Below are 72089 nucleotides of genomic sequence, written 5' to 3'. Positions count from 1 at the left end.
GAGCCTGCTTCTTTGTGCTCACTGCACGTGGATCCATCGCCTGGGGGCACCTTACCCATTGCAGAGTTTCTGGCCTGGGGTGCGGAGGATCCACCAGGTGCGTAGGGATTCTGGGGATTCTATCAGTGCCCAGTTGTTGCCAGGCCGGTCTTGGGGCGGTATGGGATGCCAACGGCGTGCCACCAGATAGAGTGTGGGCCTCCAGTCTCGGGGAAATAGTGTCCAAAGGAGTGCCGCCGCACCAGGGGTCCCAATGGTGTGGAGTGCTCGTTACTTGCCCTTGGGGGAGGGGGTACAGTGATCCCCGGGTCAGATCTTCAAATCTGTATAGCAGCCCGCAGCGTGTGCTCCCGTCACATGGGGGCCGCCCTTCCCACTGTGGGCCCGGGGTCTAGGGCACGAGGGATCCGCTGTGCACCTGGGGAGGGGTGACCCTCAGTCCCTTAGCGCAAGGATGGGGGGGTGGTTTCCTACACCGTTGCCTCCCCAGGATGGTCTCTCGGGTGTCACAGCTGATATTGCACCAGTTTTGTGGATTCCTGTCCGCGGGACTGTGTATTTGCACAGGGTGTCCCCCACTCCTCGTACGGTTCCTCTTACCCAATCACCCTCTGGAAGCAGGGGGGGGGTATGGAGTGGTGGGGAGGCTGTGGCCCAAGCGTTGGGCTCAAGAAGTGTATGGCCCAGTGTTGCCTCCAGTGTGGGCCAGGTGTTTAACTGTTGTTGATCCGTGTGCAGGCTGTTCCGGCAGGGCTCCAAAGGGGGTGTGCAGTCCGCGAGGCACCACACCTCCAGTTCAGGTATAATTGCAGTCCCAGGGACCGTGGGCGCCCGGGTATGGCGCACAGTTTCCCAGTCCTCCATGTGGGCCACTCCACCGTCGTGCGGCGCAAGTGCTGCCAGAGGGTCGCTTGGCGGCCGGGTGGTTGCGGGGCTCCAGGGCACAAGGGCCACTGGTGCTATGTTGCCATGGGGTGTTGCTGGCGCCGCGGTGCCTTGTCTTCTTCACGGGCTAGCTTGTGCCCACCTCCCGTGCAGGCAGGGGGTGGGGGGAGGGGGCCGGCCTGTATGCTGGCGGTTACGGAGGCGCAGTCCCTTTCCTCCCACGGCTCCAGCTGTGTCCGGCACTTGCAGCAGCCGTCCGTTCGGGCCGTCTGGGATATCAGTGGTGGCGTTGGTGGCGTGGGTGAGTGGGAAATTCCCAGCAACGCAGGTCTCGCGGCAGCCTCCGTCTCCCCTGTGGGCCGGGTGGCCGGTGCGTCATACACTCATTCCCCGGCTCCGACTTCAGTCTGGGTTGCGGGGGGTGGTGCCTGGATGCCCTATAGCACTGGCGGTAGCACCAACTGGGGAGCATTCACAGGGGGGTCAGGATATTATAGGATGTTTCAGCGGTCGCCGGGAGCTGTCCTCTATTCCGTCCGCAGCCGCTGCTCGCGCATGCGCTCTCCCCCATTGGCCTGTTCTTGAGTGGATGGCCACCGGGAGAGTCTGAACCACGCTTTAGCTCACTGCGCTTTTAACAGAGGAGAAATGTCCATAAGCATATCAGTCTTTGTCCCATAGGATTTACAAAATCTCTGCTCTTTGCCAGGTTTCAAAATTGGGAGTATGTTGGATTCTTCCATACTATTAGGTTGTTTCCTTTTCTCAAGTGACTCTTCAAGGATCAGAAGTAGCTGTGGGTTCACTATGTCTGGAAGTTCTCTGTAGAATTCTGCTGGTATTCCATCTCTGCCGGGAGTTTTGCCTGTTGGGAGCCTGGCTACCACTTCTCTTAACTCTTCTACTGTGATTGGTGCGTCTAATGTTTCTCTTTGCTCTGCTGTTAGTGTAGGCAGGCCTATATCTGCCTGGGTCTCTGTTATTTCCCCCATTCTGGTGTCCCCTAAGTCCTCATAGGGATTTCGGTAGAAGGCTCTAAAGATCTTGTTTATTTCTTTTTGCGATCTTCAGCTTTCTCCGCATTCATCTGCTATTTCTACTATTCCGTCTCAGGCCTCCATGTCCCTGATTAACCAGGCTAGGAGTCTGCCTGGTTTGTCTCCTTGCCCATGCAGCTTTTCAGTGTATTTTTTGTAACTATATCTACCCACTCTTTCCGAGCGATCTGTGCATTTCTGCGTGAGTTCGATGAGTTCCCCTTTCGAGTCCTCAATCATATTTTCAGATGCCTCTATTTTTTTATCTTGGCCTCTGTGCTTGCCAGTTGGCGTTCCAATTCTTTCCTTATTCCTTCTGCTGCTTAAACTTTAAAAGATGCCATACTGCAATACAAGAAAGGTCGAGTTGAACAAACTAAATGATCATCACCTTTGAAGTCTTAGATTTTGAAAATGTTAAATCCTATTGTGTGTAAAAGTAACTGTCCATGTTATAAAGCCCGATCATTGATGGTTACTTGAGGTTTAAAGATGTTTTCAACATGTACCATGTCCTGTATATAAAAGATAGTGGGCCTCATTACGAGTTTGGCAGTATTTTGGCAGTAACTCTGCTGAAATACCACCAGAAGACATTTCTGTTACTGCCACTTTGTCCCGTGAGTTTACTGCAGGATTACAAGTGGTTGTAGGGTGGTGTTAGTCCTCAGCAGAATTACCAATGGCGGAATTAACGAGTGGTAATTCTGCTGATTTTAGAGGAAAAATTGAGAATTTATATCCGACATCAGATAAATCCTCCACCTTTCCACCAAAATCGCCAGAATGACCACTCTGTAATTCTACCAAAACCTAAATTTGGCAGTGCAGGAAAAGTGGCGGTGACGGAATTACTGACACTTTCTTTTACTACACTGCCAACCTCATAATGAGACATGTATATATGCCTGTCATTGCCCAGGTAAGACAGACTGTTGAATATTGGTGGTTGCTTTAGGTTTAAATCTGAACTACGTTTTCAGTACGTCATGTGCTTTATATAAAAGGACTTGTATTTTAAAAACATTGAAGTATTCTTTTAAACAAAATCTTTAGTATATTTATCAGCCTATTGCTCTTTTTCAGCCAACAGTTCTGTTTGGGATAAACAAAAAACATTTTGCAACATGCTCAACCCGATTCAGAAATCCGGGCTGCTGGTGAGGACCCTATTCTCCCCAGGAAGGCTACTTATGGAACAAGGATACACTTGAATAGGTCAGGGAATTCACTCCTGAACTCTCCTTTTCCCTACCACCATAGCAGTTAAGTGAATACTCAATCTATTGCACCCAAGTATGGTAAATTATTGATTTTTATAAAGTCGCATGGAGTCAACATAAGACAAAGTACAATCTCTAACATCAGAGTTTTTCAGTATTGGTCATACATAAAGGAAAAACACAAGGATATGAACAATAATTAATCGAATTGCTTGTGCATCAAACAAGGAATGAGTCCTTCACTGTCGTTATCTGATGGACAGCGTCGTACAGAAAACAAATGAACATTTTAACATGAACAACACAACAAGTAACAAGTTATTCTTCCAAAAACAGTGGCGATACACGGCAGTTAAAAGGTGCGTCTACAACGTGGTGTTTCAGCCATCTATAGGGGCTGAATATGCCTCATATCTGACACAGCCTTCTTCAGGACGGGGGGATGTATGAGATGGATGTTCGTTGAGTGCTGTAAATAGGGAAAAGGAGTATCATCAGCTCAAGTGAACATTATTGGGCAAAGAACAAATCATTGTGACATTTTAGTAAAGGATCCTCTATTTTTTATTTACTGGCAGAAAAAAACACTATGGAGAATATGTGCAAGGGTATATGGCCACTGTTTACTTAATTAAGCTTACCTCTTAATGGGGCTTTGGTCTTTTGAAAGAAGATCTGTGCTGACCTCGAAGGAAAATGGTGTCCTGTGAGAGGGCATGCAATTAGTAACCAGATCAAATATTTGGGTCTATAACTGACACGATATTTAGAGCGCATCTGGTGCTCACTGAATATCTTTATCGTCTTGGCGCTCGCGGGCAGCGTGTGACAAGAGAAGGGCTCTGCAGCAAATGCTGAGTCACTCTGTGAGCTTGTAGCTTGTAGACCTGGAAGCACAGCGTTGCTAATGCCGTTGCTAGGTCTCGAGCATTTTTATATTGGTGGCCATCTTGGAATGGTGTCCAGAGCCGTATCTGGGCTGAAATTGAGGCTAGGTGCCTATTGGGGATCCACTGATGGAACTTAATATTATGGAGTCACTCGGTTATAAAGTGTATCTTGGTTGTCATGGTAACCATTGCAAACAGAAAAGAAAACACTGTTCTACATGGTGACAATGTCGTGCATGTTGCACAGAAACTGCATAAATCACATTTTTTTACTTTTTAACCTGTGAGGGTCTGTACATGCAAATCTGTATTTTGAAAAGTGCCAATGAACACCAGAAAGTGGCTCTACATTGTATCTGACTCGTTGTAGAAGACGCCAGGTAGAAAAAAAGTTCATTTTTGGCTGTGCATTATACCTGACAAGTTTCTTGAGACCCAAGGAAGAAGCACAGTTCATTTGTGGCATGGAATGACAATTTCTGTACACAGTGCTCCATCCCAGATTTTTACAATGAGAAATATATTTTACGCGAGCCACTTACAAGGGAGTAACAATGCATGGTCGTGCCTGTGGCTGCGCAAAACGAAAGTGGTGTTGCTGCCACAATGAAATAGCATAAAACAGCATCATATGATTGAATTCAGGTGGTGTATGCTGCTATGCCAGGACATGGAATGTTACCTCTCTCAATAGCCATCATGTCTGTAAGCAGTGTTATAGAGACATCATTACCACGGCAGTGTACATAACCACATTTGGATGCCGTGGGTGGTATGCTCCAAAAAGTACCAGCTAACACACCTAGAAGAAGGACTCACAGGAAAGATTTCCATTCAACGGAAATGTTAAGTCCAGTCTGCACGGTGTCCAATTTATGCACCCAACGTTGCTCAAGTTGCATCAAAATCCTGTTTGTCCCCCCCCCCCCCCCCCCTTGCTTGGCCGGTGTCACTTTCTGCAGAATAAACCATCTTAAGTCTGTATCCTTGAGTTTTTTTTTGCTAAAGTGCTCGACCAGGGGCTTGTCGGCTATGATGTTCCTTATGCATGGACGGTGTTCAGATATGCACATCTTGATGGGACGTATGGCCTTCCCTACATAAAGTAGTCCACAGAGGCATTGTATTATGTAAATAACGCCCTTTGTGTTGCAATTTGTGTGGTCCTTCATTGTACATTTGATTGTCTTGTGCTCAAAAGATTTTTTCTGTAACGTGAGCGGGCAGGCCACACACTTGCCACATTTGTAATGTCCCATGAGTGGGGGTAGATTCCACAACCTGTTGTTCACTCGTGGGGGTGGTTCTATGAATGTGTGCACAAGAGAGTCTTTGTGTGCACAAGAGAGTCTTTTAAGCTTCTGTGCTTCTTAAATGCAAAGCATGGTGTTTTGTTTAGTGTACCTGGCTGCTTCACCAAGTGCCAGTTTTTCTTTATGGTTTTTTGTGTCTGATGGCTCAATGGTCCAAAAGTGGTGACACATACCAGTCTCCCCAGTTCCTTCTTAGGCTTCTTCTCAAGGCAGATCTCTCTTGGTGCGTCTCGCTCTCTTATTGGCTTGTCTGATGGATTTTCGGGAGTAGCCTCTTCTGTCAGTCGAGTTTGTAGATCCTTGGCATGTTTTCTGTACATCTCAATTTCCGTGCAACTCCTGCGGATCCGTAAGAAATGGCCGTAGGGCAGATTGTATTTTAAACCCATCGGATGGTAACTTTGGAAATGGAGAAGGCTGTTGCGGTCTGTTGGTTTTCAGAATAATTCCGTCTTCAAATGGTCTCCTGTTTTGTTTGTGTGGCGATCTAGAAAATCAATCTGGTGATGGTCCCAGTGTATGGTAAATTTGATGTGGGGACTTCGTAAATGTATCCATCAGTGAAAATCCTGCAGCCCAACAGGTGAGCCATTCCATATGATTATGATGTCATCTATATAACGTTTCCAGAGGGAAATATTCCCTAGGAAGGGATATTCTTCCGTGAATACATTATTCTTCTCGTAGTTGGACATATACAGATTTGCAATGTCTGGGGCAAATGTAGCCCCCATACTCACTCCCTTAGTCTCTTTGTAAAACTGATCCTGGAAGAGAAAGACATTTTCTGACATAGCCAGTCTTGTACATTCCAGAATGAATTCTGTCGGAGTTGAATTTAATGTCTTCCCTAGTGTTCAAGATGTCACTTATTGCCTCTAGACCTTCTGCTTGGGGGATTAATGTATGCAATGCTTCCACATCCATAGTAGCAAGGAGGCTAGTGTTAGTCAAGTTGATTTCATTAAGCAAATTGATAGTGCTGGTGGTATCTTTTAGATACGAAGACATCTTAGCCACAAAGGGACCATACCACCTACGGCATCCAAATGTGGTTATGTACACTTCTGTGGTAATGATGTCTCTATAACACTGCTTACAGACATGATAGTACCAATTGAGAGCGGTAACATTCCATGTCCTTGTATAGCAGCATACACCAGCTGATTTCAATCGTATGATGCTGCCTTATGCTCTTTCATTGTGGCAGCGACACCCACGCACCCCAGCGTTTTACATTCTGGCCAAAATACATAAGGATACCCAAAAACCAGTAGGGAGACCCATAGTGTCCACGTGTGAATCATTGCTCGAACCTCTATCTCTCTACACAGATTTTTTCTTAAAACCCTTCATGGCTAAGATGCCTTCATATCTAAAAGATACCACCAGCACTATCAATTTGCTTAATGAAATCAACTTGACTAACACTAGCCTCCTTTTGGACCATACCACCTACGGCATCCAAATGTGGTTATGTACACTGCCGTGGTAATGATGTCTCTATAACACTGCTTACAGACATGATAGTACCAATTGAGAGCGGTAACATTCTATGTCCTGGTATAGCAGCATACACCACCTGAATTCAATCGTATGATGCTGTCTTATGCTCTTTCATTGTGGCAGCAACACTCCTTTCGTTTTGCGCATCCACAGGCACGAACTTGCAATGTTACTCCCTTGTGAGTGGCTTGCGTTAAATATATTTCTCATTGTACAAATCCGGGATGGAGCACTGTGTACAGATATTGTCATTCCATGCCACAAATGAACTGTGCTTCTTCCTTGGGTCTCAGAAAACTTGTGGGGTAGAATGCTCAGCCAAAAATGAACTGTTTTTCTACCTGGCGTCTTCTAAAACTAGTCAGATACAATGTAGAGCAACGATCTGGTGTTCATTGGCACTTTTCAAAATACACATTTGCATGTACAGACCATCACAGGTTAAAACGTTAAAAAATGTGATACATGCACGGCATTGTCACCATGTAGAACAGTGTTTTCTTTTCTGTTTGCAATGGTTACCATGACAACCGAGATAAACTTTATGACCCAGTGACACCATAATATTAAGTTCCATCAGTGGATCCCCAATAGGCACCTAGCCTCAATTTCAGCCCAGATCCGGCTCTGGACACCATTCCAAGATGGCCGCTGATATAAAAATGCTCGAGAACTAGCAACAGCGTTAGTAACGCTGTGCTTCCAGGTCTACGAGCTACGAGCTCACAGAGTGACTCAGCATTTGCTGCAGAGCCCTTCTCTTGTCACACGCTGCCCGCGAGCGCCAAGGCGATAAAGGTATTAAGTGAGCACCAGATGCACTCTAAATATCGTGTCAGTTATAGACCCAAATATTTGATTTGGTTACTAATTGCATGCCCTCTCACAGGACACCATTTTCCTTCGAGGTCAGCACAGATCTTCTTTCAAAAGACCGCAGCACCATTAAGAGGTTAGCTTAATTAAGTAAACAGTGGCCATATACCCTTGCACATATTCTCCATAGTGTTTTTTCCGCCAGTATATAAAAATAGAGGATCCTTTACTAAAATATCACTCCTCCAATTTTTTGGCAATAGGAGCCCATTTGGGACCTTCACAGATGAGATTGTGTCCCCATCAAAGTACCTGTGGCTATTCATTCCCATAGTTAAGCTGTGTTCTGATCCTTTAACTTGGCACAGTTAATGATTTGTTCTTTGCCCAATAATGTTCACTTGAGCACTCCCCTGATGATACTCACTTTCCCTATTTACAGCACTCAAAGAACATCCATCTCATACAGCCCCCCGTCTTGAAGAAGGCCGTGTCAGATGTGAGGCATATTCGGCCCCTATAGATGGCTGAAACACCACGTTGTAGACGCACCTTTTAACTGCAGTGTATCGCCACTGTTTTTGGAAGAATAACTTGTTACTTGTTGTGTTGTTCATGTTAAAATGTTCATTTGTTTTCTGTACAACGCTGTCCATCAGATAACGACAGTGAAGGACTCATTCCTTGTTTGATGCACAAGCAATTAGATTAACTATTGTTCATATCCTTGTGTTTTTCCTTTATGTATGACCAATACTGAAAAACTCTGTGATGTTAGAGATTGTACTTTGTCTTATGTTGATCCATGCAACTTTATAAAAATCAATAATTTACCATACTTGGGTACATTAAATTTGAGTGTTTACTTAACTGCTATGGTGGTAGGGAAAAGGAGAGTGCATGAGTGAATTCCCTGACCTATTCAAGTGTATCCTTGTTCCAACATGCTCAACCCGCAGCACCTCCCCCCAATTACTGCAAGTGTCCCTGGCTCAGGACACTGATTGGTCTTGGGACATCCCTGGGCATGCCTGTTGTTGTGACAGCTGTTCCAGCCATTGGGAACCACCCACCCGCCTTTGGCTCCCTGTGGGGGTGAGGCATAGCTGTAATACTATATGTCTTAGGGCAATAACATGATCTTGATAGAGAAACAATTAAAAATCAATACAAAATATTTTAATCTAAAAATAAATTGAAAAATGTTGTCAGGGCCTCATGACCTAGGGTCAAATACCTGGGTAGCACCTGTCATTTTGACAAACTGTATCCCTATAAATTACTGGCGTGTTCCTGATAAAACTGTACCTAGATTTCACTATTGCTTGCCAGACCCCGCGACCACAGGTTTTCTCCGACCCACGTGAAGGACAATCCCCCTTTCTGCCACCTACTCATGAAAAGGAAAAGGGTTAGTATATTTACCTGCTTGGGGCTGCAAGGTCTAGCTTTGGAATCTTATTGGGAGCCAATAAAAAATAAATTTCTCCACAAAAAAAAAAGGAACTTGGTTGGCCAAGACTTCCACGGTTCAAGAAGGAGAACTTGTGCCCGTCATCTATATACTGATGGACGTTAATGCCTTTGCTCAACCCTGTGGAAATTTAGCTGAGGGAGAAAGAACTTCTTCATAGAGGTTTGGTTGTGGTCCAACCATGTAAATGCAGTAAAGCCATTGGCTAAATCCTTCATGAAGACATAGCCAAGCAGCAGTCCACCAGTTTCATCCCCAAATTACAAATGGCTTTGTCATCCAACTTCAAATTCTTCTTAAGGAGAATAACGCACCTTCTTTATGTTAGCATGAAGATGTTGCTATTCCTCTAGGAGCAGGAAACTCTTATAGCCGAGCTCCTTAAAATCAGCTGGTTCAGTTTGAACTATTATTACAGCAGTCTCTGTGATTTTGTCCAATGGGCCAGCAACGGTAAGGTCAAGTAACCCGATAGTTCATAGAAAAATAATCCCCTTTAGCGTTATAGCTTTTCTGTTTATGTTAAGTGTTTCAACACAGAAAGAGGCGGCCTCTGTTTTAATCTTCAGATATTAAAAGTGGTACCTAGTTTTGCAAATTAACATGTGGAACACAACTTGGTACAAAATAATGTGGTTTATTTGATAAAATATGATCTGAAATCAGGTAAGCAACATGTATTCAAGTTACTTTTTTTTAAAAATGTTTTTATTATTTTAAAAAATGAACATCATACATAACAGCGAGTCAGGGAAAGAAGACAATGGGCCTCACAAAGAACGTTGGTCCATCCGCCCTAATCATTGACTTGTTGTGGAAGCCCCGATATGGCCTTTCCCAGTCTTGTGTTCTGTACCTATTCCTTAGTCGGACCTGCTGCCGGATACCATTTTGCTGGGATACAGTTTATTGTGTTCGAGTGTGGTTCCCAGGGCATATCAGCACATCTCCGCCTCCAGTTAGTACATGGGGCCCTTTGGTTGTTCTATTATGTACCCTCTTGGAGGCTATCATGGCCGTGACCGCTTTGTGTGTTGACATGACTCATTGTCCAACAACAGTACCCCAATCCCAAACTCCCTCTCGCACTCCAACTCCCCTCACTAACCTCCCCTATCCCAACTACCCTCAACTCCCTCCACCAACCCCAAGTGCAGCACCTTCCCGTTACTCCCCGTAGCTCCCCTTCACTACCCCGTACCAATGTGGTTAAGAAACCCTTCCCCATCTACCTGTTCCAGTTCCCCCTTCTCACTCCTTCTACACCTACATCCCTACATGCGCTAAGGTGGCCTCAGATCTTGTGTGGATGCCAACTCATTCAGCAGCTGCCCCCAGTCCATCACTAGTCCCTTTTCCCTATCGGGGGCCCTGTATTGGTTTAGGTATTCTACTTCAGCCAGACCCCATTGATGTACCTCGTGTAACCACAGTCCCACTGATGGCCGGCCTCAGTCTTCCATTCCATCGCAATCCGCCTCTTGGCCAATATTAAGATAAATTGTGCAATTTTATTTCGTTTTTTTGTACCTCTTTGCTCCCGGTAAGAGCCCCCACAGGCACACCTCATGAGTGCATTTGTAGTTACCCCCCAACATGGCATTCACTCTGTTTACCACATCTTCCCAATATTTCACTACCACTGGGCAGCTTCAAACCATGTGCCAAAATCCAGCATGGTCCCCTCAGCATCGTGTGCAAGCATGCCGTGCTGTATGGTTGATTGCGTGCATTATTTCCGGTGTCAGATACACTCTATGTAGGCAGTAGAATTGGGTGACCTGGAATTGTGAATTCCTAGATGTTTTCGTAGCCTGCTCCCAGATTCGTGCCCACTGCTCTTCCGAAATAGGTGCCCCCGAGTCCCTTTCCCATTTGCTCTTAATTGCTAACTCCCCATCCCCCCTTGCTGTCTGCAATGCTCTATATATTCTTGATACTCTACCCCTGCCCTCCCCCAGGCCCAGAATCATCTGCATCACTGGATGCTCCTCCGGTTCTTCCGGAATGCTGTCCCATAATGCTGCTATTTGTTTAACCACCTTGGCGTATGTGAGAAAGTGACCTTTTGCTACTTGATACGTTTGTCTCCATTCCTCAAACGTCTGTAGTTTACCATCCCTGAATAGATCCCCCACTGTGATGGATTGTCTATCTATCAACACTCTGAGGCCCACACTGTGCAGCGTCATTCTGATGGTAGCATCGAACCCAATCGGGAGTCCCTTACTATATAGCTGTTTAGCCCGCATTTTCTTCAATAGCTTTGTCCACACCGCTCAAACCATTTTGAAGACCACTGTGTCACCTTTGTCCCCATATTGGCCCCCATAATATTTCTACTCCCTGTCTCAGGTGGTATCCCTCCCAGCAGGCCTGCCAACTCTCGTTCTGGCCCAGTCCACCACTGTGCCATTTCTTGCAATTGCACCGCAATGAAAGACAGCTCAAAAACAAATATTGAGTCCCACTTTCACTCTTGTGGCGCAATGTCCGCATGGCCACTCTGGTACGCTCTGTATGCCACAGTAATTCCTCCAGCTACCCGTCCAGCGTCTTGAAAAATACCTTCTTCACCATATACGGGATATTTGTGAAGTAATATAAGAGACGTGGGAGGACCACCATCTTGCAGAGCGTAATTCTCCCCATTAGGAATAGTAGTAGTTTCTTCCAAAATCTTACTGCAGCCCCTATCCGTTAGAGTGCTCTCCCGGTGTTATGGACAAATGTCTTCTCCATCTCATGGTAAATTTGAATCCCCAGGTATTTAAACGACTCCCACGCCCAACAAAGCTCTCCGCACGAGATCCCTTCCCCTCTCCGGTCCTTCAAACCCACCAGTGGGAATAACAGTGATTTTTATTTATTTATCTGAAACTCAGACAGTTTGCGAAAATTGCCCAGCACCTCTAGAATCAATAGTATGTTTTCCAATGGGTTATCTACAAATAGCAGCATGTCATCTGCATAAAGTGAGATGCTGTGTGTCACCGGTTGTATGTCATTTCATCGTCAGGCATTTCAAAGCCTGAAATTTAAACATGTTTGACAGTTCATCAAATTTATTTTATTTTTTGGGGGGTCTCCCCCCCAATTCACCCCTCCTGCACCTATTTTTACCTATACCCAACCCCCCCAACCACTTATCTGCCCTTTCCCACCCCCCTAAAAAATTCTATGAACTGTCAAACATGTTTAAACTGCAGGTTTTGTAATGCCTGACGATGAAAGAATGTCGTACTGTGTCAGCCCCCCTGCCCGTATATCAGTTTCTACTATGTAGGTTTGAATAAATCCTGGGCAAATATAATGGGGGAGACCAGGCATCCCTGACGTGTACCTTGTTCTAGACACCATCTTTCTGAGACCCATCCCCCTTTTTTTAAACCTGGCCGTGGGGGCATTATATAGTAGTCACAACCACTTTAACATCACTTCGCCCAGGCCACATGCCTCTAGCACCTTAAATAGCCATGGCCATTCCAGAGAGTCAAACGCTTTGACCGCGTCTACCGCCACCAGAGCCAGTTCCCTCCGTGAGTGTTTCACCAAGTGCATGACATGATGCACTCTCCGCAGATTAATTCCAGTGTCCCGTCCCCCTACAAATCCACATTGGTCTGGGTGTATTAAACCGGGTGCCACTTTCGCCAGACTGTTCGCTATCACCTTCCCCAAGATTTCCGCGTCTACGTTTAGTAAAGAAATGGGCCTATATAAGGTGCACTATTGTGGCCTTCCCCCTTTTTGAACAAAACTATAATTACGGCTTCTCTCATGGACTCCGGTAGCAATCCCTTCTGGAGTGCATGATCGTAGACTCGTTTCAGTTGGGGGACTAGAATGTCTGCAAACATCCTATAAAACTCCACCGGAAAGCCATCGCTGCCCGGTGCTTTGTTAGCCTGTATTGACTTGATCGCCTCCAGTATTTCCCCCTCCTCTATGGGCAGATCCAGACCTTCCCTGTCCTCTCTATCCAGCCTGGGCATGTGTACCAACTCCAACAAGTCTGAGAATTCCTGGTCTGAGTACGTCTTTTCCGACAGATATAACTGCTCATAGTATCTCTGGAAGACCCCATTTATCCCCTGCTGCGATGACACCAGGCCTCCCTTTGGGGTCCTGTATTTGGGTGATTGCCCCCCCCCCCCCTGGATTTTCCCGTTTTATCAACCAAGCTAACAGCTGCCCCACCTTGTCACCTTCCCTGTGGATTTTAGTTGTGTATAGCCCTGTATCAAACTGTTCTAATGAGTTCAAGGCTCCCTTTTGCAAGCTGAGTTTCTCTGCCTGTGCTTCCCCCACCTGCTGGCCCCCTTCCTGATCAACCTCCAGTTGTCTTATTTTGCTCTCCAGACATCTAATGGTGTTATCTAATGATCTCTGAATACCTACCGCTTGGGACATACATACCCCTCTGTGTCACCTTAAATGCTTCCCACTGTACTCCCACATCACCCACTGATCCCTCATTGATTTAAAAAAAAGGATGCGATTGCTTCTCTTAAGGTTTGTGTATTAGTTACATGCCCCAGTTGCCCCTGCCTCATGCATCATATCTTCGTATCTGGTCGATTGTTTACACCCTCTAGCTCGTTGACTAATGGCGAGTGGTCCGATAGAGCTATATCTAGATACTTTGGGTCATGAAAACGGTGAAAGCTCTCTCTTCCCACGAATAAGTAATCCAGTCTGGAAAATGACTCATGCACCCCCAAGTGGAAGGAATACTCTTTCTCTGATCTGTCCTTTTCCCTCCAGAGTTCCATGCGATTCAACTTCTCTTATCACCCGCCACAATGCTTCTTATGCCATTGGATTCGTTGTGCCCCCTCTCCCTGTGCGGTCTAATTCTGGGTCAATTGCAGTTAACCCCTCCCCATATATATAGTCCCACCCGCTGTCTTCCCGGCAACTCCATTACTGAGGTAAAATGGGATTTGTCGTCCACATTCGGGGCGTAGGAGTTTACCACACATAGTCCTGCCCCTACCACTGACCTAATAGGGCTATTGTCCTGCCCTCCGTGTCACCCATTGTGCGCTCCAGCTGTATAGGGACCCCGGATGCCACTCAGATCAACACTCTTCTTGCGCATGTAGAGTACAAGGACCCAAACACTTTGCCCCCCCATTTGGTTTCCAATCCTTTCAGCTCCCCCCCGCAGATGGGTCTCCTGCAGTAGAGCCAATTGTATCCCCTGCCTCTTCAGGTATTGTCCCACCCTGACCCTCTTTACTTTGCTCCCCAACCTCTGCACATTCCACGTCCCTATTTTAAGGCGGGTCCCACCTTCGCCAACATTGATATTGTTTCCTGCTGGGTATGCTACATTCTGGAAGCCATTTACTCTGATAACTTTCCCTTCGAATCTGAGCAGCACTAATTCCCACACTGTCCCAAACCCCCCAAAAATAGCTGTCCCCTAACTCCCCCCCCTTTGCTCCACCCCCGCCCCCATCCTCCCTAGGTCTCCACAACTTCCGTCTCTCCCACTCCCTTCCCTCGTGCCCCTTTCAACACCAGAACTCCATACCCCTACCTCCCACCCACCCCCCACATTCCCTTGAAACCTGTTCCGATCGGGTTAAACCTCCAACTGGCATCCCTTATCTGGTGCGTTAGGTGGGTCCCGATTTTGTGCTGGCTCTGGTCTTCCCTGCTCCAGCCACCTTTGCAGTACACAGACACCATTACTTCACAGTGAACATTACTTCCTCCCCTCGCGAGCTGGTGTGCTCATCATTAGGTAACCTCAGTGTTTCGTTTCCCCATTCCTTTCTGTTGGGTTTCTCCTCATTCCTTCTGTTGTTGGTCGTCCGGTCCCTGCGCTGCTTTCTTTGGTTCTTTGTCATCCAGCCAGTCCCAACCATCCTTCGGGGAAGTGAATATGAAGGGTTGTCCCCCATCCATTACTTTCAGTTTCGCTGGAAAAATTGTCATGTATCATAGATTCAGCTCACGGAGTCTGCGGCGGGCTGAGTCAAAGGATCTCCTCTGCTTCTGTACACCCTGTGTGAAATACGGGAAGATCAAAATTCTGGTGGTGTCCGCTTCAATGTATCCGGCTTTATGCGCCACCTGAGTATCGTATCTCTATCTCTGAAGTTCAATAGTTTGGCTATTAATGCCCTGGCCCGGCCCCCTGGGGGTGGTGGTCTGCCTGGTAACCTGTGCGCTCTCCACTGTGAAATGTTTTGATAGGCTCTTCGGGCGTATGGTCTCCAGGACTAATTTTTCCACATATAGTTCTGAACTAGGTCCTTCTTGTCCCTCCGGAACCCCAACCAGGCGTATATTGTTTCGACGGGAGCGACCTTCAGAATCCTCCGCCCTCATTTCTAGTCTCCGTGTTGCTCCAATTAGCCCTCGCACCTGGTTCTTAAAGGTGGTCAGGTCATCCTACACTGTGCTTACATCTTGTTCCACCTCAGTCACTCTTTTGCAGGTTTTGCGCAGGTTGGCTCTTAGTAAAGACACATCCGTCCCAACCGCCTGTATCTTCCCTTACAGTGATGTTCGGGATTCCTGAATAGCCGCCAACAGTCCTTCTAGAGTGACGCCCTCACCCCACTCTGCCCTTGACCCTGAGGCATCGTCATCTGCCTCCTGGCCCTTGGTCAGCTTCTGTTTGGGGCCACGTAGTGGTCGATCTTTTGTTGGCCTTTCGCCATTGTGCTTGCGCCGGTTGCCCTTTCCAGATCGTGTGAGGCAGGCTATCCACAATGTTTGTTGTGTATAGACAGAGATTCTGCGTCCTTCTTTGAGCGTGTTTTCTTCGTCACAGTCTGTATGCAGAGTGCTGCCCCCTCGCCTGTCTCTGTGTCCGCTAAAGTTTCCCTGCTGTCTATTCTACACAGCGGGCGTTATGGCCCCTTATTTCCCTTTGTGCAAGTTAACTTCTTCTTAACACCCCTCCACCAGTCTTTAACCAAATCCTGCTTTCTATGGGTAGTCTTTTTGCGGCTCCCGTTAGTCCTCCGGGTCACTTTATAATGGCCTGGCCTCACCTTATTACCTGTCAGAATGCACCCAGTCCAGTGCAGGGAGAGCTGCTGCTTCTCTTCATGAGGGGCACTAATTATCCAGATCGCCGTATGTCAGTGGAGCCTGTTGCTGGCCCCCGACTCCAGTCCCTCCCTCGAAGTCAGAATTGTAGCTGTTCTGACGTACCCACTGTGTCTGGCTCTTCAGAGGGGTGGGTTTCCCCCCAGTTGTCGGTCTGCTCCTCAGTCACGTTGATGGAGGTCGGCACGCCGATGTACCCAGTCGCTCTCACTGTATTGCAGTGCTCTTTGCCTTACGGAGCTCCACCGCCTCCCTTTATTGCAGTGCTCTGGGTTATCGTGGCCCTGGTTGTTTGGGTCCCTGCAGCTTCCCACCTCGGGCATCTGGGATCTAGCCAGCCGTCTCCGCCTCCACTTGTGGGCCGCTGCTCCTATCTTTTAGTGGCCCGCAATGTCTATCACCAGGTGCCTCTTCACCCTTGTGGTGCTCCTCTCCTTCTACGACCACACAGGGGGGATGAGCGCCGCTCCAGAGCAGTCCTCCTCTCTTCTTATCACCCCAGGTTGCTGTAGCCCTGTTTGCTTGGCCCCACGCCGCTCCTCACCTCTGTGTCATGGGGTCTGTCCTGCCGTCTCTTCCTCCACTCGTGGGCTGCTGCCCCAATCTTTTAACAGTCCCATGAAGTACCTCGCCTTGATGCCGTGGGGTCTGTCCAGCCACGTCTGTCCGCAGGGTGCCATTCCAACCTTTTAGTGAGCCGATGTGTCCTTTTCCAGGTGCCTCTTCGTCTTCTCTGCATTCGCCCCCTCCCTCTGATCATGAGGGTGGATGGTATCACCACAGAGCGGTCTCCTTCTCCTCTTCTCGCTCCTCTGCTGGTCTGCACTGCACAGTGCTCCCCTCTTGTAGCGTTATCCCACAGCCGATCAGGTATCCATTACATCTGTCCCCGACACCCCGCTTGAGTGTACGGGCAGTTTCAGTTACTCGGATGAGCCTCTTGTGCTGCCCACCAAGTTCACTGGCTCCTGCTCCCACTAGCGGTGGCCATCTTGCGCTCTTTAACTCCAGCGCACTTTCTCACTGCGTTGGTCCTCGTTTCAACTCAAATATTATGTCCCCTGCCCTCCGAAGCACACATTCAGTTCCTGGAGTGCTTTGATTTACATTTCACGCTAATTCCTCTCTCAAGGTGTTTCACTTCAGGATTAATGATGGATAGTCATGTGGCTTGGAGCAGGAGCTCCGAAGCTTCACCACCGCATCCGTCGCTCGCTGGCCACGCCCCCATGTATTCAACATACATACATGCAATCATATATAGGGAGCAAAGCAAAAAATTGGTAAGTTGCAACAATTGCAGGTATTCAGCCCCCTTTCCCCTCGCAGGATCAAGAATTTAGTCCTGCAAGAGTTGTTTTCATCCAACCAAAAATCACCCATCCATACTCTCATTCATAAATGTAAACTACAACAGGAAAAAAACGATTGCAATTGATATAAACAACACAAAGTCAAAAAAGCATGAAGAGATGAAAAATGGATTAATAAGAGACTGGATAAAACAGGTCAGCTCCTATTCATCTGGTTTACAATTCCAGCAGGCGCTGTTAGTCATGTACATTCTGCACCATTACTCTGTACCATCTGGCTTATGAATTAATACAAAGCCTATGTCTCTGACTAGTTGAAACAATGCTCGCACACTCAAAGAACCCTAATCATGTAGTAACAAGACTAGTTGAATACTGCCAACTCGAGTTTCGGCAATTACAAGGGTGGTGCCTGGATAGGTCACAGGTGGCCTTCTCCAGGGCAAGAGCAGAGCATGGATGTTGGTATTAAGGATAAACAGACTGGTCTATGTAGTTGATGGCATTAGCGTGGCGAGGTCTAACAAGGCTAGTTTGAGGAGGATCCCACTGTTGCTGTTTAAAGGGGCCCTAGGTCAAGTGATGCAGATGGAACCTCTGCCATTGCCTGGGTGTGCTGGTGTGACTCCCAGTGTGTGTGTCCCTCTCTGGGCCGGCCAGGTGAATTGCGCTGTACTCGTCGGTGATGACGAGCTAAATCAGCTTGTGGTCCCAAAGACGCTCAGTTGGGAAGTGGCCAGCGTCAGGAATGGGTCTGGTCTTGACTTGCTGCAAACTGTGCATATTAGCTACACAGTCTGCACACATAACATGCACGCAACTACTGTTTGTCCTGACAGTATAATCTGGTTTCTAATGTTTCAGCTCCTAACTGGCTCGCCGTCTCGTGATAATTGGCAGCTATTAACCCCCAGCTGTATTACTTTGTCTTCATTATAATGTAAAAATATACCTGACCTCACCATCCATGTTCAGACATGCCCTTGGTAGGATCATTTTTTGATCACATTGAAATTAGGGTCACCTGCAGCTCCACCTAAACTTAACAGAAACCCACGGATCGAAATAAAGTGCAGAAAATGTAAAGACAGTTCATCATCTGACTTCTCTGCTGCCCTTGCCTCCAGGCTGGTCACAATAGCAACATATGACAAACCTTCTGAGTTGACCTGCCATCTCTCCAAAGCCATACAGACTACCATTGATGGCTTGGCCCCAGAAAAAAAATGATGAAGATAAAGACAGAGACCTTAAAGACATCTTGGTTTGGTGACGCTACCACTGAGTAAAGAAAAGTAAAGAGAGCCATGGAAAATAAGGGCGTAAAAATCTGTGCTCACTTACCCATGTTAGATATAAGAATCTTGCACATGCTTATAAAAAAACTTCTTTGAAGCCAAGGCAAAAATGTTTAACTCTCGCATTGATAAAGCCAAATCCTCTTCTAGCGAATTGTTTAAGTTTCTTAAAGAATTTGAAAACCAAACCCCATATTTTGCTTCCATTACTAAAGACTCAGCATGGTGTCAAACAAATGATGAGGAATTCCTTAGTAAAACCCCTGGTCATCAAGCAAATATTGCCAATCAAATGGCTCATCTAGCACCCAATAGAGGGCAGGCCTCCGTTAACACCCCTGGGGAAGAGATCCATACTCCACTGATTCCTACTTTTGAATTTCAACAATGCACTGAACAAGAAGTTCATTATATCATCATGACCCTCAAATCCACTACCTGTGCAGGGGCCCCAAGCCCCACTAACATCTTGAAGGACTCCCTGGAAGTTCTGAACCCTTGGATCACCAAGATGATTAACACCTCTTTTAAGGATGGCATAGTCCCGACCTTGTTGAAAAACGCTTGGAGTACACCCTTGTTGAAAAAGAACACACTGGATCCAGCAGTAGCAGGGTATTACAGCCAATAACCACTGTGCCGTATTTTTTAACGATCATCAATAGAGAGGCATATTTGCAACTACAAAGCTTTGTAGAGGCAAATAAGATTCTGGGCACTCATCAGTCCGCTTTAGAGCAAAACACGGGGCCGAAACTTGATCTTAAGTCTAACATCTCGAGCATTGTGGAGAAAGGTCAGCCAGCCCTCTTGATGCTGCTTGATCTCTCCGCAGCGTTTGACCTTATTGATCATGGTCTTCTGCAAGAAAGCCTGATCAGTCTCGCCAATTGCTCTGAGAAAGCTACTTTATGGATTTCATCCTTTCTGGCCACAGAACCTCAAGGGTGGCCTTTAGGAAAGCTGAAGCTGCTCCTATTTCCTTGTGTGGAGTACAACAGGGCTCTTGCCTGTCCCTTACGTTATTCAGCATATACCATAGACCATTTCTTGATCTTTTGGATGGTTTTGGTTTCGGCTATGCAAATTACGCAGATGACACCCAAGTACTTCTTGAACTGACCAGCATCTACAACACTGATGTCAAGACCGTGGATGGATAATGATGGCCCATAATTACCTGGCGCTAAACAACAAGGAGACTGAGCTTCTGCTCATTGCCTCCGGCCCTCGGCTGAAGAACATTGATTCTAGATACTCCCACTTTACCATCATGGGGAACCTGATTCCTGTCAACAAGACTGTAAAGACCTTAGGTGTCATGCTTGACTCAGAATTGTTTGTTTGTGAAACAGCACATTTCAAGCATCCAATCATTTTGCGGGTATATAACTAAGCATCTTCACCAGATTAGACCTTACATAACTCTAAAAAACAGATCTCTCTTAGCTACTGCTTTGGGCAACTCGCTGTTAGATTATTGTAACAGCTTACTCACTGGTACTTTCCAATCTTGCCTGCTTGCAGACCATGCAAAATGGTGCTGTCAGAGGAATTTTTGGCTTATCAAAAATGGATTATGGATCTGAATTCAGGAAAAAACATCATTGGCTTCCTGTGAAACAGAGAATCAAACACAAAATGTTTTCCTTGACCTACAAATGCCTGAACTCTGCTGCCCCTCAATATCTGGTTAAAGTGATTTCCTCCCAAAAACCTACCAGATTACTGCGATCTAATAACACCAATGCCTTACATTAACCTCGATTGAGGCTAGAAAAGTTGGGAGGTACAAGCTTTGAAGTGCGGGCCCCGGATGAGTGGAATGCAATCCCTTCCACTTCAAGATCACACTCTACCTTGGTGAGGTTTAAGAGGACTATCAAAACGCTTCTCTTTAACATCCCAGATTAAGCACCTTGCTCCTACTACGATCCTCTTTTGAGTCTCACCTTGTATTGTCTGTCTGTTGTTACCTGTGTGCTCTGAGGCCTACGGGCGTGCAGGGCTCTATAAAAATTAAAAATGGATAAATAAATGCATGCAGTGCTGGGTGCCTCAGACTGTTTTACGCTCTAAGCAAGCAGGGGTCAACCATCATGTGGAAATGGGCCCCCACACATTTTCAGCCCGGTTTACGCAGCCTATAGGCTGAAACAAGTGCATTTGAAGTGGAGAAAAATGGGCTGTGAGGTGGGGCACAGCCTGTGGGTGTTGTTTGGCAGGATACCAACCCATTACCTATCCCCTCCCACCAGCTGCCTCCCCCCACCCAAAACACATGCCTTTCGACTCTCCTTGGGCTACTCTGTGCTTTTAAGGGGATGCCAATGTTATTTTTAAGCAGTCTTCAGAAAATGAAAGGTTTTAGTTGCACCTGTAAACTAGCTTCTTATGTAATTAAAATAGTTTAACCAAATGTGCATTCAGCAACTTGATTTATATGCAATATGCGTCTGCTTGCATTTGTTCCTACCACTAAATTCTCAATAACAACAAACATTGGCAATAATATGCACATGTACTAACACTATTGGTCAGCTGTTACCATCTTCTGGCTAGGTAGTACCATTACAGAAGTGCCGGGAAAATGCCTATCCCATTTCTACACAAAAGCTAAAGATGTTGCCATTGCCAATGCTTGTTTGGTTGCCTGTAAGCCCAAACTATTGGCATGGGAAGTGACGAGAGAGAGATGGGATTGGAGGAGGAGCGACATACAATAGGTTAGTGTTTGGCTTTTCAACACCCATTTACCAGCCATGCCATTGTAGTCCTTATGTCCATTCCCACCCACTTCCTGCCGCTATCCTGCCCAAATCACACCACCCGATATTTCTTTGAGCAAGTTCTGTGCTTTCAAAGGGATGCCAATGTTATTTCCAAGCAGTCTTCTGAAAGTTAATAGCATAATTGCAGTTATAAACTAGCTCCTTGTGTAATGGAAAAGTATTAACCAAGTGTGTCTTCAATCACTTGATATACAAGCAATGTGTCTCCTTGCATCTGTTCCTTGCACTGACACGCATTGGCAAAGCCAACAATTTTGGCCCTTGTTTAGGCATTTATATAGGCCATAATATGCCCTGGTACTAGCCTCATGTGTCAGCTGCTGCCATCTTATAACCAGGTAGTACCATCATGTCAGTACCTGGAACATTCCTGTGCTTGCAATGCACAAAATCCCAAACTGTTGGTTTTGCCAATGCTGGTCTTATGAGCTGTTACACTAGTTCAGTTATTATTCTGCTCTTTTTGCTTTCTTTTGCTCACTGCTTGTCCCCGGCTATATTCCTGTATTTCCTTTCCTCTGTTTCTGTTCCTTATTCCCTGCTACCCACTCGGTCCCCTTCTCTGCTCATTCTCTTGATTCGTGCTTTTTATTTATTTATATCTTTTCTTCCTGTCTCTTCTTTCCTTATGTCCTCTCATGCTGATTGCTTGTTCTCTGCTTTTCTTGGCCTCTTCTAGTTCTTGCATCCTGCCCCCTCTCCTTGCTCCTGCCGTCTCGCCTTTCTCTTCCCTCTCTTCCTGTTATTTTGTAATCTGTACTCTTCACATCATCTCATCCTTCTCTCTTCCCGACTTTCTTTCTTTCCCTTATTCTAACCATCCCCTCTTCCATTCCTGTGCCGTCTTGCTCACTCTTTTCTTTCTTTCAGTCCGATTCTTTTCTTGTTCCTGTTACTTCTCTGATCCACTATCACTGTTTGTTCTCTATTCTCGCCGTGTTCTTGCTCTCTCTCCTGTTCATTCTTTCATCTTGCCCTTCATCGTCCGTTCTTTCAATCCACGCAGCCTGCTATCTCCCTCACTGTGTGTTCTTCCTCCATAGTTTTCCTGGACACCCTCGCTGCCTACCGCTCCTATACACTATCTGCATTTCCGCAATCGCTCTATTTTTCCTCTCTTCGCTGTTCTGACGTATTGTTGTTTCGCTCTGTTCTTATTTTTTCGCTCCCCTCTGTCCTTCCCCAGCCAGGTACTTCCCCCGTCTCTATCTCCGTCCCTTCCTTCGGGCCATTCTTTCTGTCCCCTCTCCGTGCCCTTTCCCTCCAGCCGCTCCTCCCGCGTCCCCCCCTCTCTCGTCCCACTCGCTGCCCTGTCAGCGCCAGGCTGTGGCTTGCCAGCCCTGTTCTTTTTCATACAATGAGTGATTGTGCTTTCTGTGGGTGCCCTGCGGCTGACTCCTGCCTGGCACGGGACATGCTGGACTCCTCGAGCTATTTCTGATCGTTCTATATTTGTCCTTTTTTTCTGGCTTCTGCGCCCGGGGATGTCATTACAGCAGAATACGTGCGTGTCTCTGGGATTTCTCTCGTTGGGGTTTTGAGTACTACCTTTTCTGTCCCTCCTCCGCCCCCTGTCCCTTCTCTGCCCTCCCGCCCTTTCTCGGCGTGTCCGTCTCCTCCCACACTTGTGTGCCTTCCCACTACTCCAGCCCTCCCACAATCCAATCCCGCCTCTTTTCCGTCCCTCTACTGGGGCCCCTCCTCTGCCCAGCCTCTTTTCTCTTGCCCCTCCTCCGCTCGTCCTCTTCCCTTGTCCCTCCCTTGATGTACCGACCCCCACTTTCCGTATGCCCCTCCTCTGTCTAACCGCCTCTCCTTTGCCTCCTTATTGCCCCTCCCCCCAACTCGCCCTCTTTCAGTGCCACATCCCTAGGCATCCTCTTGTCCCCCCCCCCCCTTCGCCTTCTGTCAAATTCAAATTAACTTTACTGATATGACAAGTTTGTGTGGTGATGACAAAGGTGATATATGACATACATCAAATTAATAAAACAGAGGAAACGCTTCGATATACCTCACACGCGATGTCCAGCCTCACGACTGCTACACATTTGGCAGTAGCTGTCCCCCCTCTGTGCCTCCCTCGCATGATTCAACTATTTCCCCTCCCTTTTTACTTGGGCATTTTTAGCAGTGACAGCCCAAGCCTGCGATCCCCAAGAACCAGATACACAGCCTTATTTTGGAAGAATAGTCGGCCTGTAATATTGGGATTTATATAGTACGCTGCTGACATTTGCTTGGTCCCCAGGCACAATGACGGAGCCGAGAAGCGGGTATGGGGAGAAATGGAAAATGATGGCTACATTTGCTGTTTTGATATATGAATATTGGAAGTGGCACAAGCAGACAGGCTTTTGTGTTCTGAGGGGAACCTTGCTGGTGCTGCTTTGGCGGTAGAGGTGTAGGTTTCTGTTGTATGGTGTCTGTTGTGAGTGGCTTGGTTGGTATAGGTGTATGTTTGAGCATGGAGGTGTTAGCCCGGATGGCCTAATGAAACAAGGATGCGACACCGGAGTGGACTGGTATGTCTGCTTTATTTAACTGCTAACTGCGTACTAACGTTCTCCCCCATTACGCCTCCCCTCACCCACGTCATCCACCCAGGTGTGTTCCCTCTCTGCCTCTTAAGGGGGCAGAGTCTCGTAGCATCACCCCTGGATAAATGTCCTGACATCCATCTCAGCACTCTTCAACCAGGCGAGGTGGTCTTCCGATGGTGCAGTGGGGCCTTTCGCTCCTCTCGCTGCCCATGGGTGGTCCTGTCGTTTCCTCTGGGTCCGCCACTCTGTGACTGGTTTCTCCTGGGGGAACCCACAAGTCATCTCTGGGCTCTCGCGGTTCAGGATCGGGTGGCGGAGGCCTTTTGTCCTCTCTTAATGAAATGCTTAAATTGGGAACTAGTCCTTGTGACTTCCTTGTTCACGTTCTCGGCTGTCATCATGGAGCCTTCGATGGCTACAATATTGAGCGGCTTCTGTGCAAACCGGGCGTCAGTTTTCTTGGTGGTTGCTTTCTGTACCAGAACTTCATTGCCCACTTGGAAGTCCTTAGGCATTGCCCTTCTCGTCAGATCTGTGTTGCCCCCCACCTTCTGTTTCCTCTCAGTGTCCCTTCTTATGATGTCAGGATCTCCCTCCACTGTGCCTTTGGATGTCTTATGATACGGGTGTGGACAGCGTATCGCATCATTAGCTCCGCTGGCGCCTTGTTGGTGGCTTTGTGGAGTAGCCAGCATAATACTTGATGGGGATCAGCATACTCGTTGCAAGCACTCTGAATTGTCTTCTTAATGCAGGTCATAAACCGCATGGCCATTCCATTAGCCACCTAGGTGTAATCTTCTAATGGGTGAACCCCATGTGTTTCGCAAAGGATGCACACTGTTGACCACTGAATGGGGGTCCATTGTCGGATTGAATCGTCCTGGGGATGCCCCATTCACTCAGTACCACGTCAAAGGTTGCCGCTACATGGGCGAATGCAGTGGTCACCACTTTTTTGACGATCGAGAACCTTGAGCACTCGTCTATGAACAGTAGGAGGTACCCTCCAGACTCCATGGGTCCATAAAAGTCAACCGCTACTCTGTCCCATGGCTTGTCAAAGATATGCGTGGGCTGGAGTGGGGCTGCGGCTTCTGCCCTTGCCGTGCATTGACATGCTAAGCAGTTTTTCACCCATCTGTTAACCATCGAGTCTAGGAAGGGAAACCACACGTGACATGGCAGCTGTCGCTTCGTGTTGTCAGCATCCCTGCGCCCCTTGTGTGCTGTGTTGATCACCTCTGCCCTGAGCGTCATGGGAATGACTAGCTGGCATCCTCTCAATAGGACGGCATGGTCCTTCACGGCTAGTTCGGTGTTGTCATGATTCCTGCCCCTCATGTCCCCAGCCCTCCAAGATGTCAGGCTGGAGCCAGGCCACGATCACCTACATGGCCCTCAAGGGCCTCTCCATCCCTCCAAAGACCCACTTGGAGTCAGACTTGGCGTTTGTGGCACCAGACTCACTCACTCCCATAGGATAACATTGGGGATTGGACTTGTAGTGCATTGATGGGGACAAGATGGATGCCCCCACATATTTCGGTTTCCCAGAACTGCATGTGCAGTCTAGTCTTTTGGGTGTGGTTCAGCCCAGAGAGACCTGGGATACCCAGAGACTATTTAAGCCATGCCCAGGCTGAGAAACATGCTTTGCGTTTTCTGCACCTGCAGCGTGACACTCACTGTGTTCGGATCGGTCTCCAGTAGGCCTGCATCTTTCTTCTGTGCTCAGCTCCTGCAAGAACAAGAACACCGTTAGGAACAGCCTTACCTTGCGGCGCTTCTGCCCATCATTCATCGCTCCTTCTGTTCTGCGGGCATCTTCGGCGGTGTCATTCCCATCCCGGCACGCCGCTTCCTAAGGAAAAGGGAAAAGAACAGAAAAAAGGCATTAGTAAGCATTCAGCAAATCTTTGCTTATTTTTAAAGACTGCACGAGCTTCAAACGCTTACCTGAATCCCAGCCGCTCTGGGGGAACTCTGTCTCCGGAACTTCTCATCCATCTGCAAGAGGGAAAAGACACTCCAGGTTAGCGTGGAAACATCTAGAGGCGCGGCATACCGCACTTCCTCACCTCATTTCTTCTTCATAACAGGCATCCACGCTGAAAACGTTGCGGCACGTAAAAGACACAGAAAAAGAACTCAGTTCAATAAAAAAACAAAAGGGACGCATCACGCATCGTGCTCTCACTCATCTTCAGCACTACTCATCTCAGCAGCACGTCGCCTTCCCCGGACGCCAGCCATCATCTAAGGAAGGAAAGGAACAAAGTTAGAGAACTGTTCAAAAGACTCATTATACTTACCTGTCGGACTCTTACCAGTGAAGTAACTAGGCAGCAACGAGCCTGCAGTGAAAGCAGGACGGAGAGCACACTTTCCAAAAAAACAAGGTGAGCTGTGGATCAAAGGGAAGGGTTGGACCCCGGGGAAGAAGAGGTTGAAGCACACAGAGACAATAGGGAGTTAAACTCTATCAATCCTGTGTTTCAGGCCCAGTCTCCAATCGAGTAGACTCCAGGGAAGGGTTCGAGGTCGTAAGAGGTCAGAACAGGCTGAGTGACGTCCCCGTGGATACCAGGTGAGCGTTACAGGTGTATATCCTTGCAAGCCTGTTTATCGCTTCTCTGCACAACCCCTGGTGGTTTAAAACAGCACGTCTATAGTTTTTCCACCTGTTTCCTGTTAGGCTGAACAACCAGTGCCATGGATGGGTCTTTGATGGATCCTGTTGTGACCATCTCAAGTGAAATCGCTGGTGGGAGTGCATTGGAGGCCACGTAGTTAATGTATTCTATATCACCTTCTCTGGAGTGAGGCGTACCTGTCGGGTGACGTGAAAGGTAATCCGCCGGGTTGTTGTCACCCCCAGGTCTGTGGATATCAAAATCGTATTCTTGAAGTCTAATGCCCCAGCGCTCAATCCTGGGAGGCATCTTGGTCTGTGGGTTCCCGAATAGGGACAGCAGAGCCTGATGGTCTGTGTTCAGTGTAAATTTTGTTCCTATGACAAAGTTGTGAAAGTATTCACAGGCCCATACAGCTGCCAGGCTCTCCTTCTCCACTTGAGAGTATGCGGATTCACCTGCTTGCATAGGCGACAATGTGTCTGGGGTGCTCATCAGGACCACTAGTTTGTGCCAGAATTGCTCGTAGCCCTATGGGGCTCGCATCCACAATGATTTCTGTGTGCCAGTCTGGATCAAAGTAGGCCAGGCGAAAGGCTTCTGCCAGGGCCGTTTTGATGGTGTCGAATGCCTCCTGGCATTCTGATGACCAGGTGAACATGGAGTCTTTTTGCAGCAAGCATCGTAATGGTTCTGTGATGGACGCATAGTGTGGAATGTAGTGAGCACCATAGCCTGCCATCCCCAGAAATGATCGAACTTCCGCTACTTGTGCTGGTTCCTGGAGGTTCGTAATGGTGCTGACCTTGTCTGGGTCTGGCATCATTCCATCAGCAGAGAAGATGTGTCTGAAGAGTTTTAACTTCGTCTTACTGAAATGGCACTTGTCGATGTTAAGTGTTAGCCCAGCTTCTTGGACCACCGTGCAGTAGGGCGGCCACATGATCCTCTCGGGACTTGCCGAAGACAAGGATATCATTGCTATAGTTCAGTGCTCCTCTTACAGGCCTGATTACTTGTCTGATAGACTCCTGAAAGATTTTGGCAGCTGATGAAATGCCAAAGTTGAGGCGTCTGTATCGAAATAGGCCATCATGGGTGGCAAAAGTGGTAATTCCCCTTGACTCCGGGTGTAGTTCCAACTGGTGGTAACCCTGATTGAGGTCCAGTTTGGAGAACATCAAAGCCTTATTGATTTCTACTAGCATGTCTTCGATTCGGGGTCCCAGGTGTTGTTCTCTTTGGATGGTGGTGTTAGCCATCCTCATGTCCACACAAAGCCTTAAATGTCCTCCTTCTTTGGACACAATCACCAGAGGTGACACCCAGGGGGTTGGGCCTGTTGTTGGTTCAATAATACAGTCGTTGAGCAGCTGGTGGAGCTCCTTTAGACTGCCTCTTGTAAGTGGAACCCCACTCTCCTGGGATGCTGGGGAACTAGCCGGACCATGTTGTCGATATGCAGTTTAATGGGTGGTCCTCTGTTTTCCCAGCCCTTTGCAGAGGAGCGGGAATTTCATCAGGATTGCCTCTTTTGTGATGAGTCTTTGATGTGGGGTTGACGTTTATCATGCATATGTCCTCCTTCTTGTCGCCTGAAGGTGCGACTGTATCACATCGCCTTAATGGAAATTAATATCAGTGAGTCCTAGGCAGGAAGTGGTATTGTAGCTCAGCAGGCATCGCCCTTTTGTTGGGCTCCGTATTACATGAAAGTCCGTGGCTGTGGTAAGACAATTGTGTATGAGTTGGTGCTTGAAATGTCCTATGGAGAGAAGGGGGAGGTTTGCGCCCCACTGGAAGATCTTTGAATTTGTGTTGGCTAGCATCAGTCTATCGGGAATCTGTAGGAACTCTTGTTCACCCATAATGTTGACAGTGGCCAACTTGTCGTGGTGCATTGTGGCTATGATATACTTGTAGTGGTCCGTCTTATTCGTCCTCTAGAAGTGGTCCTTGATCATAGGATTCATCGTCTTGGGAGTAGTCCTCCGGATGGTATTCTTCTCCCGCTGACAGTGTGCACCTTTGATTCTCAGGCGGGTGAAGAATTAATCGACTGTTTCCTCCCCTCTTTGTGTGCACTGATTGAACATATAGCGTTCATAGTCACGATTGGGTTCAATCACAAGTCTCTTGTTTAAGGCAGCTATCAGTGATGTGAAATCTGGCTGTTCTTCTTGAGAGATCGTTTTGAAAACTGTCTTGATTTCACTAACAACAATGTTGATGAACATGTTCATCAGATTCAGTGACTTGTCTTTGCCTGCTGCTTTAATATAGTGATTAAAATCATCCATCCATTCGACTCACCTCAGGCCTTTGTCTGCCTGTGGGGGTAATGGCGAATGGGAGTGACAAGCGCAGCAAGGCTGATGCAGACCTGGGAGGTGGGGGTGGTGGTGCAGGGTCACTCATGGCGGCAGGTGTGGCAGTCGAGATGTGCGAGTGCTTGCTGGGGTGAGCCTCTTAGCAGTGGTTAGCTGTTTGGCGCACGTGCGGCCTGTGTGCAAGTTTCTTTGTGGACGCTGCCACTGATGAGTGCTCTTGTAGGGTGACGCACACTGTTCCTTGGGCTTAATTCCCCAGAGGTATGGCTTTTGTGTGAGGAGCACCACCTTTACGCCAGCGGGATCGCTTGTGGCGGGTGGAGGAGGAAGTACCTCTTGCACTGTTGGCCGGAGCGGCCTGTATGAAGTGGAGGCAGTGGAGGCACTTCTGGCCGTGGAGGCTGGAGCGGCCTGCATGAGGAGAAGGCAGTGGAGGCACTTCTGGTATAATGGGCCGGAGCGGCTTGTATGAGGCGGATACAGCACATGTGGAATGTGCAGCTTTCAGGCATGCTGGTGTTTTTTTTTTCTTTTTCTTTTTTTTTATTTATAGGAGGGCAAGAGCAGCCAGTGTGAGGAGATGGCACGTGGTACTTGCGCGAGCGCCGGAAAGATGGATGGATGGAGGGAGGGAGGAGGAGGCACCCATCTGAAGGCTCCACATGTGGAAACGTGATCCTGCGCGTGTGGAGGAGGATGACAGCTGGTGGACTGCCGCGCAGTGATGCGTTGGAGGCGGTGTAATATCTGCACAGCAGGGAATGTCTGGAACGGAACCTCTTGATGCGACCCGGGAATCGGGTGTTGCGGTGCGCCGCGGGATGGCCGGCACACGGAGAGGAATGTGCGCAGACAGTGCACTGGAGCAGGATGCTGGGGTGGCTGTTGGTGCAGTGGCATCATCCGCCAGCCTGGAGGAAGGACTCCGGGTTGCAGGAGACCGCCTTGTCACCAGTTGTTAGGCCGGAGGGCCTAATGAAATAAGGACGCAACACTGCAGTGGACTGGAACATCTGCTTTATTTAACTGCGTACTAACTTTCTCCCCCATTACTCATCCCCTCACCCACGTCATCCTCCCACGTGGGTTCCCTCTCTGCCTCTTAAGGGAGCAGAGTCTCGTGACAGGAGGTTGTAAAGGTTTGTGCGGGAAGATTAGCAGACGGCCCTGTGGGCAACCTGGAGCATCCATCCAGCGCAGTCATGGCAACATCTTGTAAGAGTTGCCCTTTGGGTAAGGTACCTGTGAAGGGATGCCCTGGGGCCCCCTTGAGTAGCAGGCAGTGGACAGTGTGATTGTACTGGTCCTTTTTGTGGGATTGGAAGACAGGAGGAGCGGTGGAAGACCTAGGGAGCATGCCGCTGTGGGTACCAAGTAGACAATGGGGGAGAGGAGTTCCTAGGAGGAGTTCAGTGTATGCATTCCAGAGAGGGCAGTGTGAGCTCCCTGGGATTAATTCAGGTCAAGTTGGGATATCTAAGATACAGTTACTTGAATTACATGAGGTTCCAAGAGCAAAACATGGCAAGGCACCAATTGCAATTGGGCCGGGTGGCAGGGGGCAAAATCCGAGTGGCACACCAGGGCACAAAACTTCACAGGGGCAACATTTCAGTGGGGAGACATCATACATGATAACCCTCCCGATTTAGGCAGGAGACACCCAACTTTTCAGTGAAAAATATTGCTATTTTTCACGTTCTCCCGACTAAAATAATTCCATTTCCAATGTACTCCTATGGGGAAAATAACATTCCCGTTTTCTTTAAAAAATCTTACTCCTAGGTGCGTCGGAATGTTGGCATGTATGAGACAGATGAGAAAAATGACACTGGGGCAGAAGGGAGCAAATCCCATTGGGTAGAATCACAGTGGGTCACCTGGGAGCAGAATAGTTTAAGACAGAAGTACAACGGTGATCAGGTTGGAAAGGGGCACAACAATCTAACCACGTACAGCAAGGCATGGCCAGGGCTAACTAGGCATGACATAAGCATAAGAAAACAATAGAATTCATAGGCAAGCATGAAATGGACTAACAGGAGAAAACAGCCTGGCCTCCTCCCCATACTCCTACCACTGGTGTATGCAGGCGGCTGTTGTTTCCGTGGCGGCTCGTGTTTTTTTTTATTGGAGGGGTGTAAATATTTGTCCCTGATATGGCCGAGTGATCGACAGTAGCGAGGGAGCCCACACTACTCAATGAGGGTTCAGCGGGTTGACCCCTGAGAATTATTTTTAAATAATCAGTAAAATTGTGCTTTTTAGAGCACACTTTTTCGAAAAATTTGGTAAACAGCCAAACAGTTTGCAATTGAGTTTTGTAGAGTAACTCATAAAAAAAATCCAATAGATGCAAATCAACAACAGTGCACAGGAGCATTTCTCCAACACATTTTCATGATGCCTTTCCCCACAATATTTTACAGTATACAACATTTTCACGCTGTTGTTGTGCCCATACATTTCCATGCTGACTGCCACATTATACCCTATTATTCCCATAGAAGAACATACTCATGTTTGCTTTGTGCATAATGCCAGTAATGATACCAATATATGGCAGTATACGCACATAAGAACACTCGAGTTGGGTTTACCATTAAAAAAGCATGCCAAAGTATGAAACCATGTCCAAACTGCCTGTACTAAAATGCCAGTCGAGCTACATATTGACACTTACAATGCTACCCACAAACCTGATACAGTTCAAAGACTCAGCACTACTGTAAACAAGGAAGGGAAGAATTAATTGAACCCATGAATAGTACGGTGACTACATTTTCTCCTGAAGAATGCTCATCATTGAAAGACTCTGAACAGAAACATGTAGAGATATAAACCTTGCATTATTTACAAGGGTTAGATATGAAAGGCATATAGATAATAGCCTTAAAAGATATTATGGTTTTTCTCTAACCTCTCAAAAATGCCAAGCCTGCTCCATGATGTGCCAGCGCCTTGCAGTCAGACATAATCACAATAATGATGAATGTGGTTATGTGTGATTGCGAGGCATGTTGTTTTTACTGGCCATCTATCATAGATGCCCAGTAAAAAAATGACATGCCTGTCCCCTGGGTCCCGAGCTCCTTGCACATGCAAACAATCGATGTGATTATGAGTGTATGCCAGGCACTGGGGAACTCTGGGGCAGGGATGGTATTCCTTACTGCACATCTATTATAGATGTCCAGTAAAATGAAATACCATGCATGTGACCTGGGTCTCACAGTGCCAAACACACACATACAATAAAAGTGATTGTGTGTATGCAAGGTGCTGGAGGGCCCGGGGGGCAGGTATGGTATTTTTTACTAGACATCTATCATAGATGTCCAGTGCTCCAGCCCCCTGCAAGCATGAACAGAAATCAGGAAGTTTCCTGGTTCCTGCACATGCGTGCAAGGGGCCTGAGCGTGGGTCCGGAAATGCTCCACTCCAGCCTGCTCTGTGTGTATGTGCGAGGAGGTGCAGGAGCGCCCCCTTGCACATGGAGATGTGTGGTTCCCCAGCAAGCATTTCAAATGAGCCATTTGAGGCTGGGGAAGCAAACGCCCCTAGCCGTGCATGGCTCATTGAGCTTGCGAGGCTGGGGAAATGTACCGTGAAAGGGAAACAAAGCTTCCCTTTTACAGTTAAGAGCAGTCCCTCAGCTGAAAACAAACAGCTAAGGGAGTGCTTGTATTTTACTGTGCTGACTCCTCCTGGGTGAGAGGGGGCCAAGACGCGGTGGACGAGCCGCTGCTGGCTGTTTCCCTTTCTCATTTTACCACTGTCATTCTCGTCTCTCTCTCTCTCTCTGTCTATCAAATAGATCCTTTCGGCACACTGTGCACAATATAGCTGCAAAGTGGCAGATGAGTGGAGGTGGCAGTCTGTAGACTCCACCCATTACCTACCATGCATGGAGTGCTTAGGGTTAGCGGAGGTAAGACATTTAGGTTAAGAGAAAGGGCTGTCTGAGAGATGGAAACTCCAGGCAATCACTTCACCATCCTTTGTCTGTCGGTGGGCAGGCTAGGCCTTGTCCCAAATCTCACTCTAGCTTACTCAGGTGCTGCACTCTTTGTCCATCAATACAATATCTGTCAGGAGAATGAACAGGTTTTTTCAGGTGTTTTTCAGGTGATCGGGGCAGGAGTCAGATTGTTTCTCACAGAAGTCTGGCACAGTCCCTTCAAAAGGTTGTACCTCGAAGAGTGTGAAAAGAAGCAGTGGAACTATGTTCCTGCTGGCCTGGCCCGCCCCCCACAAACTCCATCGCCACGCCTCCTACCACATAAAATCTAAACCCCCAACCAAACGCACCTACTATATAAGGGAATGCTCAGTGCAGTGCATTGAAGTGCAAGTTTCAACTTCTTCCTGCACTTATATATTAAAACTAAACCATTCCGGATCGGTTTCTTCTTAAAATAAAAGTATAGGAACAGAAACCTCCTTTTTTTTTTTTAAAGCAGCGCTGCCTCACCCCCTCTCCCACAGTGCGCACTGCCACGAGGAAAACAGGAACCCCCTCTCACCTGGTGTTGAGGTGGCTCCATAACTTCAGTTTGATGCTGAAACCCTGCACGGGTTTCTTCATGGGACCTTGATGGGACGAGGAGCTGGCAAGTTAAAAGGTGGTATGCGGATTCCTCAAAGTTCCCAACGAAGCAGTGTCCACCATCCCTTCACTTAAAGGGGGTGCAACAGCAGCAGGAAGGTGAAGAGAAGCATATTGGGAGTGAAAGAAAGGTGGTTGTGTGGGTGGGGTGGATGGTATGGGAATATCACAACAATGCAAAAATCTCTGGCCCCCTACTAGGTACGAATATCTAGCAGATCACATGTTCAATTTCTGTGCTGGCGCTAAATAATGGAATTTGGCAAATGCACTAAGAGGGTCGCATCCCAAATGAGAACAAGATTCGTGGTTTCAATGTCTCCCATTCTCACTACACAGATACTCCCCTGTCCGGGATTTCCTTTTGTTTCTTTGTGTGGACGGTTTGATCGCTACTGTGTGGTGTATCCTAGAGCTGGCGAGCATCCGTCCAAGCTGTTTGTTCCTGTATCTATTAATATATTTTTGTGAATGCGATTGTAAGACTTTGCGTCAAAGAATACAATGTTATGACTTGAAGTGCTTCTTCCTGGCGGATACAAGCCTGTGGGGCAGGGATTTAACCATCCAGCCTGATGCCCTCCGCTGGTTGCCCAGGCTTCCTGGGGCTTGCTCTTGACTCTAGTCTCTTCTTTAGCTGGCCTTCTAGCATGGAAGTGCTGCTGTGATGGACTGCAGACAGTACTAGGGGGTTTCTTTACCTGTCCATTGACTGCCCGGTGGTACAGTGATTATGTTTCATTTGTTTTCTCTGATAATGCCAAGGTTTAATTGTGTGTTTCAGGGGGAATCCACGCTTGATTGGCTCGGCACCTGTTGTATGGGGATTTCCTGGCCATATGTCCTGCTGTTTGCTGATGTGCAGGTGAAGGGTTTCTCTCTAGGCTTCACTTTCATGCTAGTAAATTGGCTGGATTATGACACAAGGGTGTCGTGTGTTTTATTGGAGATGGGGAAGATAGTAAATGTGTCCAGGTATTTCGTTTGTGCAGTGAATTGTCAGCTAGTTTTAGATCCCGGATGCTTATCATGAGGCCAGTGTGCGCATTGGGTGTCATGAAAAATGTGAGTGCGTGTTTGTCAGGAAGACCCTGCTCTTTCCCATGCTTCCACTCCCCCTTCCTTATCTGTAGTCATCCATCTTCAGTCCCCTTCCCGGGCCCTCTGTTCACCTCGACTCTCCTGTCCTCTTCCCATCCTTCCCTCTCTCGCGCTGGGTTTCCCCTCTCTTCACATCTTCTGTTCAATTGATTTGATTTTCTCCCCCCTTCGGAGCAACATAAGGAAGATCTCCCCAAAAAGTGTGGCTAATGCTTTAAACCACCACCCAGCAGCGGCAGCATCAGTGACAGAACTGAATGTTTTTTGTCAGAGCAAAGACAAACCTGGAGACTGCGTTATGGGGTTACAATCGCAGACTGAATTATTTGTGTTTTTTAATATCGTTCTCGGTGTTTTAGTCTCTTGGCTTTGCAGTGACCCTAAAAACACGTATGCCTTTTTGCATTAAAGTTGTTATGGGTTTTACAGAGTATAGATATAGACTTTAGAATGTTGTCAAAGAATGTATGGTCACTAGTCATTCGGACACATGTTGAAGGGGGTAAGTTATCTGGGTGACTGATCACCAAAGGTGTGTCATACCCACAATACCTCTCAAAGCGGCTTCAGAGTCTTTCATTTCTTTGGTTCACCCCTATATTTCAGTCGTCTTCTCTGTGACATAGGTCTTGCGCACCTCCCTTGTATTCCTAATACCTACCTCAACTGCATTGCTTTTATCGTTCTGGGAAAGATCAGATACTTGGGCCCTCCTTACAAGTTTGCCGGTCTGGGAAAATTGCTGGAGGTAAATCATGCTCCCACCGGCAAATAAATGCTGGAATTACCAGCACTGGTGGTACTGGTAATTCCGGCAATCCCCTCCATGGAGCCCTGTCAGACTCCATGGAATGGGGATTTACCACTGTTTGTAATGTCCCCCTTGGTCTGCTTGACAGGTCACATGTAGTCCGTATCTACTTGTCCATATACACTAGTCATGTGGAAACTACGTGTAAACCACACACTTTTTCACCACCGCCACTGCCCAATTCCATCCAATGGGAAATTGTGGCTGTTCCATACCAGATATGAAGGGGATCAAAGTCGAATTATCACCATCTAGTTGAATATGTCAGGGGCCGCTGTTCTCCTTGGAGTACTAAAATCCATTGGGGGTACTTCCTAGTGGTTTACTGGCAGAGAGTGTGTAGGGGGTCTGCCCTTCTCAGGGTATTGAAATTGCAAAGCGCTAACAGGTGGAATGGGTCTCTCTTGCTCCATCTGTTGTGCTCCCTTTTAAATGTCCCATTAAATGTCATACTCCGTACCTAGAAGAGGCCCTTGCATGACTTGTTTGCCCTTGCTTAATTGTTGCCCCAATATGGGGATTGTTTGCCCTACATGAATTACTTGCCCCTGTTTAATTGGCGTCCCAGTGTATTTTGCTCCTTAGCAGCAGCAGCATCCTCAATTACGTATTAGCTCACTGTATGAATAGTTTGCCCTATTTAAACTCTATTTTGCTACTTCGCACTGTATGAGTTGCCTGCTTTATTTAAGTGGACCTGGTTTCGTTGTTTTCCTCTTGTATTTTGCTCCTTAGCACCGTAGATTGTTTGTTCCATGGTGTAAATTGTGTTCCCCCACTCTAACACTCTGATCTCCATGCCCAAACACACTATACCAGGACCAACTGCGCACTGACACGTGGACATTTAAAACCCTGCCTAACAGACATCAAACAACAGAACTCAATACCTCTACAATCAACTTATATAACACTGTCCCGGCCAATGCACTCTAGCACCACGGCACACAAGACTCCCATCTGGACAAACAGGCCTCTATGCCATTGACACTGACTACCTAGAACAGACACTCATACATTACCAGGGGGCTTCTGAATGACAAGCCTCACTACAGCAGCAATGCTATCTTGCATTTTCCCCCTTTCCCCACCCTACTAATCTTTATTTATATACAGGAAGAACAGTGCTCTTTTGATCACAAAAGAACATACATTAGATGAGAAATCAGATTTGACTAGAAGCAGTGAGCTTCTTGCAAGGGGGTGAGTTTGAGGGATATTTTAACCAGGTTGTGGAGTGGAGTAGATGGAGCAGTCACTGGGTCAATTCATAAGTGGGCATAGATAAAGGACAAACAACATTGGAAATTTTTAAGTGCAGGTAGGCGGTACAGCCAGCTGTGCCTGGGATGTGACCATGATGGTTGGAGAGGTAGGTTAAGACGATAACTCAGAGGTAGGTTTTTAGTTTGGTTTTGAACAAATCCGTGTGGACTGTTTCCATGCAAGCGGAGCAAGAAGAGAGGAAGAGCGGAAGCGAGACGAAGCACAGGGAGTACAAGGAGCCACAAGTCTATTCGTGGAGGCAGAGCATAGATTACGAGAAGGCTTGTAGAGTTGGATAGAGGAGGATATGGACAGTGGTGCCTTACCGTCTATAGATTTGTGAACCAGGAGTAGACATTTAAATCTGGCCCTGTTTTGCATTGTCAGCCATCTAGCCTGGTGACAGTACGAGGAAGTAGGTGTGGACTGAGGCAGTTCAAAGAGAGTACAGGTAGCAAAGTTAATGATATTGTCAAGAGGACAGAAAGCATAGCTGGACAGACCAAAAAAGATGCTTGAACAGTAGTCCATTTTTAGAGAAGACAAGAGTGGTTAAGAGATGGTTGGTGGTGTTGAAAGGAAGGAGGTATCTGATTTTCCTAATATTTAGGAGGTTGAGGTGAGCTGCTGTTCCAGTTTTGGAGATGAAAGTGGAGAAGTTGTGAGAGGGGTCATCGATGACAACAAGGTTTGAAGCTGAAGAAGAGTAGGGGAGTGCGTCAGGTAGGAACTGGATAGGCAGAGGAAGAGATGAGAGAGAACGTTTGGCAGGAAATAAGATCACCTCTGTTTTGGTAGAACTTAACATCAGAGAGTGCAAAGCCAGCCAATATTTAATGGCTGAGAGACAGTTGGACATTTTGATAGAGAGATCAGAGAAGATTTGTGTGTCGTCCGCGAGGAGTTGGTACGAGAACCCAAGATTAGTGCCCCAAGAGCAGATGTGTACTGTACCATCCTACCCCCCCCCCTCTCTCTCTTGGATCTGCCTGAATGCTTGGAGGCCCCGAATATGTCAATTGTGCATGGTAGGAATCCCAGTGCATAACAAAATGCAACACTCAAATGTTTTCTCACTAAAGCAGGGGCAGCAAGTGTTTTCTTGGAGGTATCAGAATCCATGAGGTACTTCCATATGACCCGTCCTTTTCATCAGTCACTGAATTACAATAATCCATGGAGCTCTTCTAGCTTCGAAGTGGGACATAAAACAGGCCCTGGCAAACAGTTAAATTGCAAAACAATAGCCCACAATCACAAGTTCGTTTTTTTTCTTTTTACAAAATTAGTACCACCTGGGGGAACATTCCTGCTAAAACTTGAGGTTTATAGTTCAACTTATTACACATTGGGTCAGAATACTTCATTAAAACTATGAGCTACGCAGTGCACAAACTCCTCAAGCTGCCCCAAATCAACGTTGAAGACTGGCGCACACCAGCCAGTTGGGTCAGCCCTTCAGACATTGCCTGATGGGCCATTCCGGGCCGAAGTACTTCCTACTGAAAGGGCTGTACCTCTGACAGAATTGGCGATTGATTACCTCTGCTCTCATGTGGGCATCAGAAACCACTGGCCATTCCTAATGTAAAGCCAACTCTACCTCCTTAAAGCGCAGGCAGAAGCTGACACAAGCATATTCTCAGAATTGTGTGTTAAGAATGATGACAAGGCGCGCACTCTGGTTCCCAGTCAGGTTTTCCTGCTGTAACAACAAATTGTCTTCTCCTCCATACGTTTTCTTGACTCCATCAATCATCAGCGAGGCTGTGTTTCTTTTCCTTTTCAGGCGTATCTAGTTACATTTCCTTTTCAGGTGTTTCAGGTTAATTCACATTGATGTCTATAAGTATTCTGGTACTTGTATTCTCACACTTTTTTCAATTGCAGGTGACTGGGAAACAACTCCCTCCAAAGCACAAATCTTACCCTTGATAGGGCGAGGGGGGACACATCTGAAAAGGAAAAGAAAGCCTCCCTGATGATTGATGGAGTCAAGAAAACGTTTGGAGGAGTAGACAATTTGTTGTTACAGCAGGAAAACTTGACTGGGAACCAGAGTGCGCGCCTTGCCATCATTCTTAACACTATATTCTCAGAACTGCCAAGGTTTCAGGTAGAGCTGGTCCTCTTTTGCAACTGTGTAGACTGTCTAAAAATCAATGATGTGAAAGATTGCCCGCAGCGATACCAGTGGTTAAGAGTAATGCATTTATTTATTTGCATTCTGGTTCACAATTTAACCTTTAGCAAACATACACACCTACAGGATACACATAGCTACAATATAATTCATATACACATAGCTTACATTACCATCACTTTTACACAACTTTTAAAACTGTATCGATACAATTTAAAATAGTAATACTTAAAGCTATTTAATTTGAATTCATCATTAGGTTCCATACCTATTCAGTGTGATAAAAGGAGAGCATATTCAGTAAGTTGTGTAAACATTTGTTTTCTCAGGGGGGGGCAGAGTTTCGCATGCCACTGCTAGATGCTCCAGTGTTTCAACTTCATCCTGACAAAATCTACATAATCTTTCACTCCGAGCAAGTCCTCAACGAGCAGCAACCACTTTGTTTGGAACTTTGCTCTAAAATCACAGGAATGATGTTTACATGTAAAACATGAAAAGGTCTGATTTCATAAATTGAGCAATAAAAATGCTGGTATTCTGCAAGTCAGACTCTATTGTTAATCCAGTCCAATTGAACTGTAACTTTGCTTTGTGCAAACATCAAATCCTCCGTTGTGCAGCCTATTTCATCCAAAATATGTACACAATTATTAACCCAGCATTTTAGTGCCTTGCAGGTATCCTGTTCTAGTTGAATGTGCAGGGGGTAAAAAGACGAGTGCTTTGGTGGTAATACCATTTTTGTATTGAGCTGTAATAACTGCCAGTTTATACGGGCTCGAAGAGCAATCGGTCCCAATTCGTGGCGGGTCAGGCTTATCGGTACTCTCTGGGGAAGGGCCACTGCTCTTCTGCATAAGGATGTCTTGATCTTAGCCCAATCCCGCTCACATCCGTGGGTTTGGCCCCTGTATATTAACCTCGGGAGAATGTTCTGGTGTTAGCACTGCACCAGAGGAAGTATCGAAAATCTCCCTGAGAATCTCCCAAAACGATTGTCCAGCCGTCTTAATTGGGCCGAGGCGGCTTTAGCCTGCAAGTTCTTACCTAACAACAATAGCTCACATATATTAGCAGTTTCCTGGACCATGAGTCCCAAATATCTATAGTTTGTCACGGTCTCCACCTTAACCTTCTTAAAATTAAAGGAACAACGTTTCATACGTGAATGATGATTCAATTCCATTAACAACACATTTGTGTTTTGCACATTTATGGTCAAATCCGAGTCTGTTAAAAAATGTTGCACTGCATCCGAACCCCTGTTGCAGGCCGATGGCTGTAAGATCACATGATTAAATCCTCTGCATGTGCCATGTACTGCACGTGCAACAGACCCCGTCACAGGGGATGCGTGCGCATGTCATTAAAAGCTAAACCAATGTCGTGAGTGTACAAGTTAAATAAAAACGGGCTAAAACACCTCCTTGTTCTTGAGCCACCTGCTGAAGGAACCTTGTTGATCCAGCCCAATGTGGATGCGGGTGTCCGTGTGCACGACAATTAAAATGTTACGTAGGCGGTCAGGGCGTTTCTTTTCCTGCTTCTTTCCCCAAAGCCTGCCCCTGTTAACACAATTGAAAGCCTGGACAAGATCCAGGAATGCAACATACACAACTGTTCCCCTGTTCTTAAGTTGGGCTGCCAACAGTTTCAATAAAAGGCAATTTCGAGCAATTTTAAGATGCATTCATAGCATTACACCCAGCTAATAGTTTTGCTTGTAGTTTGTCTCTACTTGAATGGCTATTCCCAGATGTTGGTCCCTTGCTCTTTGTGCCAGAGGGAACCACGTTGTACCTCACTGATGAGTCACAACAACGACACACCATATCTGGGGTTGCTTGTGTTTCCATGCATAGGGGAGGAGGTCTAGCAGTTTGGGGTGCACTTCTCCCAGTGGCGGCAAGACCAAGACTAATTTGCACATGGCTGGTACCCTTCTGTGGGGCTAAAAATTAAAGTTGCAGAAGATTGCCCAGCATAAAGTCTGTGCTTAAGATTAATTCATAACCTTCCAACCATGCAATTTATGGGTAATTGAGCACAAATGACGCCCGAGATGGAGCTTGCCTAAGTACCCAAGATGTGCAGTTGGTGGGTAATTTGGCTGAGGCCAGTGTGGCGTTAAGCCATGCAATGCAGGCCTTATTAGATTTCAGAAACCAGAGCTATTTTTTTCCCAAACTGCAGAATATTTCGGCAGTTTGCACATTCCTGATCAGTGTTACTGGTATCTTGTAGATGTGTCTGACCTTGTGATGTGTTAGAGAACAGGCCAGAGAGTTAGTGGTTCTATAGAAACTGATGGCCACTCACTCTGTTAAGAAAAGCATTCTATCAGACTGGCTGAAACCCAGAAAGATCTTAGAAACTAGCAAAATAACCATCACAGTTTCGATACGAGTTCAGCCACGCTACACAACCCACAAAATCTACACTCAATAACATAAGAAGGCGCAGTACCACCACACTGTTGTGACATAGAGACACTGACAGCCAGGCCTCAGGGAAAGCCGGACCACCCATGAGCCAAACCACATGGTGTTGGGATGTAGTGCAGGTCTCGCCTCCTCCTAAAGCCTTAACAGAAACCTGCAGATTGAGTCAAAGTTCAACTTGTTCGGCACCAAGAAGCCAAGGAAAGGGCAAATGTTGAGCTCTTCAAATACAGCATAACTCTGCACACTATCAGATGTGCCCACGTTGCGTGATATGTACATAATTGTGTCTCTACATATTTATATCATTTCTGGAAACTGATTTTAAATGGCAACTATACATCACTATCGCAGCTTTTAACTACTTGTTGGAAATGTTAGGTTGTCAGACTTTGTACTGCTTCTTTTATTGACTAGATGTTGTTTTACCCTTTGTTTGAACTTTTCTGTATATTCTTCACACTTTTGTCTATTTTTTTTATTCTGTTTGTGTAAGGTTTTATTTTGTTAAACCCAATCAGAATAAATAAATTATATATAGTAACACAGCGTAACATGACAACACAATCCAAATAACTGTAACTAACACCACAAACTATTGAGCTTATTTTGAAGCATAATACATAGTCCCCCTATATGGGTCCAATAAAACACTAGCAGGTTCACAAAGCTGCAACGGAAACGTGGGTGATCCCCCAGAAAACTGATTCTAGGCCTTCGAGGAGGTGTTTTGACAAAAATGCCCAGAGGCTCTGTGCCAAAGCCCGAGAGCTTCCACACATGCCCAGCAGGATGACGGATGGGAAGTCTGCAAGTTGCCGGCTCTCCTTTACCGTCACCGTAATGGCCCTGATTTCCCAGGTGCCAAAGTCATATCCCGGCCAGAGGATGGCCATTGAGGGGCCATCATTTTACCACTGCTGTGAGCAGCTGCTTCAGGGCCATGTCGATATTCCTCAGGAAACCCGGATTTGGGAAGTTACCATCCTCGTAGAATGTGGTATCTGAGCGTGAGCAGCCGTTTCCTTTGCCCAAACAGGGTGCCTTGAGGTCTTACCACGATACAACAGGAGATGGCTGCTCTTAATATATAGGGGAATATCCTACAGAGGCTGAGAGTGAGCCGCGCGACACAGCCACCCTGCATCTTAATAAAGGGAGCTATCTGTAGATGTACAGAATCTGGATCCTATGCCCCAATGCATCACAAACTAGAATGCCGAATCAACGTGTGAGTACATTGTATCCTGCACCACCCACTCCCTCTAAGAATAACAATCCCGCCCCCCCACCCCCACTGGTCCAATTGCTTATAACACCCGTGTCATGGTGGATCTTCTGGTCCTTGATCTATCCTAGACTTCATGGTTCCTATTGCACCCATTTATTTCCTTGCGGGGACACATAGCACCCCCATCGGACCTGTCCAGCACCTTCCATATTGCTGACCTGAGCTCATCTTGTCATCTTGGCACTAAGAGTCTCCAATGTCCCCTCTCTGTTGAGTCCAGGGGTAAACTCTGCTAAGACATGACCGTACAAACCCAATCGCATCACATCCCCATCTAGCGACATTCTGGAATCTTCCTTCCTAACTAAACCAAGGAGTCTGTAACACGGGGATGTACTATTAAGCAATAACCCCTGGCTGGGTAGTCTGGATCAGCTGCTAAAGAGCCGGGGGCCCACGTTATAGAGCGAGGGCCTTACCCCTGCCCCCACCCCTGCCATTATCGGTTGATCCAACCTGCTGCTGCTTTATTGGTATTGCCACCCTGGACAGAAAGTAGAAATAGAAAGCAGGTGCAAGGCGTGCATACTGGTTGCAGAGATGGTGGCGGTCAATGAAATGGAAGACTGGCTCTGCTGAGGAGCGGTGGGGTGGTGTGGGAGGTGGTGCCTGGATATCTGGAGAGCAGTAAGTCTGAGTTTGAGGGTTCGTGGGCAGTTGGTGGGTAAGGGCACTGAAGAATGGCTGATGAGGGCAGACTCTGGACTCATAGTGCCGGCCTCTGGATGGAACCTGGGCTTAGAGCCGTACACTGCGTGGCTGCGGGATTTAAATTGGGGACGTGCAGGCTGCTCTCAAGCTAGAGGCCAATGTTTTACTTGTGTAGTAATCCACAATTGGCAATTATAATCATAACAAATCCTTTAATCCCTTGACAGGCAATCGTTTCCACCTCGGGAACAAAATCCATTCAGCAAAATAAAAGAATGGTGGGCTGGCTTCTGGCTCCTAGCTCGATATGCCAGTGTTCCCTTGCATCTGGAGCACAGCACACACACTGCCACCCAATACTCCTTATGGCCCCGGGTGGCCGTCTCCGCCCTCCCCCGCCCCGCCGGGGCTCTGTGGGAATCTTCAAGCATAGTTGGGTGCCAAGTGCTTACTCAAGGTACCTCAACTAGGAGAACCCCAGTAAATACACTTGTAACTAATGAACAGGTTGGAAGCCACTGGGCCAGCTTCTTCATAAATCATCACATTTGAGGGAAAAGGAGACTGTAACGTTTTGGACCATGCTCATAAGAAGGCGGCAAGTGATTTCACGGGGCACGTATCCATGTGGCCTATGACCTCTGACACCGAGTGCGGACCCAAGTCCAGGTTACTCTGGTCCAGACCCTGAGCATTCTTTCCTGTGGTAAAGTCCTCGCACTGGTGGACGGTCGGGGAGGCGAGACGGGGGTTTGCGGCAGTGGGGTAAACTGGCACTGGAGAAAAAGGTGTGGTCGCTACTAATCTGGCTGTGTGAGGAGCTTGCACACATGGAGGGGGAAATTGTGTTTAGGTTGTCAACGTGGGAAGTGTCAGTGGGAAAAGCAGCCTGGGCGTATTAGTGCTTTAAAACCAGCGTCGAACTTTACCAGTACCAAATGCGCACCTCAAGATCCAGTCTGCAGTGTTCATTACACACACTAGATGAGGGGGTTCGGCGCTGCTGGACGCTAAAACGGAGGACATTATGTGGCGTTTGCAATCGTCGTGCCCCCGCCCTGGAATACGCTGGGTGGGGGGAGGGAAGTCGTCGAGCACGGATGCAGACAGTCTCCAAGCTCCCAGTTTGGGGGACTTTCAGTTGTTTCCACGGATTTGGGTCGCCTGGCAGCGCAGGCAGGAATTGTAAACACATGAGTTCCCGAGCTCCTAAAAAGGCTAAAGTGCTGGGGCTGAGCTCTGGCAGCAGGCTCCCACAGGCGAGCAGAGAGCCGACCTTATAAGGGGAAAGTGTGGCCGTGCTGGCGGCTCGGCAAGCAGGGGGGCACGGGAGGCCCGGCGGAGGGACGGAGGAAGCGGAGCAAGGACGCCGCCTAGCGCCGAAGAGAGGGAGCGACGGGCACTGCGTCACCCAGAGCTCTCTGAGCAGCCACTGAGCCCTGTAAGGGATGAAGCTGTGCATTCCTTCTAGTTAACAGTGGTCGAAGTGTAAAAAAGAAAAGTAGTGGAACGTTGTTACCGTAGCCCCGCCCTCTTTCTGCCCACCCCCCCTACTCACTGTCACCCACCCAAATCAAACCCCCATACCTGGCCCTACCTTTCCTCGCACCCACCGCGCAACGCTGCGTTTTACAACAATAGCAAGACTGAGGAAAACGGTGCAATAAAATGCATTTAAATGACCACCATTAGTGTCATTGTCCCCTACAGCATGCAGCTTTATGCAGGCTCTCCTTCCAATCACCCACCAGCAGGGGCAGAGCCAGCCACAACATTTTGGGGGGGCAGGGGGCGAGGGGGGCAGGATGGCAGATTTGAAAGCTGGTAGTGACTGGGGCCATTACATCTATTTCGCTGTTGATCCCCAGTAGGTTGAATAGATATTGTGCCTTCCTTTGAACCAGTAGAAGCATCTTTCACCATCAACTCACCAGGGGTGTATCGAGGATTGTGTAACAAGTGGGGCCTTGAGCTAGGTAGTAGGGCACACCCTAAGGGGAGCCCGAAGAGGGAACTGTGCTGGTTCTGCTCCCGACCGAATCTGTAGGAGCTACTAAGCGTAGCGAGGGAGAGCGAACCAACCTAGAGAATCTTTTTTAAATAAGGGGTTAAAATGGTGAATTGTACAGTACACTTTCTGTGATTCATTAGGTAAACAGTCACACCGTTTACTATCAGTTTTGTAGGGTAAGACATGGAAAAAGTCCACTAGATGCCAAGTCATCACCAATGCACGGGAGCATTTTCAAGCACATTTTCATAATGCCTTTGCCCACTGTATGCCAGTATCCCGCACGTTTAAAAAAACATTTTCATACTGATTGTGCCCAAATACGTCCATTCTGGTGCTCCTATATATGCCAGCATTCCCACATCAGAAAGTATCATGTTTGCTTTGCCCATGATGCCAGTGATGATACTATAGCAAAACATGTTCATGCTGGCTCTGCCAATATATGCCGTATCCTCGGGAAAGAGCGTGCTCCTGTTGGCTTTGCCGTAATGCCAGTTAAAAAAAAGTCATGCCACAGTAAGAAAACATGCCTTTGCTGGTTAGCTGGTACAATAGCTCAGTGGGTTGTGCCCTTGCTGCTACAATCTGTGTGTGATCTGCAGGCCACAGGTTCAAATCCGAGCAAGGCCCACTCATCCTTTCATTCTTCTGAGGTCAATACATGAGTACCAAATTCAGTTGGGGGATCATTTTATGTAAATATGTTCTCTGTACATATAGTGAAAGCGCTATAAAAATTGCAAATCATTATCCTTTCACAAATCCCATCGTTCACACCTCATAAGGGACATGTTCATGGCTATAGCCATACCCACCCCTCCCTTGCATTACCTGCAAACAATGCTGCACCTACAGCAATTCATATACAGATCACTGCCAAGCTGTGCTTTTTGTCTGTTTGGGAATACATTTTATGTCCCAAGCAGTCCATTGGACTAAACAACACCAATCCAGGCAGGCAAGATAACGCAATGCCATGTTACACTGGCTTCTTATCGGCAGGGCTCAGGTTTGACTCCGCAGTATTGGAGAAGTTTTAAAAAAATCAAAGTTGCCGTCCTCTAACGGTTATTCGGGTTACATAATGGATTGCCCCCATAAGTAAGTGAATGTTGTACCCTTTATTTCCTGGCCACTTTGACCTCTACTAGTCACGGAGAGGGGGGAAAGAGTGGGCGATGGCACAACACACATTCAGCAGCACCCCTTGAGCCACGCGCAGCACTCATTGATGTGGAAAGATCGTCACACTACCTAGCAGGGCCGGCCCTAGGACTTGCAGATCCCGGGAGGGAAAAGATGTATGGGCCCTTTTAATTTGTCATATCACAAAATGAGTCTTTAATACGCAAAGGTATATTGGGAAGTAAAATTAGGAACATGTTGACATGGGCAAGACACAAATACACTGTGGCATCCAGTATAAGTATTGTCACTATTAATATATACCTAGCCACAATATCACGAGTGAGACTTTTTTTTTGAAGTAGCAGACCTTGTGAGCTGAATACCACAACCAGTGGAAATAACCTTGCCAGTCTCCTGGATTGCAATCTCTTGCCACATCCTGGGCAAACATTCATGACTCACTTGCCCTCTCATCATTTCCCCACTTCACCCCGTGTTCGGCTTTCAATAATACTGTGCTTTATAAAGATGCCTTGAAAGGTACACAAACCATAGTAAGGTTGATCCGTATCGAAATATGTTAGGCAAAAAGGGAGTGTAGAATTGTGTCATTAACCCCCCATCCCCCATCTTGAATGGGTGACTACAAATACCAGAATGCAACTCAGAAGGAGGCAAAAAATGGCCTTTGGGTTTAAAAATGTTTACGTTCAAGACTTACGGGTTCATGATAAGTTTGCCGGTATCCCACTGGTAATTCCAACAAGATACCGGCAAACTGACCTACCATTTCTGCCACCTGATATCCTGGTATTACCGGGATATTCCAGTCGGCGGAAAGAGTGGTTAATCCCCATTCCATGGATTTCCATAGCACTCCATGGAGGGGCTTGCCAGTATTTCTGGTACCGGTAAAACCGGTGCTGGAAATACCAGCAATTTTTTGCAGTTGGGGGCCTGATTTACCTCCAGCTCTTGGCTGTGAACCCCCACTGGCAAACTTGTAGTTTGCTGGTCCCGGAAATGTGCTGGTCACAGAATTACCAGAACTTTTCCCAGACCTGTAAACTTATAATGACGCCCTTAGAGTCATAACAAAAGGTAATGTGTGAACAAGTTATTGTTTGTGTTTCAAAGTTTGACAAATGCAGGCTTCATATATATAATGCCATGAAAATATTACACACTAACAAAAATAAACACTTTTTGGTGCATTAAATATGAACATCTGAAATAATGTCCGTTGAAAACTGTTTTCTGTGATATATTTTAAATGGCCTGGAGGCGGGCATAGAATTAGGCAGACAACTGATGCTTTGTGCTTGCTTTGATTTTCTTAACATGGAAATGTTAAGTACATCTTGTTCAAAAACAATGGTCGCAGAGTACTGCAGTGAGTGCAGTTGGCCGCACCTTCTTTCCATGAGCTGTGTTCTCTGGAGGGATCATTTGCTGCGCGTAACAACAATCAACTACAAAAGCTGTGGGTTGCTGCGGAGCACCCCGTGGAGTGCTGTAGTGCGTGGAATTGATGGCACCTTATAACTGTGGTCTGTGTTCCCTGGAGAGATAATTTGCTGAGGGTACCAACAATCAACTACAATAACCGCAGGCCGGCACATAGCGCCACACAAAGTGCTGCAGTAAATGCAGTTGGCAGCACCTTCTTTGGGTGTTCCTTGGAGTGATTATTTGCCGTGCATACCAACAATCAACTACAAGTACATCGGACTTGTACAATCAACTACAATAACCGCAGGCCGGCACATAGCGCCACACAAAGTGCTGCAGTAAATGCAGTTGGCAGCACCTTCTTTGGGTGTTCCTTGGAGTGATTATTTGCCGTGCATACCAACAATCAACTACAAGTACATCGGAGCACTGCTCAGAGTGCTACATTGAGTGCAGTGGGTGGCACCTTCTTTCAGTGGTCTGTGTTCCCTGGAGGCATCATTTGCTGAGCGTACAATCAACTACAAGAACCGTGGGCTGCACGGAGTTGGCATCACCTTCTTGTGTTCCCTGAAGGGATCATTTGCTGAGTGTACCAACAATCAACTACAAGAACCGTCGGCTGGAGCTGAGTGCTGCGTTCAGTGATGCCGGCAGCACCTTCATCCTGTGGTCTGTTTCGTTGGGGTGATCATTTGCTGAGCGTACCAACAATCAATTACAAGAGCCATGTGCCCGCACGTTGTGCTGCAGTGAGTGCATTTGGCGGCACCTTCTTTCTGTGGTCTGTGTTCCCTGGAAGCGTTCTTTGCTGAGTGCACCAACATTGAACTACAAGAACCGTGGGCCTGTGCAGAGTGTCACGCAGAGTGCTGCAGTGGGCACAGTTGGCAGCACCTTCATTCTGTGGTCTTTGTTCCCTGAAGGAATCATTTGCTGAGCATACCAACACTCAAATACAAGAGCCACGGTCCGGCGCTGCACGCCGCAGTGAGTGCTCTTGGCTGCACCTTCTTTCTGTGGCCTATGTTCCCTGGAGGGATCATTTGTGTGCGTGCCAACAATCAACTACAAGAACCGTGGAGCACAGCGCAGAGTGCTGCAGTGAGTGCAGTTGGCGGCATCTTCTTTCTGTGGTCTGTGTTCCCTGGAGGGATCATTTGCTGAGTGTACCAACAATCAACTACAAGAACTGTGGAGCACTGCAGTGAGAATATTTGGCGGCATTTTAAGGCTACTAAGAGAGACTTTTTATAAAAGCCCATAACCTTCTACATGGATACGTGCATGTATAACTTTAGAAGTAAATCACCTCACATAGTAAACTCAGAAAGTGCAGAAAACACTACAATAACTAGCGCAATGCCAGAACTTTCAACAGCTCCTCCACCTCTATTAGATATTGATACAACCTATAGATCGACTTTCTCGTTAACCCACAGTGACATGGGGCTCCCGCCTGAAGTTGGTGAATATAACAATCCTGTGGCAGCAACTAACAGCTGAATGAATTCGTGAAGGTCACACTTATATGACCAAAAGCAGAATGGCATTGTGGGAGACAGCCGGCTCCATATAGCAGCAGCGGAACATGTACTATCTACGGCAGGCCAACGGAAGGTTGGGAGAAGAGTGGGATTTGAGGATTCTGTTCCTAACACAGATAGTCCTCAGAGAATGAACACTGTTAATAATATGGACACGAATGCAATGTCAGCTGACCTAAGGCAGCTTGGGAGGGGTAAGGAACAAGTGCAAAGAAGGGAAGAAACCGGTAAGGAATGATCAGAATCTGTAGAGCAGAGGGTCAGAGGCTGGTAATATAAAGCCCCGTCATCTGAAACAAAGTAAAACCGCACCATGGGCCCACCAGTACGGAAAATAACAGATTTGCATTTACTAACAGCAGCGAGCACCCCTAAACAAAAAGTGAAGCCCCACGATAAAAATAAGGAATCTGTTTCACTCCCAGACTCCAACTTCAAAAATGATTTAAGTATAGTAGAGATGGAAAAGGATGATCTTATTCTAACTCTAGAGTCTGCAGCAAATAAATGGGAATACAGAGATTTTCAACAATCAAGATGTTCCCTCTTTTCGGACAGAGGCCGAAACAAAAAATCATCACGTAGCAATAGCATCCCATTCAACAAGCTCTCTGGACTCCTCATCTTCATCATTCCTTACGAGATGTGCATGACAACAAAACGCTGCCCCCCCCCTCAATCTCAGCCTTTAATATGGTACTAAACTCGCTTGCTCAGCTCCGTGACGACATCTGCATGGAAGTTAAAGCACTTAGTGATATTAGGCTGAGATTAGAAGATCATGCTTGGAGAAATTAGGCTGAGATTCGAAGAAAAGGATAAAACAATGAGGGAAATCACAACTCTGGACAAAGAAAACCAAATGTATAAAAACGTAGTTGCTCCGATCCATGTCTGCAAAGAGACAAAGGAAATGCTGTAACAGAAAGGGGAAGTTAAAAAATAAAATGAAGAAAAAAAGGATATCTGCCATTGATTAATGCCATCCTACCCCAACAGAGCAAGAAACCAAAAAATCAAAAAAGAAAGGGAGCGAACCAAAGGAGTTCCAGGAAGTTATGGAGATACCTCTATCTGACTGAAGAAGAATCAATGCAAGCCTAAACACAGAACGTGCTGGATTAAGTATTTTAGGAGACTATTCAGACTTAATTCCAAAAAAGGCAGATCTAAAAAGCCACGTGAACAGAAGGAAGTGTTAAATGATGTGGATATTTCATCATGTTAATAAACTAACCTATACACAAACACTTGTGTATAGGCGCGTTATAAATGCCATATCATATCAATAGTCGCGCAGACCTAACCCAGGAAAAAATTGACACACAATCTGATCACGAACAGTACAATAATGCAGACGTCAATGTTCCACCCCAAGGTCTGATACAAGTACAAATGGATAGCCCAGTAATCGCCACAAATTCTACATTTGTGGACCTGGGTAACCCCAAAGGATGAATTTGAATCCGATGCAATGCGTATCATATGACAGCAAGGAGCCCGATAGACTCTTGACGGGCCAACTAAATACACTAAACAATTATTACTTGAATTTATATTAAGGAGCAAAAAACAAATAATGCTTAATTGCTCCAATATTTCGAATCTGCTGCATGAAAGTCCAAAATTGCGACTGATCACTTCCAGAGATATAGGGTCTTATTCCGAGTGTGGCAGGAAAAAATCCAGAGTTACCGTGATGACAGTGGCACCAGTTCCACCACCGCGGGGCGCTCAAAACAAGGTAGGATTCCGCCTTCTCGGCCGCGCGGATCCCCTTTATGTGGAACCGGTGTCACGGCCATCACAGTAACACCAGTGGAGACGGACGTACCACCACCAATGTTGGCGGTGCATCCGCCTCCGCCGTGTGCATGCTGGACGTAGCGGCACAGCGGCCACAGACCCAGAAACACTGGATCCAAAATAACGTGATTGTCGGAACCGGAAAGAGCCTGGCGGCCATTAAAAACATCACACTCCACTGCAATCTCCCTGTGCCTGAAGCCAGCCAGCCTTTCTGACATCCAGAACCTATCTAGGGACATGTAATCCCGGATTCCCCAAACCCGTCAGCGAAAGCCACGCTTCAATGAGGCCGAGCTGAACATGCTGGTCGACCACATTGTTGACAATGCAGGGGAGCTATTCTCAACGGACCAGCGCAGCAGCACGAATTCCGGAGGAAGGCAATCTGTGCGGAAGCTGCCTGGAAGGTGACTACTGTGGAGGTGACAGCACGCAGTGTAAAAGACTGCCATAAGTGGTGGGATGACCTGCGCCTGAGGGTGTGCAACCTTCTTGCGGCACACCGCAGGGACTGTACAGCTACAGGTGGCGGACCACCCTCACCCATCAAGCTGCTGCTCTGGGAGGAGAAGTGCAGCAGTGTGCTGCATTTGGAGGGCAGTGAGGGAGTTGTTGCATTGGAGGCTGGAGCATGGAAACATGTTGAGACTGGTGAGTACACAAACTGCACAATAATCAAGCTCACATCTGCCCCCTCTGTCCCTCAGTACCATCACTGCACATAAATGGCCATAGCACTGGCCACATCACCCCGACCAGACCCACCACTCCCATGCCCCCCCAGTGAATGTTGCGCAAACCAAGTCACATGCCCTGCCCCCATGTATGCCCCATAGCCAACCACATGACAAGGCACCACACATGACTGTGTGTGAACTGAAACAAGGGTGCCTGTAAGTTCACTGGCACACATGTCACAGGACCGGCAGACACATGGTGATGCCCCATTACAGTGGCTGCCAGGGCTGCACCGCTCAACAGGCCTGTCTTTGGTGGGTGTTGCTGAGTTGCCATGGAAGCACCAGCACTGTCAACAACATTTCTGCTACTTCTGCCTTCCCACTCCATAGATCCTTATGGGACTCCATGGGAATGTGTATCAAGAACATTTCTGCCATCTGACTCCCGGCACCTGGACTTGTAATAGGCCAGTGGCACCGGCAAGTCAGGAAATGTTAATTGTTAATGGGTCTGGCAGCAACCCGCCGGTAGCACTGGCATGGTTAACACCAGATCCATAGTGAGGCCCAGTGTTACCTGCACACTGCATCACACACACCCCTGCAGGGACACCCGTAAATACCTGCATGTACAACATGGTTACAGCGTAGACAACACACCCATACCCCCGATCCCTAACCCGCACCTGAGAACATTGATGAACAACTCATAGGCAGCCTCAACTGACAATAGAAAAAGACTGACTCCACAACGCAGACACTGTGCATCCTGGCCACGAGTACTGCATTTGTCTCTGCTGTTCTGCCACTACCACCACAGCACAACACTGGTCAGCCCTCACCTGCACGTACACATGGGCACCCACTCACCCAATGGGGAGTGCAAGTCCCTTACATGACCCCGCCAGCCCTACCACGAAAACCCCACACACATCATGGGCATGCAACCAAGTCACACATCGACTCTAGGCACGTACCCCCCAACAACCCCTGCAACAAATCCCAAATACCTGCACATGGGCAGACTGGCATGGCGCTACCCACAGCCAAATGCGGGTGTACATGTCAGCAGTCCCAGCACAGCTGTGTCACATGTGCCGCCTGCAGAGTGCCTGCAGCAGAGTCCACACAACACATGCATGAGTTAGACATACCATGCAGCACTGCATGCCCCCACAATGTTATATTGCACGATCACCATGTAGCATATAAATGTACAATTGTTTGCCAGGCATGTCTCTAACATCATGCCTTTCATTCACCCATGGGAACATCATCTGACACGTACAATGGCCAAACTCGGCCATCGAGCAGCGGACGTGAAAGAATGGACGTTGTGATGTGCCCAACATCCTGTGCAAGCACATCTGGCATTGTGCAAGTGACAACTACCACCATACACCAGGCAGCCCCTGTGCCTGCACGCCCAGCTGCCCCAGTCACCGAGGCAGCCCCTGTGCCTGCACCCCCAATTGCCCCTGTCACCCAGGCAGCCCCTGTGCCGGCACCACCAGCTGCCCATGTCACCCAGGCAGCCCTTGTGCCTGCACCCCTAGCTGCAATGGACCACCTGGCAGTATCAGCAGTAATTGCAGTATTGCAGTAATCCCACATAAGGGAAGGGCATGCTCATGTTATATTGAGGTTTTCGTACCAAGGTACAGCGCAACCGACACCAAAAGGCAACCTGGCACTAACACTGAAAAGCACTATTAAAGGAGAAAGAAAGGGCTCAGAAGAACAGGGGTTTCAGAGCCCTTCTAAACTGCATGGCTCAGTGGAACCATGCAAACAGGAAGCAGGAGAAGCCTTCTGGAGCCTGCCCTGCACGGTGAAGACAGAGTGGCAGCATCTAGCTGCCCCTGGCACACTAAATGTAGGGCAGATGCTGATACATCCCCTATGCACTTCTGTCCCTTCACTACCCCAGGCTGCATCCTTAATGGGCCGTGCTAGTCTGGGGAAGCCAAATGCCCCTGGCCTTGCGTGGCCCATTGATAATGCATGGCTGGGGTATTATATGGACTGGCTAAGGAAAACGAATAGCTCCAAAGCACTTTTCTATAAATGCAGGCATTTTTGGAGCATGCCATTTTGGAAAAAAACTGCCATGCGCTGCTGCAAAACCTCTTATTTCTCTCCACTCCCGAGGCTGCGCAGGATTCGCCGTCCATAATATCAGGCATGGCTGGTCCTGGGATTTGTGGTGTCCTGGACGGCAAAAGATGTGTGGGGGCCCCCTAATTTGCATATGTTCTGACATCACTGAAAATGACATAATAGAATGAGTCTTTGCTACTAGAGAGTTACATTTACAGAGTTTGCCGCAAGCAAACCCAGAGACAAACCGTGATGTTTATTAGTTCATTGTATGAACGGTCACTGTTATCATTACAAATATGTGGTAATATCACGAGTGAGGCGTTTTTCGGGTTAGCAGACAATGTGGGCTGAATCCGTTTTAGGGACTTCTAATTTTGGCAGATAAGCTTCATTGAGATAGATAAAACGATTTGCCTGAGAGCACACACTTTGGTTAAGTGGTGAAGCTGGGATTTAAGACCAGTTGGCAACTCAGGCACTTAAACATGTTTTTCCCAGCTGTACATAGTAGGTCTTTTTGCAGCATTGGTATGCAAATTACATCTGATTGTGGAATGCAAAAAACATGTGATTGTGTTTTGCTAACTTAAGTCAAGTGTTGCTTTTGGAGAAGTTTGATTATTGGTGTATATATTTGGCCATTTTGTCCAATCAAGCAATATGCTTTTGATTTGAAACTAAATATGAAGATTATTATGCCTGTCGTAAGACACGAATCTCCACGCAATGCTTAAGGTGAGCTACATACCTATGTCTCCTGCTGTTACTGCAGGTTCCAAGGATGTCAAGGCAGATATTAGGCATGGCATAGGCAGGGCAAATGACACTGCTGCAAGATTGCCTTATGTTGCCAAGTACAACCTATATACCAGAGTGGTCTTGAGGCAGCGAGATTAAGATTTTTGCAGGTCTTCAAATGTTAACAAAGCCAGCACAGGACCAGGACCAGGGAAGGAAACCTCTCCACTTTCCAGGCCTCTCCTGCTTTCCCCTCCTCACCCCCATGGTTGCTTTCAACTGTACCCCGTTTTATATGTAGGACTAGACAAGTACTCAAGTCATAAGGTATGCATATGTAAATCCTTATGGAAATTTGTTAAGCAAAAAATATCATTGTAGTGTTATTTTCCCCTCATCGTTAATGGAGGACTACAAATACCAGAATGCAATTCAGCAGAGTCTAAACACATTACTTGGGGGTTTTGTGGGTGTACTTTCAAGACATACAAACCACACAAAAGTGAACGTGTGAAAAGGTATCCTCGTTGTTTTTAATTGACAAAGACATGCTTCATATATAAAGTGAGGAAAATGTGACATGCCACGAAAAAACGCTTTTGTGTCAAATGAAAAACGCATGAAAATATCGTAGCCAATTAAAAAAAATGCGTGACAATTTTGTATTAGAAGAAGGCATATATTGGGGCACCTAACTGATGCGCTGCTTTTGCTTTTTTTTAGGATTAAAGCCCATTTGCAGTTCTTATCACCTAAACTAAACATTAACGTCTTGTCCCAAACAATGGCTACTTAAACAAACCATCACTTATAAACAGCTGCAACTTCAAATGCTGTGCCAAAAGGACGAGGGTGATTACATTAGGCAAGCATTTGTGAGGCCCTTTGTCTCCAGAGTGTACCAGTGGTTTGGGAAGTGACTGCATGGCTACACACTGGAACAGGAAGAAAAAAGCCCCTTCCTGAAAGCAGCAGGCCCATCTACCATGCTAAGATCTCGCGAGGGGCGCGGGATGCGGACAGACTCCACGAGCCTAGGGCTGGATCTGCTCTCAGTTTCTCCATGGGGGCAAAAGGACATTCCTGCCACCGTTGCTCAAGAACAACAGGGATAGTTGCCACCTTTCCCCCCAATGTTCTCAGCCCCCATGATCATAGATACTTATTATACAATCCTGGCTGTTAAACTTAAAAACAAAGCCCATTCAAATAGATTTAATTTAATTTCATTTTATTCAATGGATAGAGCGCCTTTCGCCAGATGGTGCTGAACAAAATATATCAAAAGCAGTACAGTCACAAGAAAATGTAAAGAAGGGTAAAAACCGAAGAGGGAAGAGCAGGCAGAATAAGCTGGCAAGAGAAGATAAAAGAAGAGTTTTTAGGTTTGATTCGAAAATACAAAGAGCATAGCGAACTGAGAGGGGAAGAGGGCTCCAATGTTTAGCAACTAGAAGAGCAAAGGGACGGAAATGAGAAGAAGCACAGGGCGGATTGGGGACAGTTAAGAGAAATACATTCTGAGATCTGAAAGAGCAATATGGAACATAAAACAAAAGTAATGAAGAAAGATAAGGAGGAGCCAGACCATGGGTACATTTCAAAACAATGGAGAGAAAGTGGTAGAGGACACGTGATTCAAAAAGGAGACCGGAAATAGAGAGCAAAGAAGATTTAATAGAAGACCGAGCAGATAAGGAAAAAGGAGATGAATTGAGGAATTATGAACAGAACAGAGGGGTAGAAGATCTGAGGCAGGGAGACCAAGCAACAGAGATGAGCAGTAATAAATACGAGAAAAGACAATAGAAAAAAGAAGTTACGTAGCATAAAAAGAGAGATGAGGCATGCACAACGAATGTTGAAAAGAGCATAACGGCAAGAACAAGCAATAGAGGAGATGTGAAGTTGAAATGAGAGAAAGGGATCAAAAGTAACTCCCAAGTTACATGCGGATGGTGAAAAAGAAAAAGAAGGTGGTGGATAAGAGAGAGACAGAGGAGGATAACTAGGGGAAATAGTAAAGGCTGGAAAGAACAGGACCTCCGTTTTAGAAGGGTGGAGGTGGTGAATATGAGAAGACATCCAGTTTTGGACTGCAGAAAGACCGTTTGAGACAGTAGGGTGCAAAGCAGAGTCAAAAGACAAAAAGGAGAAATAGATCTGAGTGTTATCTGTGTACAGATGATAAGAAAGATTGAATGAAGAAATAAGAGCAGGGAGATGAGCAGTATAGACAGAGAAAAGACTGGGACCAAGAACAGAGCCTTGAGAGACGCCATATAGGAGAGGAAGTGAATGAGAAGAGTGTCCGGCCCAGGTCACAGTGTAGGACTGATGAGAAAGATAGGAGTGGAACCATTCAAGAACAGACCCCGAAATTCCCAAAATGGAAAGGAAGGATATAAGAAGAGAGTAATCAACAGTATCAAAAGCCACAGACAAATCCAGAAGAATAAGAATAGAAGAGAGCTTAGAGTGACGAACAGACGGAAGAGAATTGGAGCCATGTAAAAGGGCAGTCTCTGTAGAGTGAGAAGGACAGAAGCCAGATTAAAGAAGAGGGAGAAGGGAATGAAGATTTAGACAGCGGGTCACCTAAGCATAGGCAGACCACTCAAGAATTCTAGAGAGAAATGACACAAGTTAAATAGGTCAGAAGTTGGCAGGAGTCGATGAGTAGGTGTTTTCAGAATAGGAAAAGTAGTTGGAAAGCAGGAATTTGCAAAGGAGGAATTAATAAAAGAGGTAAGACAAGCAAGGAGATGAGGATACACCTGAGGGGTAAGATAAGAGGGAAGAGGATCAATAGATCAATACTCCTTATTAATGCATACTGGAAGCTCTCACATTCCCTGATCAATTGTTTTCAAGACCGATTGACAAATATATTGGAGTCCTTTATTTGAGAGTGTGAGATCTGTGATGTAATTATGGCAGTAGACTTTAATTTCACCTGCTGTTCCACTAGGGAAGTCAATGATCTATATCCCTCAAAAGTTAATAAGTCGAGAATTGGTAACAAATGTATTTCCATAATGCGATTCTGGGGTTTACAAATGCTAAATGGGAATATCCCAGGAGACCTAGAGAAAAATGATACATGGCTTGTCATCATCATGTATTGACTACATTTTTGCTCCAGATGATTTTGTTTTGGGGGTGAAAACATCTTATAATAGAAAAAACAGATCTTTATGATGGTTGGTGGAAACCTTGGACATCAGGGTGGTTAGCCAACTATCATTAGAATTGACAAATGTACAGATCAATGCAAAGAGAAACTCCATATCTTGGAATCCTAGACAGGCCAGAAGGTTGAACACTCAAGTGGCTACATTTTTTAACAACACTGCAGTGGAGGAAAAGAGTTGAATCTTCCAAGTAGATTATTTCTCTGCATTCATTGAGAGTCACCTTAATCAATTACCTTGTTCAAAAACGTGGCAATAAAAAGAACACATACCTATTAACCAAACGTTGCTAACAAGAAAACAGAATTAAGACAAAGGCTTAAGCTTGGCAAGAAACAAAAATTGTCAGATTAATATAAGGAAGAGAAAATGCATGCTCTGTGGCAAGGCTATAACAAATGGATAAAATACTATTGCCATACAATGTCTTAGAAGGATAGTGAAGCCATGCTTGGGGCCATCTGTAAAAAGAGCGCATGTAACATTTGGGCTCTAATGTGAAAACTAGATTGCACTCAAGTTTTAGGACAAACTAATCCCATACCATCAGGCATATTGGAAGAGTATTATGCAGATCAATGTAAGGCCCTGCAACCCAGAACCCCTAATTAGTGTGGGCAGGTGTGGAACCTTAATTACGATATAGAATCTATTACAACACTAATATCCAAAGCATCTACGTCGAGAGCTCTGGGTCCGAATGGGTTGAGTGATTATGTGATCAAAAATGCACTAGACATTTGGGCTGCGATCTTATTTATAACATTCAACGATATACTTATCAAACATAAAACCTGAGTCGTGGAACGTGCTGAATGTAATCCCTATATATAAAAAGGGAAACAAGAATAGCCCTATAATTTACAGACCTAGTGCTCTCTTGGACGTGGACAGTAAACTGTTCGTATCCCTGGTGCTTAAAGAACTGGAAAGTTGGGCAAATAATACAGGGTGCCTGGCGAAAAACCAACAGGCTTTAGAAAAGGCCTAATCACTTCATTGAATGGCTTTATCATTGACATCCTGACCCAAACAGTTGTAGCTAAAGTCGCCCGACACTTCATGTAGCTTGTATTGATAGGCCCTTGGCATTCGACATGGTAGACATGGTGAAACTCTGGCAAAAACTAAGAAGATGTGGCATTCTGGAAAGTCTATTGGACATACTTGTCTGCATCCACTCGGGAATGAAGATTAGAATCGGGTTGAATTTGCAGGGAGCAATGTCAAATGAGATAGATCATTTTAAAGGCCTTTGACAGGGCTGTTTACTGGCTCTCTGCCTATACAACCTCCACGTCTCTGATATGGGAGAGATTTCGACAAAAGCAGCCTTTATTACTCCACATGTAGGATTGGAAAAAATGACTTGGTTCTCCTATGCAGACAATGGACCACACCCAGATAGGCCTTGAACTTCGGATACATTCTCTTCTACAATATACCATAGACAATGATTTTAAACTAAATGTCTCAAACCAAAAATAATACAATTTATGAGAAACACCACAAGGATTTCCTTTTAACAATGACTAAAGGATTGACCTAATTAGGGTTTCATCTAAGATCCAATCCTACTAAGGAAGCCTTACTGTTTGATTTTGTAGAGAAAGCAAAAGGTTTTGGCTCACAGATGAAACAGATTAGCTATAGCTATCGTTATTTTTCAATCCAACCTCTTATGGATTTTTATAAAGGGTAAGTTGTTCCCTCCGTCACGTATGGCTTGAAATAAGCTATCTTGCAGATTGCATTGATTTTAACAAGATCGAGGGAATACTATGAAGCAAAGTATTAACACTCCAGAGTTGTGTATCAGCCACAGTCATCAGAAATGACCTGGCGCTGCTATCACTAAATGGCTGGTTCCCCTAGAAAGTATTACAATTATTTAGGAATGTCTAAAACTTCATAAAGGAATTCCTTTAATGAAGATTCTGTTTTCTCATTAAACATAAATTCACCATGGCTACTTTTAAATTAAAAGCTGATAACATTTTAAGCTCAAATGCATTATCTATAAGACCCCTAATTGACAATCCCTATGAGGTGAAAAACAGGATTTTTCCAAAGGACCGGTCTGACACAAGGTAGGGAATATCGATTTACAAATTGCACTATCATCTTTCCTGGGACATTAGGAGCCATGGTACTATTCCTAAATATTTTACTAACATACCAAATCTGTATTGGTGACTACACTTTTTTAGATCTAGAATGAATGTGTTGCCTACAGGTGAAATAAACTGTGTAAACAATAAAGAACTTGACATCCCAAACACCTGTACATTTTGCCAGGCACCTAATATCCTAGAATCTCTTTTGCACTATGCTATTTGATGTCCTTCTCCTCAGAATTTGAGATGTCAAACCTTTGAAAAATGTGTTGACCTCATAGGCTGGGCGAATACACAGTCCTTCTGGCAATGATTTGTTACCAGTAATGATCTCCCTATGACATAGATTTGTACACTCTATTAAAATAATCACACTAAAATAAGGACAATAATACAATTCTGAAGCAATTAGGAAGCTTCTGTAGACCCAGTCACTTTATATGCATAATTATTTGGGCTTTTTTCCTAACTTTTTAACAATTGTATAAACATAATTTAATGTAATACAATGCAAGAACACAAGGTTTTTTTTAATGAAATTACTATGTGTCTGCATTCATTGAACAATTTTAAATGTATTTGATATGTAATTATTATTTATTGCCAAATTTCCTTTGCATTTTTCAACTTGTGTGAATCGCCCCCACTTTAAATATCCTGCTAGAAGAAAGCAACTAATAAGCAGTACTTAAGAGGCATGCAGGGTCTCTTGCTGGCAGGGATTGCTTGTCTCTAGAGAGTGAGGGACTGGTAAGTGACACTGTGACACTGTGGCCTCACTCGGACAAACAGAAAAGTGAGCCGGAAGCAGCACAGCCCATCTTTAAAACAATAATACTTGATAAAGTCGAGGCAGGCACTAGTGCCTGCGGGAGGGGCTCCCTGACATCGGAGCATTGGGCCACCAAACAGGCTGTCCGTGCCTCAGGCCGGCCCTGGCACCTAGTGCTGGGGAGAGAAAAATGTAAAATGCCACAAGGCCCCTGTAGGAGCACACAGCCCACTGAGTGGAGAGGTGTCGACACAGGCTCCTGATGCACACCGCAAATTGAGATCACATTAAAAGTTCAGAGATATGCACATTGACAAATGCTGGCAAGGGTGCTTACTTTTTTCACAAGGGGGTGGGGGGAAATGTCCTCACCCCCCTTCTGAATATGAGCAAACAACCAAGCTCAACCCTTTCCCAGGCGGAAATGGTGCATTCTACAGCACATTTTATAGAAGGACTTAGAAAGACCTAAAGGATTTATAGTTTGAACTCAACATATAATGGGCCTCATTACTAGTTTTGTGGTGCGGGAAAAAAGTGGAGGTAATTCAGTTACCTCCATTTTTTCTGCACCGCCTAATTACATGTTTTGGCAGAATTGCCACCGGTGGAATTACTGAGTAATAGTTCCACCGATTATTGTTGGAAGAATGGAGGATGTACCTCCAGCCTAAAGCTCCACTTTTCCTCAAAAAGTTGAAGAATGATTGGGTGGTTTTCATGACCCTAGTCTAGTTAAGAACTTACAGATGTTACAGGTGAGGAGATAATGCATAGCCACACCCAGAGCTTAAGGCATCTGCCTATCAATGGGAGAACAGTGCAGCCTTTCATTCTTCAAGGAAGCCCTGAAGATGCAGCAAGTAAGAAAAAGCCTACCATCCTTGAAGGAAGCCCTGAAGATGCACCCAAAGGTACAAACCATCCTATAATTCATCAAGGAAGCCTGAAGATGCACCTGAGGCAACAAACCACCCTATCGTTCTTCAAGGAAGCCCTGATGATGCACCCGAGGTAACAGATCCGGCTATCAGTCTTTCAGGAAGCCCTAAAGATTAACCGAATGGTACAAATCAGCCTATCATTCTTTAAGAAAGCCTTGAAGTTGCAACAAAGGGAAATGTCCGGCCTATCAGTCTTAAAGGAAGCCTGAAGATACACACAAGGCAACAAACAACCCTAAAATTCTTCAAGGAAGCCCTGAAGATGCACTGTATGGTACAAGCCAGCCTATCATTCTTCAAAGATGCCATGAAGACAGATGCACCCGAGGGAACAAACCAGGCAACCATTTATTGTTTTTTTTTAATTGAATATTTATAAGGCGCACATACAGCAAAAAGGTGTTTCCAGGTGTTACAAAACAAAAGGTGGGGGACAAGGTAGATCATCAACAATAACAGTCCTACTAGGCCTTGTGACATTTGGATCGTGCAAGTGCAGGGGAGGGGGACTGGTGGGGGATACGGGTGGTGGAAGGGGTGGTGGAAAATGATGGTCAGGGGAGGTGGCATAAAATGCAGGGGAAGGAAGAAGAAAGGGCCCAGGGGCTAGGCAAGTGCAGCGGGAGCCCAGATGGGCAAGTGCCAGGGGATTCAAGGGGCGGCCCACTGTCTAAGTGTGAGGACAGGGGTAGACTAGACTCAGGAGGGATGCCCAACCCACCAGGCTAGTCGGGGAAGGGGGTCCTGAGGGGCAGTGCTGGTTTGGGGGCCTGCTGGTATAGACTGGTCAAGGAGGGCCACGTGCTCTGTATGACTCATAAGCGACTAGTCGGCCAGTCGCAGCATCAGAAGGGGGCATTAACAAGGGAGGGCGAGAGGGAAGGAAGTAGAGAAGAGCAGGGTCTTGAGAAGCTTCTGGAACTTAAGGAGGTCTGGCTCAAGTTTGAGAGGGGCAGGTAGGCCATTCCAGAGGGAGGCACCTGCCAAAGAGAGAGATCTACCCCCACTCTCTGCTTGGAAACATTTCTGATCTGCAGAGAGTTCGAGTTAGTGGACCGAAGGGCTCTAGCAGGGTGGAATTCAGGGAGAGAGAGTTGGATGTAGCAGGGTTCCAGACCTCAGAAAGCCTTGTGGATGATGCAGAGGGTCTTGAATTTCATCCTTGCAGCCACCGGGAGCCTGTGGAGAGATTTGAGGGCTGCAGAGATGCAGTCCCTGGGCTTGAAGCCAAGGATAAATCTTGCAGTCATATTCTGGATTAGTTGAAGGGGGCAAAGGGCGGAAAGAGGCAGATTGAGGGAGAGGCTGTTGCAGTAGTCCAGCCTAGAGAGAACCAGAGCTCTGGAGACATTGAGTCTCTGGGGTAAGGTAAGGAAGGGGAGAATGCCTCCGAGGAGGTGAAGTTGAAAGTGGGCCTTCTTGGCAAGGTCCGTGATGCGAGGGGAGAAGGAGAGAGAGGATTCAAAGATGACACCAAGGTTTTTTGCCTCACAAGATGGTTAGGAGAGGGAACCCAAGGAAGGTGGCGAGCGAGTGTGAGGGAAGCAGGGAGCAGTGGTCCCAATGAGAAGGATCTCGGTCTTACTGGAATTAAGACAGAGATCATAAGCAATCACCATGCCTGAATAGAAGTCAGACAGTCAGGAATGAGAGAGGGAGAAGAGGAGGTAGTGGGGGGAAGCCTGAAGGAGAGCTGTGTGTCATCAGAATAACACTGGAAATGAGGAGAAAGGGAGGAGATCAAGTGGGCCAGAGAGGCGAGGTAGATGTTGAAGAGCCACAGGGATAGGATAGAGCCCTAATGGACGCCGCAGGTAGAGAGTGAGTTGGAGAAAAGGAAAGGGCCCAGTTGCACCTGGGAAGGTCGGTTAGATAGGAAAAAGGTCAACCGGTCCAGTGCCATGTCTGTGATACCAGGGGTGTCACAGAGACACTTTATGAGGGTGGCAGGATTGACTGTGTCAAAAGCAGAGGACAAATCAAGGAGGATGATAACAGAACGAGAGTGGGAGTCAAGGTTTGAGGGCAGTTCTTCACAGGTGTTCAGTAGAGCAGTTTCCATGCCGCTGGCTGCTCTGAAGCCAGACTGGTGGTCATGGAGACAGCCAACAGATTCGGTGTGGTGGGTCAGTTGGGAGATACCCAACTTCTCCAATAGTTTGCCAAGGAATGTGGTAATGGAGATATGGCGGTAGTTAGATCGGAAGGAGGGGTCAGCAGATGGCTTTTTTAGGAGAGGTTATTTGAGGGATAGTGGGAAGGAGCCAGTGGCAAAGGAGTGGTTACCGAAATTAGCCAAGGAGTGAGGGAGGAAATGTTGTCCTTGGTAGTTCTGGAGGAGCAAGGGAGCACCTGTTTGGAGGAGACTTTCATAGAGCGGACAGCTTTAGAGCCTCAACCGGTGCTATGGGCAGAAGGGGGAGTGTAAGGGGGTGGGAGAGAGGGGGGCCAAGGGAGGCCTCCTGAGAGCAGGTGGGGGAGTAAGAAGGGGGGATAGAGGAGAGTGAGGACAAATGTCCTAGGTTTTGGTTGTGAAATGGGAGGCAAGTGCAGTGCATGTGAGCCGAAAGATGCACCAGAGAGACAAAACCAGCCAACCCACCCTACCATTCTATACCATACCATAATGGACTTTCGCACTAATCTATTTTCCTATATTTTGTTTTGTGTTTTGTTTTTCTGATTTTGCATGTTGTGTTTGTTTATATTGATTATGACTTAAAAGTTCTGCCCTGAAGACGGATCATATCCGAAATGCATTGGCACGATTGGATCCATGTATAAACACTGCCTCAACTCAGAATGAAAATTGAACTGTGTGATTTTAATGATGTGATTTTCTTTTGGATGGCTACGGCTATAACAGAATTTGGATTGATCTGTTGACTACGTATGTTATATGCAGCTCAGTTTAGAGCATAGCAAGAGCACATGTTTTTTTTCAAGGTCAGCTTTGGAATTTTGTGTGTGCAATGTATAGCCTTGTGCCAAGGGCTTTTTTTGCCATTGGGCTATAAAAACTTAGATTAACAAAATAAGAATGTTAAGAATAATGAGATTGTGAAATATCCGGGGAGCATAATAGAAAAACATAGTGGTACCTGCCTTCATTTGTTTTTGTATATAACACTAAATATGTGCACATTCAAGGAGAGATTTGACACTCTCCCTGCTATCCGCCGCCCCCAAACCGCTGTAGAAGAAAGGATTGGGCGCTACCTGCTGAGCACAAGAACCAATTAAACTTCGACTTGAGACCAGACTTCACTAACCTCTAAGGCAGGGACCTGCACTGCCCAGATCTGCCTGGAATTTACATATTGTATCTTAGGCACTGATTAAGCCTCCATGCACTGCAAAGTTACTTTGCAACAAAGAAATCAAACATACTATCCTAGGTGCTGTGTTACAGGTCCATGCTGCTTTGCAAATTATTGATCCTCATGTCCAGCCTCTAGCCTGAGGTGACCCAGATAACAACCCTTCAGTGCCCACTACATTGACTGTCGATGGAAGGGGCTTCCAGGATCTACAAGTACACCGCATTTTCTGCCAGTTGTAGTGAGGATCCCCATGGAATGGAACCCCTTGAAGATGGAGCTGAACCTCTTGCACTCTGGGAGGAGTCCAATGGAAGGCTGGAGGGGTGAGAGGGCATAGGAAGATCAGTCTCAGATTTTTGTGAAGCCTGTGGCAAAAAATGTAGTGGGGGCATCCATAACAGCTCTTTGTGCTGGGCTGCTGACACCACTAACCGGTGATTGCTTATACATGAGAAATCTCTGCTTATAAATAGGGGTGGAGAGGGAATACACCCTGATTTGATATGCTATTGTAACTTCCTAGTATAAGAAAGGAACAGATGCCACCTACTGCAAATAGCCTCAAGCTGTGCAGGACTCCCCACCTTGCATAATCCTCAGCTCTGCATGCCACCATTCCTCGGATATCCCGATCCTAAGACCGGCCAGTCACACATGCCCCTATTCCTAGGGCCCATCAAACTTTAACCTTATCAACTCTGCATGCCCCCGTTCCCTGCATGCAGCCCTAGCTGTTCATGCCCCTCATTTCTTAGACCACACGGACGCCCAAGATACCCCCAGCCCCTACGTGTTCCCAGGCCTGAATGACCCCAATCTTGAGATCACACAAAACCTCAACCAATAAACAGAGGCTTCTGCAAGCCCGCATGTACCCCATAGCCCTGGAGGTCCACTGTCCTCCGCTCCCCTCACTGCCTGAAATGACACCTCTCCTGCATGACCCCCCACACTGCATGGCCCACCCAGCCACACCCTAGCTTTCCCTAGTCCCCGATCTTCTCAAACCACAGACGGCCTCCAGGGGAGTATGACGTTTTTACAAGAAAAACATAACGAACAAGAGTAACAACCCCACGCAACTGGATTTCGAAACACAATTATGAAAGTGCACAAAACATAGATGAGGGAAAGTGTTCATCGAGAGAGCAGCGGGGCCAGGGGGAATTGAAAAATCGACAGAGGAAGAATTAGTGAAATATTTGTAGTTCCACCTCCAGACTTGCATGCACAGATCTTTAACTTCTAATTGCCCTCAGGTTCACTTCTCCACTATCCTATCGTCCTCCCAGGGGCAGATTGTGGCATTTATCGGGCTCGCAGGTGTGTGAGTGTGTGTGTATACATGCACACTTTCACACTTTCCATTTGAGTCTGCTAAAGGGGTTATGGGACAATGCATTGAGACACAGAGAACAGTTGAAATAAAACACAATATGATGACCTTTAGATTAAATACACAATCTGAGCTTGTTTTTGTTTGTTCTTTTGGATGCCTTGCGCTCATTTGACTATCAGCAAACGCCAATGATCTGCTTACCACCTTTTCATATGGCCATACAAGTTCTATTAGCTGCCCGTTCCGAGATATTTAATGTTTAGCTGGAGAAAATGATACTTAGCCTCAAACAAGAATCCTGGCAAGCTCACAGCTCTCTAGTGATGAGACAGTTTACCTGCTGTGAGCCTGCAAGATTTTGGGAAAGCAACATTGGCGAGCTCTATTACTGGGCTGTATACAGTGAGACATGATCGCACCAGCCGCACAAGCCAAGTTTTGTGGTGCCCGAAATGATTTACATTTTTAGGATCAGGCATAATTCTTTTTTTTTCCGCACTGAGCAAAATGTTTATTTGATCAATATGTCACATCACACATAGTCCAAACAGTTAGTAAAGTGGTTACAGAGCAGTAAAATGAGAGGAATTGTAAACGAAAGCAAAACAAATAGTATGAGAATCAGAACTTTAAAACAAACTCCATCCAAACAATACTTCAGTGGTAAGGATTAAGTCGTCAGCCTTTCACTCTCGTTAATTTTGCTTTGGTTCTATGTCCGTAAGCCGCACACAAAAGTTTGCACTGTGGAATGCAGCTGTGGAAAACCTGAGGGTCTTTCCCTCCCTACTCCCCGGGGATCTTCTACACTGGTGAACAGGGGCGGGCCATCGCTGTTGAATCCCAACCCTAGGGTGGCGAGTGGGGGAGGATCACCTGAGTGGAGGGTCCTTTGGGATTGGGGATTGATTGCCCGAAGGTGAGAGATAGCACCCCCCTTTTTCGAATAACCCGCTACCTGACATTCCCTCCTACTACATGACCGCAGACTGCCCTATTTTCCCTTTGACAAAACCTCTCTGCTCTGTTAAAACACGTTGAAATCCAATGAAGGCACCTTTTCATTTCTATCAATGTCCCATTAACAAGGACAGGTGAGGTCAGGCACTGAATAGAGAAAAAACACGCCTAAGAACCTTTAGAACAACACTGGTGTATAAAAGGAGTGAGTCAGGGAAACAGAATGAGCGAGCTGAAGCCCGAGGAGGTCCACGAGTCGGAGTACGAAACCATAGGTGAACTGGGATGCACAGAGAACCCGAGACCTGCTGAGGGAGAACGGATGAGACGCTGAGAGCCTATGGTGTACAAAGGCTAACGAAAGCGTGGTGAGAGAGCGTGTCTCCAAGGAGCCAGAAGGGTAGTTAAGTGCAAAGATGTTCTCCAGAGTGAAGCCTGTGGAAGTTTGTTCATTATCCAGGGCCGGAGAGGCCGCTCAGGTGAGTTGGAGGGGCTGGGGAGGAGCCTTTGGTCTTCAGTCACTGAGACCGCAACAGTGACGTTAAAGAAATCACAACCAGTGAGTTCAAAGCCAGAGGGGAACCCGGTTGGTGATAGCAGCAAAGCGTGAGGGATAAAATGTTACAAGCAGTAAGAGAATTACAAGGACGAGCGTAGGTTAAGAAGTGCGCTGAAGAGGAAAGCTTCGATTGTCCGATTATGAAAGTTGAAAGACGAGAGAAACAATGTAGCAAATGTTCCTGTGACCATTAACATGTGCTGAAAGGAGCTCTAGTGAACAGAGACACTGGGGCTCATTACGGTTTTGGCAGTTATCGGGCGGGTGATACCGGCGGATTGCCACCGGACCCATAAATATTTACCGGTGCCTGACTTCCCGGTGCCACCAGGAGATTACAACCCAGGCGGCCTGGAAAGTCAGGCACCAGTAAAATGTTCCCCATTCCCATAGAGTCCAGTAGGACTCTATGGGAATGGGGACAGGGAAGCCCCGGCACCGTTGTTAATGGTGCCGGGGCTTCCATGACGGGACTGCCTACTGTGGCTGCTGTGCCCGGCAGGATCAAACCTGCCGGGTCAGTGGTTCCGGCGGAAAGCCCTGTAATATGCCACTCTGGAAGCAACGGTTCCGCTGAGCTTACCAGCACCCTTGTTTCCGGACTGGCAGGGTCAGAATGAGGCCCATTGTGTACAGGAGTGAAGTTCGCGGAGAGAGTGAATATGGAAGAAAGTGAAGGGGGGCTATGCTTGAGGGAAAAGGCATGCCGAGCCCCTTTGAAAACTTGTTGATGAATTGTAAAAGGTGCCGGGGGCACAATATTGAGAAAAGCTTACGTTGAACTGTGAAAATGTGCCGGGGGCACGCTGATGAAAGTAAGCCAAGATTTAATCGCAAAAAGGTCCCGGGGGCATAGTGAGAAGAGCAAACTGAATGAGAAGCCTAAGTATCAGAGTGGTCTCACACAGGTTCGAAAGTACTGTGTGTTGATCGAAAGTCTCCGATACGTTGAACTGCTGAATAACTGTGTGAGGAGAGCCAAGGTGTCAGAGTGGTCCCACTTTGGCTGAGGAATACTGGGCATTGTCGACAGGCTCTGTTACACCAATGCACCAACCTGTTGTGAACTGTGAAAGTCTTGTGAACTATTGATAAGCAGTCGACTTCCTGAGGAGAGGTGACACAGAGGAATTGTTACCTAAATGAACTTTGAACTTGTGCGACCAGAACTGTTGAACCTTGTAAAAAGAACTTTATGCAGTGCCTTTGAAAGCCGAGGAATGCATGCTGAATCCCAAGAGTCTCAAGACTTGGGGAAGGGAGCTGTGGACCAGCTCCAATACTATCCTGACCTTTGTTTTGAAGCACCTTTTTTATTTAGTCCAATCCCATGCACATTATTGTATTAGAGAGTGTGAGGGAGAGCATAGGTTTAATACCAACACTTTTGTTTTGACTAACTTGACTGACTTTGAACTTATATGTTTGATGACGGTTGAGACTACTCCTATTATAGATGTTGGGCAAATTCGACAGTCTCCAAACCCCTTTCTTTACAAAATAAACGTTTTCACAAACTTGAATCATTGTGTCTGTGTTTCTCTCATGATACCATGCCTGTCTCACACCGCCCAAAAGGTTGCAACCCTCCAGGTGTGACCTTTTGTGCGCTGCCTTCTTCCATTTCCTTGTTCCCCCCAAATCCCCAGGCGCTAAGCGGCACCTGCCACCCCCGCTCCACCCACTCCCTCCCCTTCCCCCAGTTACCTGCAACAGGCTCTGGCCCCAGGCTACTGGCTTTGTGTGTGATCTTTTGTTACCCAAGCTTCCGGTACCACGCTCCAAAGACTGCGAGAATTTGTTTTTTAATAAGGGGTTAACAGTAAGTCTTCTGATGAAAGATCAATATTCTGAAAGGCACAGTGTCTACAATCTGTCTTCTACCTTATGAGATGCTTAAAATTAATAAGGCAAAACAATATTAATAGGTTTTGTAGTTATCCACTGATAATGAAGCAGCTAAAACAAATTTACTAGGCTGTCTGGGAATGCTTGATAAAATAAAAAAGAAGATGGTGAAAAAGTTATGTTAATTACATGCAACATGAAGTATCAGGACAGTTCTTTGTTGCGCTGGCAACCGGGTAAGGGTGCTGGACATGGCCCAGTGCAGGACATGCTCCCGCCTGCCTTGCTGCACAGTGGGGGCGTGAGCATCGGCGTGATCCTGATGGCAGGGGCTGGGGTTGGCGTCACTCTGTAGTGCAGGGCCCTGTGAGGCAAGCCCTCTGCTCCAAGGTGGCACACAGCGCGCTGCATCCGATGACTGCAATGCCAGTCTGGAGGCAGGAGTCAGTGATTGGACTGCCGAGGGGGAAGCTGCTCTGCCCTTTTTCATGCCGTGACATGGGTGACCATCTGTCACCAAACATGTGACTAGGCACGAGCCATGTGGCTGTGGCTATGTCACAACATTCTTTAATAATCCCAATTTACAACTACGTACCATTAATTTGGAAAAAATGAGGAAGCCAAAAGTTTGGGATTTCCTATTTTCAAGATGTTATCTTGTTGACCGATGGGGCCATATCCTACTGCTATGGCCAGGTACTCATCTCGTTTCATAAGAATTGGCATCATATGCCCAGGTGCTTATTCAGGTTTCGAGCACTTCCCATCACACTCTCGGGTACAACCACTGTTCCACAGGCATGGCCTGGATATGTTCTGACACCTGTGCACTGTGGCAAGTATTGCTGTCACCTACTGAGCATTTCCATCATATGACCAGGCACTCACATTGCCAGATGTTGCCATCATATTCCCGGGTAGCCAAAGTCTGCCATTGTTTTGCTATCACATGCCTGGCTAGTTGCAGGGATTGCAGGTTTTGCCTTCAAATGCCCAAATACACCATTTGTCAAGTATTACGATTACATCCACAGAAAAATCTAAACAATTGCCAGGCATTGCCATAATACATCAGGCGCCCACACTAAATGCCTGGGATTGCCATCATAGGCGCAACTACTCGCATAAAGCTAGGTTTTGTCATCAAATGCCTAGGTACTCGCACCATTTGCCAAGTCTAAACATGTAATGCAAGGTACTCCGTCCATACGCCACTGAATGTCCATGCAGTCACAAGATTTTGAGGTATCGATCATGTGTCCTGCTACCCCTATCATTTGCCAGGTTTTCCATCTAATGCCCAGATGCTCATACCATTTGCCAGGAATGGAGATCAAAGGCACAGCTGCTCACATAATTTGCTCTATGTATTCAAATGCCGGGCAAAGGAGTGTGATGCCCTTCTCTTCTTCTTTCCACACCCATCACCCAAGCTTTTCTTCCTTTGATAATGGGGCCGGGGAGATGGTCGGGACAAGAAAAAAGCTGGGATGCTCCACTCCTCTTCCACATATCTGACACTCTGATGGTGATGGCAGCAAGAGAAGACTGTGATATCCTTGGGTTCACCCTGCTCTGCCTAGTTCCTGGCTCAGATGACAAAAGTGGGGATGTTGGGGAGGCTGCCGTGCAGTGGGAGGGGTGGGATCCAGCACTGCTCGGCTCCTCCTGTCTTGGAGCATGGGAAGAGGTAAGTGGCATCCCCTACTTTATCCCTGCCTTCCTCTCTGTTGGCTCAGACAGTTTCATAAAATATTTCTTTTTGAGTCAAATCACTCTTTGTAACTCCTCCTAACTACTCATGACACTGCTCTAGCAACAGTACTATGAAGCATGCGCAAAGATTGGTGTTTGAGGATTGTAAAATCCAGGAGCACAAATGTTGGCTTGCTGTGCACTACCCCTTGCCTTTAGATATATATTTATAGATATAAAAATTGACTGCAGAGAAGGACCACAGTTACTCGCACTTGGCCCATTGCCCTGCCTTTTGCAATCTCTTAGACTTGCTATCGCTGGTTTTGGTCATGCAGTATAATTACATTACATATACAGACCTAGTCGAGGTCATTGTAGATCTGAGAGGACCCTAGCATACACTTGTCAATGCTTG

Source organism: Ambystoma mexicanum, chromosome 11 (genome assembly GCF_040938575.1).
Source record: "Ambystoma mexicanum isolate Mex_15411 chromosome 11, UKY_AmexF1_1, whole genome shotgun sequence".
Classification (NCBI taxonomy): Eukaryota; Metazoa; Chordata; class Amphibia; order Caudata; family Ambystomatidae; genus Ambystoma; species Ambystoma mexicanum.
Note: the sequence above shows the minus strand (reverse complement) of the source record.